The following is a 53,834-nucleotide window of genomic DNA, read 5'->3' as shown; positions in this document are numbered from 1 at the left end:
GTCGAGGAGGCAAAAGCTAACTAATAAAACATTTCCATCTAAGTTTCGTGGAAAACATTCAAGTATTTAAAGGAAGATGTACCCTCCTCTGTTTTTAAAGGACGTTGCAATTACAAACCACCAGACGGCAGCTTTAAAATGAAGAAGAAGCTTCAAAATCTGGTCACATCTGTCATAAATTCGAAGTGTTCAAGAAAGTTAATAAAAAGGAAAGTTATAGTCGTATAAACTAACAGAAAAGTATACTCTTCCATGATTTCATAGCCTCTAGAGATTGCTTCATAGCGTGAGCTGAAGCTTCCTTTAAAGATGGCTCTGCCCTTGTCATCTGCCATTATTTTATCTGTCTGTGAGTCAACATGAGCTTCATACTTTTGCTTACTAAGGAATAGTTACACTCCCCTGGCAGGTCTCCAAGTGCTCAGCGTCTCCGCTGAGATTCGGTCTGGGTTCTTCAAGTTGTGGCTTTGGAGATGATCAGGCCCGAGTTGAGTTTGTTCTTATTTAGGGCATACACTGTGGCAGGGACCAAGCAGACTGACTTCTGGGGGGTGCTGCAGAGCATCCCAGTAGCCATGGCGACCGCTTGAGCATCCTTCAGTGACAGCCCACTTGTGTTAGTTAACAGTGACCCTACCCACGGAGTCCTCCGAAGTGTCGGTTCTGACCACAGCAGCCATGCTCCCAAAGTTCTGCTCTAAGTGCTGGCTCCGAAACTCCCCCTCAGTCTACATAAATAAAAGGCACCCCCTGCCCATCCCAAAGGCATCTTCCTGGGTAACACTCTAAGTGCTATCAATTCGGTGGGTTTTCCATCACAACTTCTCAAATAATTAGTTTTTTTTTTTTTAATCATTTTTCCTCTTTATAGTTGGCAGCGAGAGGCCTACATTTGACTGACAGGCCTGAACAGAGTGCAGTACTGCAACAGACATTGTTATGTTTTCTGGATTTGTGTTGTTCCCTACACGTTACAAGTAAAAATAGTAAAACTATCCCCCCAACACAGTATAAATGCAGAATGATTTCTTTTTCTCTAACTTTTTGTTTCCCCTTTCTCTTCCATCTTTCCTTCTTTCCTTCCTTCTTTCCTTCCTTCTTTCCTTCCTTCCATCCTTCCTTCTTTCCTTCCTTCCATCCTTCCTTCTTTCCTTCTTCCTTTTTTTCTTTCTTTTCTGAACAGTGTCTAGTGTAGCCCAGGCTGGACTCAGACTTACAATACAGTTAGCCTAGGCTGGCCTTGAACCTCTGCCCGCCCCATCTCTGCCTTTCTAGTACAGGATTATAGGGAGTCCACCACGCCAAGCATAAACGCACACTTAAAAAATGCCTCACTACTTACCACAGGCAGGCCCAGAGCTCTTCCCGTAGAGCAGGCTGGACTGCCGTGGTTTAATTTTGCTGCCTCTGTCCCCTGAGTGCTTGGAGTCTAGGTATGGAGCCAATAGGAGACTAGTGTTCTGCTAATTCTATTAACAACTAAACAGCATGTCCATTATCTGTAGAAACCTATAGTACTATTATTTTAAATTCTTCAGAAATGAGCACAATAGTTTAGAAACGCAGTCACCAATTCAGAACCAATTTAGCAGGTCTCGAGATGGAGTTCTGGAGGAATCCTTGAACTTGGGAGTCTTAGCATCCATACTCCTGGATTCAAGGAACGGGATACAGGATTTTTTTTTTTTTGTCTTTCTTTCATGGTTTTAAAACTGGCTTTTGTTTCTGATGTATAAATCCTCAGCTCTCTTAAACTTCTGGCATTTTAGAAGCTATTTTCTTTCACCTGAGAGTGAAAGCAGCCTCCCAAAGACAAAGGGCAGAACTCTGTAGCTTTAGGAAGTTTAGCTCTTATGTAAAACATCTCCCAGTCACCAGGTCATCCTGGGCTGTTTACACTCTAGTTCCCTTTCCGACCTCATGGAAGTTAATTTTAGTTTTGCAGAAAGGAGAGCCAGGCCGACCGACCGCAGCCCGCCAGCCTAACCTCAGACTTACCTTCCTGATTTCCTGGGCATTGGCAGAGAGGAGGAAGCACCGTTTGTCCTGCGGGTGTCCTTCTGCACATCTGCTAGTCTGCGTTTGAGAGGGGGTGTGCGGGACAGTCCCAGAGACCTCTGCTGTAACCTTCTTAGTCCCTCTGAGTGTCAGGGTCTGGTAAAACAGACAGATCGCCACCACCAAACCCACCAGGAAAGGTCGGGGGCAAAAGCGCCGGCGACAAAGGAACCCAGGTCGACAGACCATGACCAGTCCAGGTTCACTTGGCCCCTGGCCACGTCGTCGGTATGAAAAAAGCACACATCTGTCTTCTTTTCGCGCAATCCCAATCAAGTTCGCCCCATTTCCACTCGAGAACTTTCCCAAAGTTCATGCCAAAGATTCATGGCTCTCAGAGGTGGTTAACATAGCCCTTCCGTGAAGGACAGTAAGACGTGAGCGGCCTGAGTTTCTGTTCTTTTTTTTTTTTTTTTTAAGATGTCAAAATAAAGATAGTTGTAAGAAATCATCCAAATGCATCCCCCGCTGCCAAGAGTTCCTTCCGGTACTGTCTTACGTCCATAACATCCTTAAACTCTGGAGCTCGGCTTCTCTCTTCTTTAGGGGCAAAAAGGAAAGCCCAGTAAAAGTGGGTCTGAAGGCAGAAAGCAGCCCCGAAGGCGAAGACGCAGCGGATTTAACGCGAGCTGCCTGTTGCACAGCTGGGCGCCGGCCAGGTTGTCCTAGCAGCTCCTCATTTCCCCTAGGGTTTTAAAGCCACCCGGCTCCCAGCCTTCTACGCTGCAGAACTTCTCCCTTTGCTTCAGTTTTAAATTGCCACTCCGCTGTTAGCACTCGCGGCTTTCAACATTAAAAGGGGGTGGGGTGGGGAGGGGTAAGCAGTTTGGATGTGTGTGGTTACCGGCAGGGTTTTGCTTGCGTTTGGTCTCATCCCGTTCCAAGTTCAAAGTTCTGCGTGCTTACTCGGTTTTCATCCTTTTAGCCAGGTTTTTTCTTCTTCTCATGATCCCCTAATGGGTTGCTGATCAAAATCACTTGGAAGGAGGCACCCAGGCGTAGGACTCCACTTCATCGCACTCTCTTGCACAGACACACGCGGGCAGACACGCGGGGACACGCGCGTGCCAGCTGCACACCACAGGGCCGAGCGCCGGAGGACCCGGGCCATCTCTGCCACCCAGGCCGAGCGGGGCGGAGCTAAACTAGGGCTTTTCTGGCCTTGGGGGCTGTCCGAGCCGCGCTGTGAGCTCTGCACCAGCCAAGGGCAGGCTACTGGGCATGGGGACAGCATTTAGACACCCGTATCCTCACTTGGAACGTGGCAACCTATCCAGACCTGCAGAATTAGAGACATACTTCTTCTCTGCCACTGCGTTTTCCTAATACTGCTTCTGGTCAATAGATGCTAAAGTTCGAGGAAGAGATGAAGGCCGACTCTGAGTTAACTGGGAGTTTGTCACTCCAGGGAATTGCGGTCACACTTAAGAGGACAAGAGAGTCATCAGGACAGTCTGGACCACAGATCAGGAAACAGTCCGTGTAACTAAAAGTCCCCTCTCCATTCCAACATCAATCTGTTATTACTGCTCTGAGGTTTTCCCAAAGCAAATAGTATGATGTCTGGCTCTTCAAATGAGCCGACTGTAGCAGGTATTGAAGTTCTAACTTTTGCCCAGGGGAAAGAGATACCCCGCAGACTTTTTAATCCCATACCAAGCCTCGCAAGGGCTTTGTTAACAGGGCCGATTGGTAAATTTAATCACTGTTGGCTCAGCAGGATGATGGAGCATCGGAAAGAACCTCCAGGTTCTTGCTTTGCAGCTCTGGAAAGGACTGGTTTAGGCTCACAGGAGACATTCTTCAAAGATCTAGATGGTTTCTATACTTTAGGTCTAACCAAACTTCTTATAGGCAGATGTTCTTCTGTGAGGCCACACCCCTAGTGTAAGCCCCATTCCAGACGACTCAGCTTTTAGTTCTTAATATTTTGTGAGGAAGAGCGCCCCCTAGAGGTCCACAGCTACAAAAGAAAAACGGACATCAATTGCTAGAAAGAAAAATTGAGTTAGCTTGGGATAGAAGAGAGAGGAGAGAGAAGAGAGAGGGAGGAGAGAAAGAGCAGAGAGGGGGAAAGAGAAGGGGGAGGGAGGGAGCTGAGAGATAGACAGAGAAAGAGGAGGGAGGAGGAAGAGGAGGAACAAGAAGAGAAAAGGAAAGTTTGCACCTTAAAAACAAACTAAGTCTATAAAATGTTTTTACTACTATATAAATTCAAAGTCTTCAGTACCATGACAAATGAGGGAATGGGAGAATATTAGCCTGGTTTTCACATGTAGACATTGAGAGAGCACCACTGTTGCATGCCATAGGTTTTTGGTGGATGTAATATAATTTGAAGGCCAATGGGAATTCCTAAACCTCTAAACTGGAATGGTTTCTGTGCTAATGAGGCCCAGAGTGTGGCAAAACTATGTACTGGGTGTTATAAGCAGTATAGATAGTTGTTGATTATTAACACAAGAATTCTGAAAAGTAAATCAAGGTTTGAGGAAGGAGGAAGCCTTTTGTGGGGGACATTCCTAAGTTGCTGAGTCAGATTACAGAAGAGTAAATTGGATGCTAACTAGAATTGCCTTTAGGTTGGAAGAAAGGCAAGGCACTGAACACAGATTGTTTAGACAGTGTTGTAGCTCTCTCCTTTGACTAAGAGGAATCTAGAAAGGATTCCGATAAGTTAAGGAACTCAATTCCCTGAGCACAGAGGCCAAAGAGCAGAAGACAGTAGTAATAATATTAGAGGTAGTGATGATATTAGAAAAAGAAGGAGTTAGTTAGAAGAAGAAAGCACATCACCAAGTGGACTGAGACACCTGTGACCACAACCGATTAGAGGCAATCCACCATGAACATGGATTATTTACAGGCTGTTGTGAAACAAGTGCCTTGGAATCTGGAGTCTGAGTCCATCATTTGTGGGATCAGGGTGCCCGCTCTGAGTTCTGTTGGTCCAGGGACGGCACCTAAGCATTCTGAACAACTGGAAGGTGGATGGGAGCTGATGCTCATCTGTCTGGTATCAGATGCCCAGGCTCAGTCCTAGGTTGCAGACCTGCGAGGAGACCGTTTGGAGGGTGAGCCACGGGGAACATGAAAGAAACAGATGCAAACGGTCACTAACTGTTCTCCTCCCACCATCCTTGTTTTAAGAGGATGAACTTGTGGGCTTTCGTCATGTCTAAGATAAAAATATCTGTGTACTTGTAGTTACAATCGTAATGGCTGGAAAGAGACATTGGGTATAGTAAGGCAGCACCAAGCAATGTTTCTACACATGCATATAGCATGCTATCTATAAGACAGTCTAAACATATCTAGTGACTCAGTCCTTACCATTTCTTTGGGGTAAAAGCGCTAAGAATGTTTGCCTTGTAGCTTTTGTAACAGTATACACATGACCTGTAGTCATTTTATCCAGCAATAGCACATTAGAGACCCCTGCTTCTAACTGTAGGAACTATAACTCAGCCCTGTGATGAACCATCCAGTCTCTCCCCATCCTCATCAGTCTCTGGGGACCAGCGTTCTACTCTGCTTTTCGGCTCCTCACAAGTGGGATCATACGGTCTTTACTTTTCATACATGTCCTTTTCCTCTTAACATAACGATCTCCAATTCCACCCACGTGGCCGGAAATAACTGGATCTCTTTTTTACCTTTTTGTATCAGAACGTAGCCCATTGTGTTCACTGGGCAGCTGAAGAACAGTTGTTCCCAGCCTCGGCTGTTGTAGCTGATGCAGGAACCGAGAGTGCGCACACTTTGAGCAGTGTCCTGTAGCCTTGATTCTACACACAGCAATGACACTGACTCTTGCCACTTGGCCTTGTACCGTGGCCATTCTAAATGGGGTGAGTTACAGCTTGGTTTTTATTTCTATTTCCCCGACCACTCTCCCCGATACTAACAAGTCACTTGACCTCTTCTGACAAATGCTCAAATGCAACCGATCTTTCAACGGGATTGTTTTGTTCTTTGCCACGGAGCCCTTTGCCTTCCTTCTGTATTAGTTATATTGGAACAGAAGGCTAAACATACTTAGATTGGAGTCCATACAGGGAACAGTAACGACGGAGGATATATTGGCTCAGTGGTGTCAGTGGGAGGGCATATTTGCACTACAATTGTGAACCTGGAGTTTTGACATCGTTTCAAACCAGACACTTTTGTGATCTAATTCATAAAGTAACCTCTACACACACAGGGTCTTTAAAAGGAGCCATTTAGAAGCATTAAGAGGATAGAGTGGCAAACTCTAATGCCAATGCTGAATAAACTAGAACAATCTTCTGCCACAAAACAAAACCCTTCAGTGTTCTTCCAACACATAAAACAGCATCTTTTATGACTCACATAGCTACTCTCAGTTTTTGGTATGGACTCGAGGCTCTTTTGACTTTGGTTTGTTTTATGACGATGGAGATCAGACCCAGAGTCTTGGACATGCAAGGTAAGCCCTCTACTGTGCACCTGCCTGTAATCCTTGGGTTGGTTGGTTGTTGGTTGTTTGGTTGGTTTTTGTTTGTTTATTTGTTTTAGGGGATAAGTCTCATGTGGCTCATAGAGACCAAAATCTTGCTTTGAACCTCCTATTTCAGCTTTCCAATGGCTTAGATTATTAAAAAAATGCATCATTAAAGTATTGATTTTTAAAACTGCAGATAAAAATGTGTAAAAAGACTTCGGTGCTGGACCGAGGACTTTGGGAAGGTATATACCTCTCTCTCTGAATTTCAATTTCATAAACCAGGGGCATCATGATCTCAGGGGCATCATGATGGTCTCAGGTCACTTGGTGATCCAGAAGTTTGTTTCTGTAACACATTTCGGTGTGCACATCCTCTCTGTTGCTGTCTCTGAGCATGGGCAGGCTGACCTCAGGATACACCTTTTCTCTACAAGGGCCTTGGTGATGGCAGTGTAAAATCTGGCTACAGTCACTCATGATGGTGTCCCAAGAATGCTGTCAGTAGTAAGGAGTCCCTTGAAAAATCAGACTGCCTTCTCAGCTCTTAATCATTTCCCATCCTCTTTCTGGAATTTTCCCAATAAACTCTAAATTTAAGTTGGTGGTTTTAAATCATGAGTCATATATTAAATCTGTTCAAAGGACCCTAGACACTATGGGAAATAGAAGACATGTGGCAGATACTATAAATGACTAAGGTATGACACACTGATACATTAGTCCAAGCAGGATGACTTAGCAGCTTCAACATCTCAGTGGCCTAAGATATTCAAGCTCACATCTCAACTTTACCATTTCTCAGCTTCCATAAGACATCTGATGACGTCACAGACTCTTAGATATCCACCACTCTTCTCTACATCTTATTAGCACAAGAGGAACATGAAAGAATTGATTGTTATCTCTTGGGGGGGGGGCTTCAGATTAGCATGTCCTTGTATTGGTTGGGGCCTGGTGATGTGGGAAATGTACCTCATCAATAAACCTAGGAGGAAAAGGAAAGGAGCTGACTCACACAGCTGAAGTGAAGATAAGCCATGTGTCCTAGAGAAACAAGATAGGGAATTTATATCTTTCAGGAAGTGGTTAGAAAAGCTTGAAACCCTGGGCATTTCTCGACTGGCCCTGAAAACATAGACTTTGTATCCTACTGGGAAATCATTAAGAAAGTATTAGTTACAGATGAAAAATGGCGTTAGTAACTTCCAAATTGAAATTAATTTGGTCTTCAAGACCAAACCTTAGGCATCCAAGAAGTTTCTTAACAGAGAGCTCATAGCAGCCATTGGGATTGGATAAACATGACAAGAATGTGTGTGTGTGTGAGTGTGTCCCAATTTTAATGTAAACACATAAAACCAAGTCTCATTTCTCTGTTAGGTGGAATAAATATAACACGTCGTGCAAAATGTATACCAAATTGAATAGGAAATGTTGTGCAATTGTGTGCGTTGTTGTTGTTGTAGTTTGTGTGCCTTGTTGTTGTTGTTGTTGCAGTTTTCCCTTTGCTGTATTGCTTTGACAACAGTAATTTGAATCAGATCTGAAAGAGGTCCAGAATAAAATATATTTTGATATTTTTTTAATATCCTTCCCACAACCTTTGTCTCTTAGGCAGATGCTACACTTCACTAGCATGTACAGATGCACCTCATTAGGCATCTAAACAAGTTTCTGCACACAGAGATTATGATTCTGTTTCGGATTTAGAGAATGCATCCTTTCATTTCAACTGAATGTCTTCATCCATTGCTCATGAAGTCAGAGAACTGTCTACCTTCAGGCTCATACGTGGTTCTGGATGTGCTGTGGCCTTACTCAATGACATCACAAAATAGGAAGCTAAAACAGTGTCCTTATGGTTTGTCTGTTTGTTTTGATGTTTAAGATAGTCAACATTTAAATATGTTTAATTTCCTTCCAATCCAGTTTGCTTCTCTCCAAAAGCCATATGGGGCCACTTTTTGTTTGAGCTACAATTTTTCATTTTCAGAGAACTTTTTAATATGACCAAGGTCTGAGAATCACATGAACCAGTAAGGCTGCACTGTGCAGTGTGGGGCTGCCCGCCCACTGCCCGCCCAATTTATACATGGAGGTATGTGCAGTTCAACTTCACGTTTTTTGGTTGTTTGTTTAAATAGGCGTATCTTGCAATCTGTACATTGCAAGATGAAAAATGTGTCCTGAAAGATCGAAGCCTGTGAAGCAAGTGGTTCTGATTTTAGATCTCCTTTTAGAGCAGCACTTGCCAGCCACGTAGCCCCTTGGCGATCCCCTAGTGAACATTTGGAGCCACTAGTTTAGTCCCACTAGTCAACTGCTGGGTTCACAATCTTCAGCTGGTCACTCACTTCCCACAGTTGCTTCTTCACGGGCATTTGGAATTAACTTCTACAGGCACCACGTTTATCTGTGTGCTGTATTTTATCTCACACTGTGCTGATGGCTCTCTTCTGGGTGTAAGCTGTCACACTGCTTCACATTGAAAGCTATTGTGCCTGTCTCTGTTGAATCTAAGTGTCTACTTCAAGTGATGGCTTTAAACACGTGCATTGTGGCAGTGTACACATTGCTCATTGAGATTCTCTGTATCAGCCTTCCCATTGGTTTCCTAAGGATTTCCCACCTTGGTGATATTTGGTTCAAGGAGGCAGTCTCTTCCCTGGAGAACAGTTAGTAGTTTTTAGAAACATTTTGGTTGTCCCAGGTGGCATTGAAATACTTTTGGCACAGATGCTGTTGACTTTTAGGGCAGAAGCCCACAGTTGCTATGAACGCTCTCCTGTAATGAAGATACTATCGTTGGCAGAAAAAAAATGCCAGTAGCTGTACAGTTCCTACTTGTGGCTGCCTGAGCTTTATTTGCTCTGCACACTAGGACAGTGAGTCCATCCGCAGAGGCATGGTCAGCTTTTTCTGAGATTTCAGCTACTTCATAATTATACAGCTCCTTTCCTGCCCAAACCTTAATTACAGACACAGAGTCTCCATTAAGCCTCTTAAATGCCTTTCCCATTTCCATGTTTACATCCTTTAAACTATATGTAGGCTGGGAATGGTGGGATAAGTCTCATGTCTAGGGTAGAAACACTCAGGAAGCTGACACAGGGGAATCAGCACAAACTCAAGGCCAGCCTGGGCTATATAGTGAGTGACCAGCCTGAACTACAGGAGGGACTGTCTCAAAATACAGCACAATAAAATAAAACCAAGATGATGCAGATATTACATACACATCTATCTATGGATGGGGCTGTATGGACAGACAAACAGATAAGGGTAAAAACAATCACTTGCCTCACAGGGTACCCAGGATGGGTACCACTTAGTCAACAAATGACACTAGGTGTTTCAGTTATTTAGGTTTATACACTGGCAAGGAGCCACCGTTTGTTCTCAGGAATATAATATAGAGGATGTCAATACATTTAGCTTTCGTTATATGAAAGCATCAAATTACACTCCCAACAGAAATTTCACTGGCCTTTCCTATAGATCTGAGATATAGGATTCTGTAGAAGCTATACTACATTTTAGAAGTGTTATAAACAGCTATGCGATTTTGCTTTTCCTTCCATTCCTCCCTCCTACATTTCCTCTCCTCCTTTTTCTTTTGTATAACTCGGGCGTCTATTCCCATTTTCTGAAAATAAGAGGTATTTTGAGACCTGTACAGCATTGAACTTGTCACTAGTTGAAGGGTGTAGGATGTCTGGTGGCTCATGAATGCTGCCCTTCACGTAGGAAATCTGAACAGAATGTGGCCCCTCAGCCATGTACTCGTGACATAAAGTTCTCTTCTAATACCAAACCCAAACTGTAGGATCAATGCACATGCTTAGTTATTTATCAGCAGGAAACCGAGCTTCTCTCTAAAACACCTGTAAGTGGCAAACAGCAGCCAAGGAAAAGCACCCTGTGCACAGGTCGGGAACCCAGAACAACTCATCTTTATACCCAGTCCTCAAACTCAAGAGAATATCATCCCAGAGCAGACAAATGCTTCAAGGGCAGGGACATGTATTTTGGTAGAATTCTGATCATATACCAGGGAAGGCAAACTGAAATCCACTAGCAGCTATTAGCAGATGTCTCGTATTTACACCCCGAGTTACATAAAAGCATTACATACATTGCATTTAGCAAGTACAGCCATTTCCTGTCATTTGGCACCTACTACAACTGTCCCTATTTTAATGTCTCAGTGTTGAGACTGCCTCTGCTGGAACAAATCTAACAATGCAAAAACATTAAGTCATAGCCACTAGTTGCGTGATTTGATTCCCGCCCCCCTCACTCCCCACTGCACTAAGAGCTGTGTGTGTATTAAATGAGCTCATCTTTAAAACTAGCAGGCACACAGCTTCCTAAGCAGCGATTGTTGCTTCCTAACAAAGACAAGTGGCCATGTGGAAAGGGACAGGAGCACAGCAGCAGGTTACGTGTGTTCCCCTAGCTCACTCCCCATATCAGCTTTAGGCCCCAGCAAATGTTCAGGGTTTTTAAGCAACAAGAAAATTAAAAACTAATTATAACATTTTCCTCTTGTCTCTTTTGTTAGGATAAAGAAAGTACAAAAAGAAAAAAAAGAAAAAAGGAACAATGGATTAGCCAAAAACTAAATTACATGGCTTTGCAGCTTATATTAAAAAAAAATGATTAAGGTTCTTTGACATAAGAACTCTAATCACGCTGACACTCAACTCTTACAACTGACAAAGTCTACACAAGTTGCTACTTGAAAACTAGTCAGGAGGAGTATAGCTCTTCCTTATCCAACGTCAATTAAAACAAAACCTAGAATCAGCTCATCTTTAAATCAACATTCCAATAATAGAATCATATCACAAATACTGTGTTAGGTCAAAATCCAAAATCTGATTCTACAATAGATGGTTCTCAAAATAAGGAAACGTATAAATCTCGACTTGCAACTCTGATTGGCTGGTCAATAACTGAGTTACAGCTGGCCAGACGGTTCAGTAGGTTGAGACACTTGCCTGCAAGCCTGGTGGCCCGAGTTCGGATCTCCAGAACCCATGTAAAGGTGGAAGAAGAGAACCAATTCCCCAAAGTTGATCCCTGATCTCCAGTGTGTATGTCCCCTGACCCCCAAAGGGTAAAGATCTACCTTAAAGTTAGCAATTTCCAAGCTGTAGGCTACTTTGAAGACATACATGCTTTTTAATAGTTGATAATTTTTATGATCATTATGGTTAACTCACAGTATATAAATATCCCCCTTCCATTACAAACTATTCCTTGGTTAAAGCTCCTCTTAAATCAATGGTTGTTCAGCTCTGGATTCTTCTGGACATGGTATCTACTTACTTCAGATAATTACAGTAATCTAATTCAGTAATCTACTTACTGCAGCTTGCAGGTATTCCTAGAATGCAAATGCCTTGCTTTTAAGATTCGGCAAGCGGTTCATCCTTCAGGCTACTTACTTCTCTACTGCAAGGATCAATTCTCCTGCCTTCCTCCATTCCCAATGTGCTTTTACATTCCTTATAGCACTTATCAACATAATTATAAGTATATGTCAGCACTGGCTTCCTCACAGCTCCCACCAGCAACACAGTGTACAGCATTCTACTGTTTAATATGTGTAATGTTATATAGATATTTTTGAGTTTTTTTTATCTTAAAGTCTGTTTGCTCATCTTTGTGTGTGTGTGTGTGTGAGAAGAAAACTGCATACCAACTAGCTTGCCTCTTATAGTCCAAGTATAACAGACAAGGATTTTTCTAAAATTAAAGTTAATTAATTAAAGAAAACTGTTTCTAAAGTCCAGGGGCCAAGGACCAACATTATACAAACCTAACATCATCCAAAACCTAAAATACATTGAGTGTACTTTAAGAAATGAGCCAAGAATTTAGCTCCCCTTAGAAAAGAATGATTGTAAGGTTATCAAACACTCAGCTTCATGTAGGCATTTAATTAAGCCATTTATTGCTTCAAATGTGTTACCATGAACATTTAAATATACACCACAGCAGTAAGGCCTCATTTTTCACCACCTATAAGCTGTGAACTCACACTTGGGCCTTTTATGCCACCCACCGTTACAGAAGTTTTGTACAACAAAGATCCTGAATGTCTTGGTGTAAATGTAACAAAGTATACTCATTGCTGGAAGTGTTGCTTCAGTGAGGTAGTTCCTTCTATGTTTGGCCATATATGGTGTGTATGCATGTATATACATTTTTATCTACTTTAGTGGCAGGTTCTACTCATTTCTAAATATTTAATGCAAAATTAAAATTTTGGTGCATTTCTTTATAATATATATTTTGTAAGAAGAGTCAATGTTTGAGCTCAAAGCTTGCCACCTTGTTTTCTTTCTAAGAGACTTGGTTAAGTAGGACTTAGAGGTGGTGTAGCAACTGAATACAGGAATGCTCCTGATTTGACAAGGAACTTTCTATTAAATAAGGTGATTTCCTCCAGGTTCTCAGGGTGGATGAGTTTAGAAGAGTCATACTGTGTGATCACAGCATGTAAATGCCTCTCAAGCAAGCATCTCCAGAGAGCTAACAGAATATGACAGTATACATTGCTTAAAGGCTTATATAATATTGGGAAATCATCACACTCTGATGATATTAAATCCCAAGGACTGTATGAACCTGCCTTTGCGGCTGACAACAGTTATAAAGTAAGCCATGGCATGTCAGCATTCCAGGATCTTACAGTCCAACAAGGCTTCTAAAACCGGTCAAATCTCTACCCTTTAGGTCGAATTACATAATTAACACTGCCTTTTGAGTAAGTTCTAAAAGACTCAGAAATGGGCTTTATTAAGACACAAGTCTGATGGGTTTCATATAGTTCGATATAGAGGAAGTCTGATTTTTGAAGTTTCATCGATTCTTTTACCTGTCTACTGAACATATATTAAGTGAAGCCTCCATATGTAAAGTCCGTCACCTAAACAGCACCTATAGAACGAGTGAGTCCTTAGGAGTGCTTTGAAGACATCCCACGACCTGCATGACTTTGGTTTCACAAAGCCCAGAGTGATTCAAGAGTTAATTAACTGCCACATCATGATGTCACAGAACTAAAGACAGACCTGTATTTGAAGGTCTCTTAAGTCACACTGGCCACACTGTTTCCATCCACACCTCTACAGCCACTGATTTCATTGTATCTGCTGTAATTAGACTCTTTTTATATCCCTTAGATTCAAAGCAAAGCCAGAGAAATAGTCTAGAAAAATACATTTGACACTTCAAATTTACATTTAAAAGGTTCTTTCCTTAGCCTCATAACACAATTTCCAACCATTATTATAGAAATCATAGATTACATAGCATTCTGCATGCTAACCTCTAATCTTTTTTTGGGATTATGAAAATTAGAAATAAATTGCAATTAAGAAATTTTCATAATTAAGTGTGTAAAGTATAAATACAAGTTATTTTTTAAAAAACTTTATTTTAACACCTAATACAATTCCAATTTAAGGATTACTCGCACAAAAAAATAAACACATTTGGTATAAAAATGTATCACTTTAACGCCCTTTCCCCCAGAGCCCCACCCCCACCCTCTTGAGCTTGAGCTGCGTTCTATCTGGATGCAGAAACATATAGACTAATGGCACGGATCAGGCCTCACCTACAGGAGCTTCTGTTTATGGACCCAGGTATTCTAGAGGACAGCAGCCCACTTCATCACATAAGCCAGTTCCTTCAGCCTGCTGAATGAGTTTCACAAAGAAACAAAGCGTATTATAAAGGCATCTTAAAAACCATTATCTTAAATCCTTTTTAGAAGGACTGACTTTTTTTTTGTTTGTTTTTTGTTTTTGTTTTGCAACCATTTATGTACAGTGTAACAGAAGAGTTCTGGAGCACAGGGCATGCAGCAGAATACACCTGTTGAATATAAAATACTTCCTTAAAATCTTCATCGTTGGAATTCTTTGAAGTTTAAATTATAGAATGCCCATTACTTCGAGAAAATGGTTGAGGAGTACAAATGTCTGCATATGTTGGCCACAGAAATAATCCAAGGCTGACTGGAATAATATTCATAGCACACCGGGAGTGCATAAATAATTTACTTACATTATTAAAATACAACTCATAAAATTCAAGTTCAAGATCTTATAGGACTGTCTATGTAATCCTTTAAGTGGTTGCCTGGAAATGAGTTGCTCTTGTCCCCGAGTCCTTCCCTCTGGAGTCCCATGTGAGTGCCGAGCTGAGGCTCTCCTGTCCGCAGCCGCCCCTCTATTTGTGCCGACTGCCTCTTCTCTTCATGGCGGCGGTGCACTGCGGACAGAACCACTTCCCCTTCGGGGCTTCAGTCAGGCCGACACACCCATAGTGGAACCACTCTATTGGACACTGGGAAGGAAAAGTTGAAAGAGGTAGTTGGCATTTCTAAAGAACGGCTAGTAAAAAATGCTCAGGACACAGTATTTCACGTTACCAAACCTAGATTTGTGCAGTCGGACCTCTTGGACCCTGGCAGTGACTTAAACATTTCAGAGTCTGACTGATTTACCTCAAGGATAAAAAAATAGACTCACAAAAAAGGATGCTTCTTTGATAAGAGGGAGGCTCCTGGACCCTAGTATCTGAGCACTAAAGAATGAACATTCATTCACTGCTTCAACTTGGATAGTCAGGCAGTACCATCTTCCAAAGATAAAAGATGAATCTTACATGAAGACGGAAAACATGTAAAAGATTTAAACATATCCAGCCATAATTGCTCTCTGGAAGTGGAATGAGTAGCTGTAACTAAAGACATCAAGTGGCTGGGTTTCCTTTCTGGTGCTCCATTCAGAGATATGGAGGAAAAGCCCTTCTCTCTGAAACATTCAGTCCCGGTACCCACAACAGCATAGGAGGAACTACAGCGACCCCAGAGGACATTGCTTTAAAACACCCCTACACACACACACACACACACACACACACACACACACACACCCGATGGCATAAGACAGTTGGGGAGGGCCTGTGCCCTCCTAAAGAGCACACTGCACCACCCCATCAGAGAAGGAACAGACACAACTGTCACTGCAACATGCCAATCCTTGTGACTCTTGGTAGTATTAGAATTCTGACACTACTGATGTCACCATGGTCACAGATTTCATGCTCCTTTGAAGGTACAAAGAGGACCTGCTGTAGGGCAGTTAAGGAATGAGCCAAATCCCTAGACAAAGTCTGCTCAGTATTTGACCAAACATGCATCTTTAACCAACATCAAATCTCTTGTGTGGTTTGAACATGAAATTTCCCTGAGCAGCTCAGTTGGTTGCCAGCTAGTAGCACTGTCTAGGAAGTTTCTAGAACCTTTAGGACAGGCAGTCTTGCTAGAAGTGCTTCCCTGGGGGTGGGGTTTGGGGTTGACACCGGCTACCACTTTTCCTTACTGTTGCGCCTTTGCCTGCACTGGGTGCTGAAACAAGATCAGGCTCCCTGACTAGCAGGTCAAGCTCACACTCCATTCCCTCTGCAACTTGAGTCCAGAGAAACTCTTCCTGCCTTCAGTTGCTCTGTGCCACAGTGTTCTTGTCAAGTAACTAATCCCCTCCCTAGGAACGAAAGCAGGAATTCCTTCTCAAATCTCCTCTCATTTCCCATCAGAGATGCTCGGACAGCCCAAGTCCCCGGTGAAGAGAATGCTGAATGCTGTAATAACAAGAGGGGAACCCGCATTAGGTCTTAATTATCCCTGAGCAGCATTTGCCTAAAGAATTTAGAAGTTTCACTACTTCAATGTGATAAGCAGCCTGGACTCTAGGAAATGCAGTATCTTTAGCAGAAAGAAAGGAAGGCACTTACACCTGCCATCAGAAATCCTTGTGAATTCAATCTGAATCTCACACCTAGTAATAGCGCCCTGAAAAGCTGAGGCAGGAAAATCACTGAGGAACTCGATCCTTTTATGGCCATCCAGATGCTTCCTTCAGGATAATGTAATTAGCACAAAGGAAACCCTCATTTCCAAACTGGGAACTAGAGTTAGTGAGACTCAGTCACCGACCCATCACACCCAAGAAGAAAGTGCAGTACTCACGTCCTGGTTATCACATCCCACCATCTCTCCATAGGACACCTGGTTGAATGAAAACGATAAACATTGTAACTATGTAACAAGCACTTAATATAAACCAGAGAAGCGAGAGAAACTCAATAACCATACAGTTAAGAGGAAGTTGAATATGGTGGGCTTTGTTGCTGTCATTCCTAAAGGACCACGGGCCAGGGCAAAAGCATGTGCCCAGAAACCTCCCACTCCTTGGAAGTCTGGAAGAACTCACTCGGAGCCGCCCTGCCTGAGCGAGCCCACCGTGCGGTGCTGGCATGTCGGACTGCTGCTACTCCCTCTTGGATCACTTCTGCACCAACAGACTACTGCCCTCAATCTGCCCACCGAGGCCAGAGGGAGACATCAGGTGTTTACATCAATGAAATCTCCACATGGTTTTTTTGAGATTGGGTTTCTAAAAACAATACAAAACATAGCTAACTGTGGTAGAAGTACATCTACAAGAATATGAAATGGTTTTTAAATGGTCCCAGTACTAAAACCGACTGAAATGATAATGTGATACGAAACTTTCAAACTGGCACATCAGGTTTAGGGAAAACAATACTCAGTGCCGGGCTGACCCTCAGGAAATACTACGCACGTCAATCTTAGGGAATATGGTTTTAAAATTATTTTTGTAAACCAGCAAGCATTTATAATATCATTGTATTTAAATGGATTAATAAAAAGTTAGTACGAAAGAAATTACATTAAAATTAATGGCTATTATAATGCTTATAATCTAAAAGAAAAGAGAATTATAATCTACAGCTAGGTATGGACTAAATAAATTACGGTACAAAGTATGAGAGCGAACTCTAAAAATATTTTAAAGAAAATGTTTTCTAGTGCACAAAGGACAGTTAAAAAAAAATGTTACTATTACTACCAAACTCAGCCATCAAGAACATACCACATCCATGTTATGTAAATGTATATTATGGAATGAATGTCTACACCACTCTAAAATTCCTACTTTGAAGCCATAGCCCCTCTGACTGAAGACTGGGCCTGTGAGGAGCAGTTACAGGTAAGCAAAGCCTGAATCTGATGGCTCTGTGGCTTTCTGAGACGGAAACTGAGGAAGCTGGCACATGCCTGCATATCTGCACAATATGATCTCCTCTGATTCAGAAAGACTCAGTAAAAAAGCACTGTCTTCAAATTCAAAGAGTAGCCTTACCAGGTACCTAATTAACCAGTACCTTAATCACGGATTGCCCAATCTCCAAAACCATGAGGAGATGAATTTCTGCTGTAAACCACATGCCCAGTGGGATATTACGTCATGCATGCAAGGTACATGTGGGTGTGACATCACCATAGGTTGTATAGGAAAGTCAACACTAAATGTAATTCTCATTTCTTTATATTCTTGGTATTTATAGCATATATACTAATTTTATAGGACAAAAATTCTTGATTTTAGCTAGACTGACGCTGATTTGAAAGCCATCTTCTTTCTTGTGTACTGGAGTGTGACACGCAGCCTCACCTGATTACAGATGCAGTAACGGGGCTCATTCGGGTCGTAAGTCCAGTCCACTTGACTGTTGGAGTCAGACTCGGGCACTACCGTGGTTTGCTGGGAAACTTCTGGTACTACAGTTGAAGATGATGAGCACAGAGATAAGGAGGAGGACGAGGACGAGGACGAGGACGAGGAGGACTGCTGGCTTGAAGACTTGGTGTTGTTTCTGAAAAAGTTAGAGGACGATCAGGTGCATTTGCTCACTGGGTAGGTTCCCTGAGAGTGACTCCTAGGCACTGTCACGGAAGAACAGGGCACACTGAGCTCTGACGTTACATTTACAGTCTTTGTTTTCTGGAAAACAACTCCCTTTAAGAAGGAAATAGTCTTAAAATCTTCCACGTAAAATATACATAAGAAATTCTTAAAATGTTTCCAACTTTTAAAAATAACCTCTAAATTAAGATCACTGTCTGTTGACTTAAAATTTTTGGTAGTGTTCAAAAATAATAGGTACACTATCTCACATTGTTAATGCTTTTCCAGTAAATTGAGGAGATCTCATCGAAACCCAAGTACAAATATATAAAAGTATTTGGTAAAAAAATCTTATCGTCATCTGGCATGTGGCCTTTGCCTATCAGGCATAGAGCATGGATCTCAGAGTATCAAAATTGACAAATTGATTGCCACCAACTCTAATCTAGAGTACTAAAATGCAGAAACTTATTATAGGGAGCTCAACTAAATGCAGGCAATTGATATCAATTTTAAGATGTACAATAGTTCTGAGGACACTATACATTGGTCACTCTTTCAGGAAATGTGGAGAAGTAATACAGTAAAAATGAAGTGAAAACGCATTAATAGATAACGAATTCCTTTAGCCTCTCATTTGCACCGTTTCCCTTAGACAACAGAGTCCCGACTGCAGTCCCGACGGCCTGAGCTCCCTACGTGGACTGGGCAGGCCTTGAGTTTGAGGTTACCCTCCTGCCTTCCAAGTGCTAGGCTTCCAGAAGAACACTCATCCCGGCTGGACTTCAGTATGTCTAAATACCCAGTGTAGCCATTACCTTAGGTGAACAATGGTCCATGATTACATTCTCACTTCCATATTTCACGTAATCACCCTACGTCTCTCACATACCAGGTCTATCATGTGTGTGTGTGTGTGTATCTCATATGTAACTTTATTGTCATATAATCAGTTTCAGGAACATAGGCAAAAATTTATACTTCACTATTAGTCAAAACAACAAAAGTCTTGTGTAAAAAACCTCCTGGGACATAATTTGCAGTTTGTACCAACTTACCACTAAACACCTAAACTAAATGTGAAAATAGTGTAACAAAATGATGTATCTGAAAGAACTAAAGAAAGTAAGAAGTCCCTTACATACAAACGCAGAACTATTACAAATGTCCCTCCTGCCTTCAAGGTGAGGCAGTGCAACCTATCCCGTGCTCGGCCTGGGCCACGGCACCCTGCCTCGGCCAGTCCTGCGGACCTGCCGGACAGGCTGCACACCGGCAGTGCTGAGCAGAGTCTCACTAGCATGACAAACGTACTTGCTCTTTCTGCCACTGCGAGAGTCGGTGGCTGAGGAACTGGCGTTCTGTGTTAAGGTTGTCATGAGTGCCGACGACGACGAGTAGCCAGCTGCTTCTCTGGGCATGGAAAACTCTTTCCCCAGCTGGAAGTCATTGTTCTTGAATGCTTCATAGCTGGCTTTCAAACTCGCTGTTCTCCGCCCTTCTTTCATCTTAAGTAGACATGTATGGAAAATATCAATGAATGTAAATATGGATTTTTCTCTTTTAAGTGCTACTTATGGTTATTTACCATTTCATGGAAGGACTCAAAGTCATTTTTATGCTAAATTGAGAATAAACATGGAAAATGGAATGTCTTAACTCGAACTGTGTGCAAACTACAGAAACGAGCTAGCTGTAGCCAACACGGAAGAAAGCCAAAGGTACAGAAAGAACAGTAATTGTCCCCAGGATGACAAGAAGGTAACATGTGCTTGCATGATGCACCACTCTGTACCCAAGACTTCTCTGCATTGTTTATAAAACGTCCCCTAGCCTCGAAGTGCAACTTCAAACTCAAACCCCGTGATGTCCGCAACCTCTGCAAACACCTAGTTCCTACCGAGGTTTGCCAACGACGGGACCAGAGTGTTCCATTTGCCTCTAACCCTCCGGCTATTCACCTGTGCTGTTGCTTGCACTGCCTGAGCTGCTGCCATGGTGATGGCCCCTGCGCCAGCCCCTGAAGATAATGAACCAATATTATAGGATGCCAGGGGTTGGGACGAGTTCACATTGTACGCATTGTTGCAGGAAGCTGTGGAGTTATTATTTCGACAACCTGTAAAGAAATAAAAATGGTTGTAAAGAACATAACGTTACTGAGATTAAAATACATTATTTCAACATATATGATCATGAAATTTAAATTCTTCATATACTTTAGGGATTGATTCAACTGATAAATACAAGACAGGTTCCCTTTCCTTCTCTCCACGTGTAGACTTGGAAGAGGTAACACGTGTGTGAACTGTCATCTTGAGTTCTCTATCCCTCACTCTAATACAAACAAAACAGGAAAATGACCACTCTGAAGAAAACAAGCTTACCCAGAGTGTTCTCCTTAGACGCATCAGACGTAAGGGTGGACAGGAGAGCTTCAGACTTGAATTTCTTTTCAGGGATATGGTCTGTTGCTGGATGGTGAGAAGTTGGGTTATATTTTCTTTCTGAATAAAAAGAAAGAATTCACATTTCAGACTTCAGGGGACTGCAGAGAGGAACTCCCCTTTGTAAAGTGGCACAGTTACAATCTAGGCTCCTTGTGAACTAAATCATCACGTTCACACGGAGGGGTGAGTCTCTGCCATGTGTCTCATCGAGAGAACAGACATTTTAAGCACTTTAGAAACTAGGAGTAAAAAACTAAAGACAATCCATGATACACTAGGGTTTCACATATCCCCAGAAAAACATCCATTTTAATATATGGCCTATCATTTAGAATGGCTTTCAATTTACCGCTCCTTCCTACTGAATTGTCAAAAACACCAACAATCCCCTCATTCACTAACTCACTAATAACGAGATTTCATCACATAACAAATATCAGACTGAGCAGCGAGAGAGGCAAGGCGGGGAGAAACAGGCCCACATGAAAGAAATGTGCAGTTCGGTCAGTCATAATCCTCTCTAGATCTGTTTTACATATTCTGCCACTGCGTTCATAGAACAGACTCCCTGTTCCAAAATTAAATATATGTTGCTTAAATGGAAAAGTGTACAAGTAAACTGTGATAAAAAGCCAGTTTTTAGAAAGGGAACAAATCTCTCATTTGGTCATGTGGCGCTAAGAAAGGAGAGCACGTAGGTGACATTTACGGGTTTAATAGCTCCCAAAGCAGACTTACTTTCCACAGGAGTGTGTGAATGAGCGTGGTGATTGTTCACCGGCTGCGAAGGAGCATCCAATTCCAAAGACCCTAGAGACAGGGGCACAGAGACAAGTCAGAATTAAATATCACCACAGAACTCTTCACACCAACCAACCACCAACAACATGTCCCCTCACGATGACTGTCAGATTCTGGTGCATATGCATTATCATTTTAGACAGACATGTGGAGAGTTACTATCTTCAGTTCATCCTGAGCATCCTCTAAGCAGTAAGTCTCACTTCCCAGTATTCACCTTACGTACACAGCAGCTCAGAACCTGCTCATATCTACTTAGAGAGTCTTTGATGTTGGGTGCCACATAAACAGGACAGGGAACATTACAACTCTATTAATGGTGAGATCAATAATTCAATGTAGAAACAGAACTGATGGCCTTTTAAAAGGTAATCCTAAAGGTCTAGGTGACGATGACATTACTGCACACAAAGAAATTCAACCACAAATTAACTGTAACACTAACAACTAAAAAGAGCTGAGATAAAATGTTAGGGCAGGACGGAACAGTACTCATGCGATCCAGTTCCACCTCGTGTGTTGGGTCCTTGGAGTGGAGCGTTACTGACCTTCCTGCAGCAGTGAGGAGGGGGGCCTGGCTTATTCACAGCTACCAACTGCATTTCCAAAGGGAAAAACCCTTCAAAGGCAGTCAGGATATTTCCCTTTGTTCCCTAATATATAGTATCCTCAGAGACGTATCCTCCAGCATAAAAGTATCATCAATAAAGAGGAAATTATGTGAAGTGATGATCTACTTTTAAACTTAAAGCTGCAATTCTCACTAACAGACACATGCCTGGCTGGTCCAGCTGACCTCACACGTCTGTAAACACAGCTTGGGTCCCTGTAGTAATGAAATCCACTATCTGGCAGGAATGAGATCTGTTGGAACACTGTACTTGAGCCCTCACAGAACTCACCCTCAGGACTAACTTGGTTCTATTAACACTCACGGCTACCCCTCTGACCCTACCAACAAGCTTTTATCTCACCTATCTGTGCCAGAAAAAATGTTCAAGTGGTTAGAAACAGATCTCAATCCTGCTCACATTTTGAAGACGTCTCCAGAGCAAAGCTCAGGAAATATTTCGTCCTAAGTTTAAGCACATCAAATTGAATCTTGCAACAACGAAAAGTATCAGGATGGCTTCTTCTCATGAGGGGAGATTTTGAGAAGACTTCCTAACAAAAGAAGTGTTATGGAAGCAATGGAAATCTCAGTTCACACAGGGGAGGTTCCTATCGGACAAACCCAACCTTCCTCCGAGCTGAAGCATGCAGACCAGATCTGACTTGTCTCTCACGTTGGAAACGTGCACTTTTCTGCCTTTCTCCTAAATCCTGACACATGAGCACATGTGGAGATTAACACGCACGGAGCGTGCAATGTGGACGCACATCCTGAGAATCACAGTCCTCTGGAGGCTGGGGCAGCAAGCTTTATAAAGCAAGAACCCATCCTGAAGTAAACACAGCACAAACTGGAAAGACTTCCATGCTAACGAGAAGCTGCGGGACCCAAAGGCCGCCGTCCACCACAGGCATACGGTCTGTCAGGCTTCTGTGAGAAACAACTCTCCACAGTGAATGGAGAACCGTACACTTTACTTACGCCTCTCCAATATTTCTGTAATTCCAGCATTATCAGCTTCCAGCTCCATTTTAAACTTAGCCAGTTCCTGGTCCAGCTTTCTCAAGTGACGATCTACCTGTTTCAAAAAATAAAAATAAAAGATAATACCAACATCTGGGGCCCAGCTAACATACAGTTTAATGAAGAAACTTCAATATTTAGTAAGTCTGCTTCCTATTTTTAGGCAAGTTAATCAACCTACATTTTAGGGTACTAGGTCAATACTCCCCCCCAACTTTATTTTTTAGAAATTAAGAGTCTCAAATCTGTTACAAAATGTGACCAATTTTCAGAAGAGGGGCTGTGAAAAATCAAAGTAAGTACGAGGTTCTGTGGCCTGGAGAACTGGCCACTTTTCAAAACGTACCTCTAAGTCACCTTCTGCCTACACTCTAACCCGGAGCAACCTCAGTGCCTACAGGAGCTCTCCCACTGTGTAACAGGAAGACACTCAACCAACAAAGACAAATGCAAACAGCGCCACAGGGCAGGAGAGTGGACAGTATCACTGCGCATACTAACGTAAAGGCTTAAACAAAAGGGAATTTTAACTAAAATCTACATTTTGAAAAAGCTGAACTTAGGTATGGCAAATTTTTATTTTATCGCTTACTTATAAATCTTTTCAAAAACAGGAAAATTATAACACTTTCAACTGGTAGTGTTGTAGTATATTTATAAGATGAATGTCAAACATCTGTATCTTTCCAAACTTACTATTTTAAAGGCAAATAAATATCATCAAATTCTTTAAGATATCTTTATTAGAATACTAACATTCCTTTTTTTTCAAAATCTAGCCTAACTGGATTAAGTTAAGACTCAGGGCAGCAGAAGATGGAGAAATGGTTCATCTGTAAGGTTAGAGACACTTATGTTCTTACAGAACACCAGAGAGTAGGTGCCCGTCACCCACACGAATGGCTCACAACTCTGGCTCCAGTTGCAGGGTTTTCATTCCAGCCTCCACAGGCACTGTTCTCACATGCATAGACCCATATACAGAAGTAAATCTTAAAAAGAAGATGAGTTGCTGGGCACGGTGGCGTATGCCTTTATTTGGGAAACAGGTGCATGAAGATCTTTCTGAGTTCCAGGCCAGCATGATCCACACAGTCAATTCCTGGCCAGCACAGTCTACATACTGAGTTCCAGGTCAGCCAGAGCCCCTTGCCGCTTTCAACAACAAACCCCAAACTACAACATACTACAATATATAAGAGGAAGAACAAATTTTTAGTAAGTTGTTTAATTAAATACTTTGTCTATAACATGAAGAAGAGGAGGACAAAACCAACCAAAGACAAGATGCAAGTGAGATGCTACTAAGGCCAGGTAACACTACGCCCTGTGCTTCAGATTTTGTCTTACTTTTCTGTTGCTGTGATGAAATGCTATGACCAAGAGCAACTTTATTTTCAGGGCAAAACTCAAGAGGCAGGAGCTCAGCCTGCTTTTATACAGCACTCAGGAGGGGGTCCTGGGCCCTCCTGCATGCATCAATTAAGAAAATTGCCAGCCTTGCTGTAGTAGTTTGAATAAAAATGGTACCTCATTTGGCCCATCTTACTCACCAGGGAGTGGAACTGTTTGAAAGGATTAGGAGGTGTGGCCTTGTTGAAGCATTTGAGGACCCTTCTTGGAGCAAGTATCAATGGGGGTGAGCTTTCAGGTTTCAAAATCTCATGCCAGGCCAAGAGTCAGTCAGCCCCTCTCCCGCTCCATGCCTCCTCCCCTGCACTGCCCCCCCTCCCCGCCCACCTACCTACCAATCAGAGTGCAGCTCTCAGCTACTGCTCTAGTGGCCTTCCTGTGTGCTGACATATAGACTAACACTCAGAAAGTGTATTTTATTATAACAGTTGCCTTGGTCCTGGTGTCTTTTCACAAGAGAGACCCTTGTTCAGGCCTGTCTGGTGGGGATATTTTCTCAACTGAGGTTCCTTTTCCAAGATGGTTCAAGCTTGTGCCAAGGCGACATAAAAACAGCTAGTTTTTATGTCCTCACCCTAGTTTAAGGCAATCCTGTTTCCATGAGTAAACAAAGAGCAAAGCAAAACTAACAAACAAAAAGCCCAAAACTACTGGGTCAGATGAGTTAAGTAACATGTGCAAAATTATACAGCTTTTGTATTATAGATATAGGATTTAATTATCTATACATAGTAGGTAATGTATTCTCACTTATATCTAATACCTTTAGAAACTTTGTTATAGGAACAAATTGTACTTTTTCTTTTTAAGCATAGAGACGCATAATTCAAATAGAAAAACTAGTAATAATGTCCTGTTGCTTATAATTTGTATGTTAGCAACAACTTTCAACTTATTTCTTTACAATTTTTCAGACATTTAAAGACTAGTTATTACTTAGTATTTACATACAAATTGCTCTTCACAATTTGGCAGAAGTCATAGTTACAGTATTTAAAGCCTATCGGTGTCATATGTTTGGTATAGTTACTCATATTCATAAGACACAGATAACTTCTGAGCATCCTCTAATAGCACCTTGCTTTCAACAAAAGAATGAACACAAATTTCTATTATTGAACAGTACAGTGTCTCTTTCATTGTCAAAATTTAATCTTAAGGAACTCAGAATAATGAAATTATTCATTCTAAAACACCACAATAAAAACCTTCTGCCAATTTGTCTAAATTAAACTTGCAATGAACACTAAATTTCTAGTATGTACTTGGCATTAGGTTCAATGGAGGGCATGTGAAAACTGTGAAGAAAATCCCAGTCTTCACAGAAATTAGAACTTAGCCAGCAAATCAACATCCCTAAAATTTTAAATAATAAAGACCAGACGCCAGAAGATCCTATGTAAATGCAGTAAACAAGCATCAGTCCCAAGGGAGTGGTTCAGCGGTGCCAGAATAGAAGGTGCAGCCCTGTGATGGGGCTGCGGTAGACGGTAGGCAGGAAGGTACAATGACTAAGTGAAAAGCACACTGCGTCTAACTGGACAGAAAAGAGAAATCATAAAAATGTAGACAGTCACATGGTGCCCTTAGAGTAAAAGACAGCCTAGTCTGCAACACAGAGACTAGAGGGAGATGCCGGAATCTCAGCGGCAGAATGATCTAAAGTGATGTGAAGGTGTTTTCCCACCATACACTTAACTCATCCTATCTCTCTACTTAAAATTCTTCTATTAAATATATTATTGATGAAGTTCACTAGGTGACTCAGAAGAAGCAACAGAATTTAGAGAATTAAAAATCCTCAGAACTAATTTCCTACCTCAGCAGGCAGAGCAGTCGCAACCACCCTGAGGGTGACAGCTCTGGAAATGGTTTCTCGATTCAAAAGCAACTGTGAACTAATTACTTTTTAAGTAACTCTTAGAAAATGTGAATTATTTTTCTTAAACTCATGATTGTTATATTTACTACAATAAAATTAGAAGTCAGAGAATAAGTTGACCAGATGATTAAACTTTAGCTAAACCCCCAAGATAGAGCTATGCAAACAGTAGTGAAAACTAGAAAAAGAGCTGACTCCAACTTAACTGAAATTATTTACCTTCCTGCACCCCCATGAATGGGCGGGCCTGCACTTGCTGATGGCTGTGAGCACACAGGTGTCATGTAGAGCAAGGTCTTAGATTTTGCCACCCCTCTACAGATACTTGAACTTGTAAGGTTGGTTTACAGTAACAAAGAGGCTATCAGTCTACTTGTAAGTGTGTTTGTCACAGATTCCAAATCCAAAGTTAAGCACAGAGTCTTACCAATTAGCTAGCTCCCTACCTAACACAATGACAAATGCTATCTACAAAAGCTCTCTGTCCACAGCTCCAGATCATTCTGTAACCCCAACCACAATGGCTATATAGACATTACTTGGCATATAAAGAATTTAGTCACACTTGGTCTCTTTTTATAAAACAACAACAACAAAACCCATCTCCTAATATTTTAGAGTTGTAATACTTCATTTTTCTCTTTTGAATCTCCCAGTTTTTCAACATTCAGATTTTACAATGTGTCAGCGAAGGACCTACATTAAATTAACATATAACTTTTTAAAAGTTTCCACATGGTCCATTTCTTCCCAGACACTCAAATTTTCCAATTTAGACATCTAGCTTGACCTTAAAGAATGTGCAGTTTATTAGCTCCTAAGAAAAAATTGACAGCAATCGCAGATAGGTTTGCCCATCAAAGGGTTCTCTGTAACAAAGCTGAACTGGTAGTGGTATGGGGGGGGGGGGTAATGATATCAAAGCATCCCCTGACAAATCATAAAATGATTCTTTACATCTCTAAATTATATGACCAGAACAAAACGTGAACTATTCCGTCTTTGGCTTAACCAAGTACTTGAGGGCCTGGAACATAAACTACAACTAACCATCTTCCTAAAAGACAGCAGGGACTGAAGACAAATCAACGCTCAGGCTCACATGGTATTATTTCCTTAATTAGAGTATCAGGTGAAGAGCTCTTAAGTCCACAGACAGGCAGAATGCAGGTCTGAGGTTCACCTCAGGTACAGGCCTGGATATATAAAGAGAAGAAATCCAAGAGTGTTCAGCAATGCCAGACTTTGAAAAGCACTCAGGCATTCACTAAAAGCTGCAATTTTGGCAGAGTGCATATAAATCAACTTTATTGGGTATTGCAATGTACTTCTTAGATAGTAGTATTTGGTTAAAGAACACAAATAAATGTTTAATGACTATTTATATATTGAGTTTTAGGAAATGATCTAACAAGGTAACTTCTTGTTTTGTTTCTAGATTGTTTCTTATAATAAATCATATCACCAGTGTAGGCTGGTCAAAGGAGTGCATCCATTTACTACTGATGTCGAGAGCAAACAAAATGTTAGTGTATGAAAAGGCATAACGAAGTCCTATTTTACACAGACACTGAGACATGAAATCTGACTACAGATCTGGTGCCTCCTGAGAAAATGTATGCACACAACGGCAGGTGAGTCAGGTTTCAGATGTTTTCAGGTCTGGGGAGCTGCACATAAAACTGAGGTGTCTGGAGGACAGAATCAAAGCCAGCGCAAACTTCTATCTCACACACTCATGCCAAATATGAAACAGAACCAGATATAAAAGTTTTCACTAGCAGCATCACATCGATGCCCACAAAGCTTCATTTGTGGGCAACATTTCACACTTTGAACTTTCTGATTAGTAAAGTCTACTCAACTATTCTACAAGCCTGCAGAGGTCAGAGACCAACTCCATCATGCGGGTTCAAGAGATCAAATCCAGGTCGGCGGGCTTGGCAGCACGTGCCTACAGCTGAGCCTCCTGCTAAGTCAAAGATTTAGTATTTTAAAATGCCCCTTTTCAGAACAAATCTGCAACTCTTCTTTTAGAACTTTCACAATTATCATATACATTAGAAAAACTAAATTATCTAAACTGAAGAAACTAAAAAAAAAAAAAAGAACATGAGAATACATTAAAAAGAAAAGCAGAAAGATCTGCACAAAGACAGGATCACGAAGGAGCCTGCTGAACAGTAAACTAACTCTGGAACAAATACCGATGGGTTTCAATCAAGGCCACAGCAGGGTGACTGTGTGTGCTAGAACAAGCAGACAGACTCATCACCTGGAGCACAGTCACTCCTCTTCATCTGACCAGCGGTATCTGCACCAGTCTCCATCTGCTCTGCAGAGCTGCTTTGATGAGGAGTAAGAGCCACATTTATCTGTGGGTTTATAGATACGTATTTAAACTATAATTACAAATTCTGTTCGTTTAGGAAAATGGCAGCAGTAGGTTCTTCTCTACAGTCTATAACCTCTCTAGCCAATAGTATGTGAACAGGCCTACTATGTCAGGCATGGGTTAGTATGTGAACAGACCTACTATGTCAGGCATGGGCTAGTATGTGAACAGGCCTACTATGTCAGGCATGGGCTAGTATGTGAACAGGCCTACTATGTCAGGCATGGGTTAGTATGTGAACAGGCGTATTATATCAGGCATGGGTTTCCCTCTACACAGCAAGCCATGAATCCAGTAAGACAGCTTTTAGTTACTCCCAAGATAAGTCACTATTACAGCATTGGGATACCTTGCTACGCTAGTCACTGTTATGGTTGGTAAGCTGTACAGCTCAGTAGGACCTGGGTACTCAGAAACAATCACAGAAAGGCAGGTGGGTGGAAAGACTGTAAGTGCCAGAGAACTAGGACACCTGATACTAGATGTATTCTACACATAAGAGGGGAGCTGCACCCATGAGATTTTAACAACATGACTGCTTAAGTAAATCCGCACAATAAACACCAACTGTTATGCCAACATATGTAGAGACGGTTCACATCCTCTAGGTGAAGAGCTGTGGGACATCAACAGCTGGTGAGAGAAGAATCAGTTTTCTTCTAGGATGAGCTTCCTGCTATTCAATCCCAGTGGTTAGAGAAAATGTAGATATGAACAATGATAAATACTTGGTACCAGATCTCTGTCTCTGTCTGTCTCTCATACACAAACACCAACACAAACACACACACACACACACACACACACACACACACAGGAGAGGAAGATAGACCACACATGTGAACATATATAATGATAATAATTACAAAGTGATCACAGATTTGAAAGGCACTGGGGAAACATCGGGGGAGGGGAAAAAGGAAACGATAAAAACACCATATTCGTGTTTGAAATTCTCAAAAATGCTTATATTTAAAAAAAAAAAAGAATAAACATGACCAATCAAAGCTGAAGCACCATTTAGAAAGCTACTCTAGTCTCTTCAGTACAGGATGACTATCTTAGAGGGCTCAGGCACTAGAAATGCAAAGGGAGTTTCTAGAGACCAGCAATGGTCTTTAATTTTTCTGGGATATGGTTATAATAGCACATACATTAGTCAAATGTGCATTATATTTTAGTACATATACACAGTATGCTTTCTACTTGACATCCTGTTTTAAGAAGTACCAGAACTACAGCAGGTTAAACAAGTGGGATGACTTGGTGAGGACAGCGATCAGGCTGAGCTGGAGACGGGTGTGAGGAGGCCTTCGGGGTCCTACTCTGCGAAAGCACAGACTGCTGGTCTGAGAGAGATGGGACAAGTGAAGGACAGGACAGACTCAAATAATATGTTCAAAAACTCAGAAATGCTCGTGCTTAAGCAACTGCTGTCTAGTGTATGAAACTAAGAGACCCTATGAGAAGGAAACAGAGGTGCTTCTCCACGTGTGTGGAAGGTGGGTGTGGAGCAGCAGACCCAACAATTTATTGTATGATATGGTAACAATTTCTTTGCCCTCTCGACAGAGAATTAAGAGAGGGTAAAACATTATCTATGAGCAATTCTTGAAGAAAAAGAAGGAATGTGGGTCAAGCACACAACCCAAAGAATACCATCATTATGGAATTACAGACCAAGAAAGGCCACAAAGGTGGGAACATTTCTGCACAGCCTTAAAGTAACAATTCATGAGCAAGAACGCCAATCAAAGGGGAATGGTAAGCATCACTAGGGCCGTGAGTACCCAGCGATCGAATACAGTTATCAACTGGAGTTCGGGGACTGGAGAAGAGAACACAAACTCCAATGGATCCAGGAATCAACCAAAGACAAAAGAACAGCAAAAAGCCCAAATGAGAAACTCAAAAAAGGCTGTTTTAGAACAGTATTTGTTTGGCTGCTTGTCTAGGTGTCTTTAAAGACAAGGGAGCAGTGAACGTTTAAATGCTGTGGTATATGGAAGACAAGAAAATGTAAGAAAAGAAGGCATCGTCTGCAGATTAAAAAATAGAATGCACATGTGATCTAGCCACGTACGGGAAGGGATGGGAGTGGGAGTAACAGTGACCATTCCTAAGTTAAAGGCTAACCTGGAATATACGGAGAGATCCCACCTGAGACAGAGATAAAGGACTCAGGGAGAATGCAGGGTGGAGGAGGAAGAGGAGGAGGTAAGTAAGTAAAGCTACAGAAAAAGATGACAGTTGTGTGACTGACAGGTAGCCATGATGGCAGAGTGGCAACTGCAGAAATGGTCACCAAAAAACCTTCAACTACATTCTTGTCAATGAAAGGCAGACCACGTGACTGGAGAAGAGCTGCTTGTAGGAAATGCGAGGCGTTGTTTTGGAAGCAACCATGGGGAAGAACAGAAAAGAAACAGATTCCATCCAAACGCAAGGACTAATGTGGTGTCTAATGAGACGACACAAATAAAAAGTAAGGCCAACAAGTCTGCAGAGGCACCAGCCTCGAGGCTGCCCAGTATCTCCAATTGTGCAAGCCACAAGTGCCTGCTGGTGACCTTCAGAGCAACTGAGGACACCGTAAGGTGGTAGTGAGAAGGAAGATAATGAAACATGTAGACTAAATGTCAAGAACTCAACTGGAGTCTCAGATTTACAAAAAAATTAAAAGAGAACAGTAAAGTGGAAGGAAGTCCAGGGGCCATGTTTGCTTCCCAGCTCATATTAGCCTGTCTTCAACTCCAGAGGTTCCAAACCCCTCTTTTAAACTCCACAGGCACCTCAAATCATCACCCAACCCTCCCTCACTCCCTCCTTCTCTCTCCTCTATCTATGTATAGATAATGTACACACATACACACAAATACATAAGACCTGTGCTTCTGAGCTACTATGTGATACATGAAAACATATATAATGTGTAATATTCAAATCAGAATCCATCTCTTCAACACTTGATCTCTTTTGCATTAGAGTAAAACCTATGAAAAGCCCTTGCGCATGCACTGGTGATACTAGTACTATAACTTAGTACCTACTCAACAGCATCCCCATCATCCCTAGACTCCCTAGACAGAGACATCCAGCTAGAATGGAGCTGGGAGCCTCCTATATGCTCCTTTCCCAGCGCCCGCAGAGACTTTGCAAACTGGTCTTGGAGAAAGGTCATCAGCAGTGTTAGCCAACTGCCAGCCATGCGGTATAGTGACAACCTGCCCGGAAAGGTGAGCCCTCTGGTCCAAAAATGCCCTGATGTTATGGGAGTAACAGACAGCTTTCTGATTGGATGTGAAGCCTGTTCTACAGGACTGATCTCATGCCTAATACTATAAACCTGGACAAATGCTCATGGCTGGGGCGGCCAAAGACCCTAGAGGAAAACATAGTCAAGTTTGTATGTACAAGTTAGTGCTGCCCCTCAGCCTGAGTCAGAAAAGCCTTCTTACTGCAGTATGTAGCAGTTAATGCAGAGAAGCATAACTAGTCAAGGTGCCAAGAGCACGGGATGGGGTGGATTCAGCCCCAAGTGGACATCTGCATCCTGGTTCAGCCAGATAGGGAGATGTGGAACAAGGAACACATCTTCTGGAATTCATGTCATCATACTGGCGAAGTCACTGTAGCTGTGGTTACTTGCACAAGATTGAGCCTGTCAATGTGTCATCATGGCTAACAGAGGGACCTATGAGTTTGCCCCCTTTCTGATGTTCCACTGTCAATTACGGGGCCTGGGGGGTGGGGCCTCACTCTCTTCAGTGCTAGAGTGCCAGGCTCCAGGAAGTACCCTCCCACCAAGTTGGTGCAAGAGCTCTAACTCAGGAAAGGGGGATGGCTTCCTGAGATCAGGTCTCAGCAGGAGGTAGGACTAAAATTCATTCTACACAGTGATGTAACTGTCAAAGAATAAAAACAAGTAAAATGAAAAGGAATTCCCCTCCTCTGGGAGACGCACCATCAGTACAGAGTTACTAAGTACTGACTTAGTAGGTAACGTACCTCCAGTAACTCAGGCCTAAGCATTCTCAGAAGCCTCAGATCGGTAAGTACTGGGTTTTCAAGAAAGCTTTACCTTTGTTTTCATTTCTTAATATCAGTTTACTTGCAACTGCCCCTTTCAAAATGTTGTCCACTTAGCAAGATTAAAACATTAATTAACACTTTCACTATATAAAAACAGCATACTTTCTTATATACTTTTTTTTTTTTTAGTTTAATGCAAGCATTTGCGTGCATCATACATAAGATGGGTGTCTTTTGTCCTAGCTAGCTTTAACTGTCAACTTGACAGCCTAGAGTCATCTGATAGAAAAACTGCCTGATCAAATAGGTGTAGGCCACGTCTGGAGGGGTGTGTGTACTGATTGTTAAGTGATGTGAGAGGGTCCTGTCCACAGTGGGTGGCACCATTTCTCGGGCAGGTGACTCTGGGCCGTATAAGCCAGCTAGTAGAGTTCCTTCATGGCTTACACTTCCAGTTCCTGTCCCGACTCTTCTCACAAGGACCTGTAACCTACAGGCTGAAACAAATCTCTTCCTCTAAGTTGCTTTAGGTTAAAGTATTGTACACCAGTAAAAGAGATGAGACTAGAACATTTCTACAATGTGTCATGTTCACTAACATTATATCTGCATGTATCTTTCAACAGAAAACTGTATCTAGAAGACACTGCAAAGCTAAGAAAGATACAAAATGTAAAACTTTAAGTTAACCAAAGTCGACTGACTCTGATACAAACAGAAAATTATTTTTCCCAAAATACACAATCAGAAGCTTTGTATTAAAAAAGATGCTTCATATCCTATGGTAATGACGTCATCACGGCATCAATCTGAGAAGCACATGGAAGTGTGTCTGTCTTCTTGATTTCAAACTTTAGAATTACCGTTGCAAGAATGAAACAAGTTTTTTTTCATGTTCTTTTCTTTTTATAATTTTTATTACATATTTCATCATATTCTTTCTCTCCTTTTCCATCACCTTCCAGATTGTCCCCACCTCCCTACCTACCCTACTTCATGTTCTCTCAAACAAGAAAAACAAAAAACAAAAAAAAAAAAAGAGGTTAAAACAAATAAAAAAAACAGTAAGACAAAAATACCAAAACAAAAAGCCCACACTTAACACAGAGTCTGCTTTTTGTTTTTATTCCTTTAGGTACGTATTACCTGATGTTCCCAGTTATGTACCTGACCCAGGTGACATCCACTATGTATTAATATCCTCTAGGTAAACACTGAGACAAGAAACCCTCTTTCTCATTAGACTACCAAGGATTCTCACTAACACAGCACTCTTAATTACATGTCGTCATAGAAACAATTGCAAAATTGTAGATCAGGATTAATTAAATAAAGCCATTTTTTTTCTAAAATAAAAATATTGCCCATAAACTTACAGTAGTCTTCACTGAAATGTGTGGCTCTTGACTTATTAACTAAACACTGTCGACTTTTATGAATCTTTCCCAAAGAAAGCAAGACACAGATGCTGAACTCTCAAATTAAATATGATCAAGAGAGCAATGCTCTAGTTTATACTTAAGCTAACAGAACTGATAAGAGTCCAGTATTCTGGCACACACAGTACAATATGCACATTCTTTTACTTACCAAATCATAAATTTGGTTTGCCAACTGTACTTTCTCATCTGCATCTTCCAAAGCTTTATAGTAGTCCTAAAGAAAAGTATTTTCATTTTAAGCATTGGCAACTTTAGCATACATATGTATATATTCCTGCTTTCTCATTACTATACCTGGGTACCACTTGCTCATCTCATATTAGCAATAGCACGCCTCCCGGCAGGGGTGGTTGTGAAACCATTAGAAATGAAGTGCAACATCAAAAGTGAAAGATGCTCAAAAATCTCAGAAAACACATATGTAAAAGAAAATTCTAGCAAGTCAATTCCTCTTTACTGGGAAGTCATAGAACAACAAAAGAATGCTAAGATTTAGCTAACATATAAGACAGAACACTCCAGTTTTACAACTTGAAAAACTATCTAATGTGTGTAAGTGTGTTGCCTGAATGTATGTTTGTGTGCCGTGTGCCCACAGAAGTTAGAAGAGGGCATCAGGCCCCTTGAATTGAAGCTATGGATGGTTGTGAGCCATCATGTGGGTGCTGGGAATAGAACCTGGTCTTCTAAGAGTAGCCAGTCCTCTCCAGCCCCGAGTTTTACAGTGAATACACAGTTATAGGGAAGGAATTCTGATCTGTAGGTTTCTGCTGCCAATTGGTCAACAGCTCTAGTTTTAAATTAGAGATAAGTTAACACCACCTAAATTGTACTTTATATTTCTTGATATTATTTTTTTTTAAAAATCACTTTTCAAAAAGGAAAAAAGTATCCTATGTGCTTCTACAGACAAATAGACTTTGGAGGTAGTTCAAATTATGCTACATAAAAAAACCTTTTAGTTGAAAGGAATGGCCAGTGAACTCTAGATTTACATATGCAAGCTCTAACCTCCTTCAAACCTGGGATTTTTATAAACCGGGACCACTTCTCTTAGGAATGCAGATCTTCCTCTCTCCTAACAAACAGAAGAATAAATAGTACAACTGAAATCTTTAGTTCCAAAATTATGTTTCTGTATATCCCTGAATTTTTTTTATAAAGGTTGGGTGTGAGAATTTACTGTTCCTCATATTAGAAGACTTGACCCAACTCACACAGCTACATGGCAGTGAGGACCAAAACCAATCTCTAGCGTTGTGTTCCCAGCGCACCTTTAAAGGCACCAGATCCTCCATGCACAGCACTCAGTGAGTTTATGTGATCTGGAACCTAATGTGCAGGGCAGCCTCAAGTCCCACAGCAGTAGCTAAACCTCAACAAGAACTGCAGGAAGCTCTAATCCAGTGCTTCCCCACCTTGACCCCTTAACAGTTTCACACAGGTCCTCATGCTGTGGTGAGCCCAGATGTAAAATTACTGTCACTGCTACTTAGTGACTGGAACTTTGCTACTGTTATGAATTGTATGTGTTTTCTGATTTCAGGGGACCCTGTGAGAGGGTCATTCACCCCTTGAATTGTAAGCTACTGCTCTAGAATATAACAGGCACCCCCAAGTACCTCCTAATCTAGGTATCTCCCGGTTTCAGCATCTCTCCCAGAGGGTGACTGACAAGTGCCCAGGGCGTGTCACTTACTTTTTTGATGGATGCCATCTGCTCTTCTCGCCACTCAGGTTTATTCTTCTTCGCATTCATAAAGAACTCACTGACTCTCTGTTCCAGTTGATCCATTGCATCTGACACAATGAAACATTTCACACTTAGCCGACCGAATTGCTTTGATGTGAGGAAAGAAAAGACACCCGACAACGTGTACTGTCTTAAGTTTGCTAGTGGCTTATACACATTTTGTTCTATAAGCAGCAATTCCTTAATTACCTTATATTTAAAAGGCTGAAATATTCTGTACTGACTTTGCTATTTCCAAATATTTTCCAATAACCAAGGTGGAGTCAATCGCAAAGACAAGGATGGAGGCTACAACTCTCGACTAGCACAGCATTGAAATCAAAGCCAATGGCATTAAGTCAGCTGGTTATGGCAATCCGACTTGCTTACTGACAGTACTGCTGAGAAGTTCTCAAACCGATACTGTCAGCATTTCCTACGTAGCACCAAGCACCTCATCACGTCCTCTCGTAGGAAGGCGTGACGTATGGGATGTTTGCTCAATTGAGACACCATTAACTCACTCAACATGCATGCTATTTATTCTATGTAAAGGTTCGAGAAAGCCCAGGTCAAAAATAATGACCGCAGTGGATGACTGCCAAAATATAAATAAAAGAGATTTTGTTGTGATGGAAATGGAGAGAAACTTGCCCACTATGTTCATCATTTAAGCAACTTCAGTGTAGGATGGCTTTTTGTTTGTTTGTTTGTTTTTAAAGATGCTGAGACAGTCTAGCTCATCTTGATTCTTAAAACACATTTTACTTTTAGCTGCTTGCTGACACTAGACCTGGTGATACTTTTGTTACTGTATACTATTTCAGAAAACTCCAGGGTTATAAAAGAAGTAAACTTGAAAACACTGTCCTATATGTAGACTAAGTCCAAACTATCCCAGAATTTTAAAGAATTGAATGGTTGAAAATGTTTAAAATTATTCTTTATTCTACACCTATTTGTAATGGGTATTGTAAATCCTAATTATCTGTATTAATCTCAATCCTTAGAACACTGTCTGTTTACAAAAGGGGGAAAACAAGGCCAGCCAGCCCGCCCCCAGGACAGCAATTCGGCCAGTAAAGATAAGAAACTGGCGCTATCCGAGAGTGAACCCAAATGTGTCTGCCACTTAGCTGTGCTCAGTCCCTCTGGAATGTGCCTCAGCAGCCGCTTACTACTACAACTACCTTCAAGTCACAGAGATAAAGCATACCTGCACTGGTCACAGGCTTACGACAGGCTACAGGGCAATGCACCCCAACAGATGACCCAGACAGTGAGATGAGAAAAGTATAGTTGGGACAGAAGGTACAGAAATGGGGGTGGGGGCGGGAATGGCGACAGAGGCCAGAGAATGAAAAGAAGAAGCCCTTAGCAAACTCAAGTTACCTTTGAACCTCTTCCAGTTCGGCTTTTCAAAAGAACAAGGTTCATTTTGGAAATGAGTCACACAAAAACCTGCCAAGCACTGACAGAAAAGTCAAAGCTAGTCATTCCTGTAAATCCCAGCACTAGGCAGGCAGAAGCAGGAAGATCAGGACATTAGAGCCAGCCTAGGATACATAACAAGTGTGAGACCAGCCTGAACTACGTGACAGTGTTTAGAAAACAAGAAATGAGTAGGAAAGCCTACCAAATGTCTACATTCTTCTAAAGATCAATCGGATGACTTCCGTAAAATTTGATTTCTCTCTCTCGTTTCTAAGAAAGTGATCAAGCTCAAAGGGTCTTCTATTAATATGCAACTTGTCAAAGTTCGGCCTTCCAAGTTCACTAGGGTCCCTAAACCAGCTGCACAGACCTGCCTTTCTATGTCTTTGCTCTTGAGAAATTAGCAATGTAATGAACTTTTAAGTCTGAATGCAGAAGTCCAAGTTCCACATACAGGCTCAGGTGCAAACCTTCTGAAAATCACGCGAGTTTCCACTGCGGTGCAGTGTCGTCATCTCCAGTGCAGTACACAAACACTGTGTTGCTGTGCCCCGCGTGTTAACGGTATGCTGTGCCTGCCGCCTCCTTGTAACAGCCTGAAAAAAGTAGCGCGGAGGACCCGCCAGGCGATGCCCGAGGGAGGCCGGGGCTGCGCGGGGCCGTGGAGACGCGCCACTTACTCTGCACCTGCAGATCCATCTCGCGCATCTCCGTGAAGCGGTCCCGCAGGTCCATCGGAAGCTGCTCAATCACTGTCAAAGGCACAGTCCGTCAGAGGGCGGGGCCAACGGCGAAGGTACGCACTGGCGTCATGCGTGTGTGCGTGCGTGCGTGCGTGAGGGGGGGCGACTCACAACGAGGCTGCCAGTTACCGTGAGAAAGAAACATCCCCCGCTCCCCCTCCCTCCCGCCATCCCGCCCGCCCGGCCACTCGCGCTCCCGCCCGCCGCCGATCCCGCCCGCCGCGTCGCCGGCGCAGCGCACTCACTTTCCAAATAGTCCTCTAGGTACAACATCGCGGCCCTGACTGCTGCGGGGACGAACGGGTCCAGGGGTTTATTTGTGTCACTCGCTGTCGCCGGAGTTTTGTCCCTTCCAATATGGCGCCTCCGCTAGCAGCACCCGCTCGACTCCGGCAAAGGGAAAAAAAAAAAAAAAAAAAGCAAAAAAAAAAAAAAAAAGGCTCCACTTTGGCGCCTGACGGCGCTTGCCTCACTGCCGCCCGCCTTTGCCATTGGCTGTCTGGAACGATGACGTCAACCGGCCGGTGCGGATCTCCGCGGTGTTCTGGGAAATGTAGTCTTATTTTTCTCCACTCGTGGCCACCAGTACGGGAGTCTCTTGGAGTGGCGACTACAGAAACCACACGCCTGCGCGAAACGGGCACGCCAGAATCAGAAATGCGGTGCCTCTGTTTATTTGTTGATTTCTTGCATAGGGCATGACGGGAGTTGTATGCGCCTGCCTGACACAACTAGGAACAACTTTTCACCTGTTCTGTAATGTGGTTCCAAGCCCGCCGTTTGAATCATGGATTTCTGGCTGTGCTAGGCAAATAACAAAGATTCCAAACGCTAGAATAATCGTCCGAGTTCGGAAAATTCAGATTGTTTAGAACAGAATTCGCTGCCGGAATTTATCTTCATTATTCACTCCTGATAAATAAACGGGACAAGTGATAGGTGTCCCTTCAACCTTAAGATAATTTATAGTGAGACTGGAGTGAATGTGCATTCTTCAAATTAAAAGATACCCAAAATAGTATGCAGGAGCCAGTTATGTTTTGCGGTGTCTCTTGTGTTCATTGTAAAAACAACTGTTCAAATGCATCTGCAATGAATAAATAAATAAATAAATAACGACCAACCATAAATTATGGTGATTTAATGCATTGCTGGCATATACTAACAATGATTTGAATTTATGATGAGTAAGTAGCTGGGTCAAGGTTTATAGTTCTGGGCAGGCTCTTTTAATAACCCTAGCAAATGTTCATTGGTATAATTGGTGTGTCACCACCCTGTTTCTATCTTAAAATATCTTTCATAAAAATATACACTAAATAAATGCGTTTTCTGAGGAAAATGATCCCTTCGTAGACTGGTGGACTATACAGACACACACTGTAACCCCCTAAGTGGGAGACAGGTCAGGACTGTGAGCTTTGGCAACATAGGCAATTAAAAGCCAACCTAGATTATGGGAGACTCTATCTCATACAAAAGAAGAAAATCAGTATGACATATTTTATTCACTACTCAGAATATTTTATAATGTTATTTTAAATGACATACTTTTATTCTCTTTTGTTCTCTTTTAAAGCATTTTCTATTACTTGAATGTTAAATATATTTAGTCTACATCTGTTTAGTTTAAATCCTGTACTAAAAACTGTCTGTGTGCTCTTTCTTCAAAAGCAGCCACGTTTGCTCACAGTGTCTAATTTCATCTGAGTTGGGGGTTTTTAACTCTGAATTCACGTTTCCAGGGTTATAAATGTGGAGATTTTTCATGGCTGGAGTTAAAATCGAGTTTTGCTAGAGAATATTAGCATTTGATTCTGCAACTTTGCTGCAAGACACCATCAAATTTAGGGCCAGATTAAGTTATATAGTTGAGCTTTATTATATTGTACAGACAGATTGAATTGGAACCTGTAATGAAAATACTTCATTATATGCTCTCAAGGGAGATTTTTTCTTCCTTATTGCCCTCTAAGTCCAAGACAAGCATGTTTTCTTATTGGTCTCTTTTATGAAAAGAGTGTATTGCTCACTCAGTCTTAGTTAGGGACTGTTGGGAGCCTCAGATTGTCCTCTGTTAGACTCCGCCTTGAGAGCTGACCATTGAGTTATCTTCTTATAGCGGTCGGCTGCAGAGCTGTGAACACAGGAGTTCTACCTGTCTGGGATTGGATAGATAATCTCTGAACTAAAGCTGGTTTTGGCCCCTGCTCTCTTCAGACGTGCTCATTTCCTTCACTTGTCCCTCCTGTGTCCGCTCTGAAAATTTCTGTCTGTCCTAGTGGAATCAGTACACTTGAATCTACCCTATTGTGACGGGTTCTTGGGCAGCTCAAGCTGGCCTGCAGCTCACTATCGTAATCAAAGACAATCTTGACCTTTTAGGCTTCCCGCTTTGTGCCTTCACAGTGTTGACTTCACAGGCTTGCGCCACCTTACCTCCTGTGGCTCCGTTAGAGTTTGTTAGCCCAGAAATTTGTTTTCATTGTTTTTTAGCAGATATTCCACTCAGGGTGATTAACATGACATGCTGTCAAAAGTAGAAGTTCATCATGTCCATGTAAACGGAGCTTCTTCAGAGAGGAAGTGTTCTGTAATGAGGAAAATGAAATTCTAAAATGATTTCAAACCTAGTCAGTGTACACACACCTTCCAGAGAAACCCAGAATAAAGCTTACATACTGTTTTCCTTACCGAACACAAGAACCTTGATTGCTGGACTATCTGTCACCCGCAGGGAGCCATACATCTATGCCACTGGATTCTGCAATTGATGTCACCTGCACACAACCAACACATTTCTTGACAGTGCTTCCTATGAGGTGAAGGACTGTCTATGTGTTAATCATCATACAGTCCCTGATAATAGCGCCTTAATTCATCATGGTTACACTGAAGGTGGTCCTATCTTAGGCACCTAGGCACTCTCTTACTGTGTGTAATTGAGCACAAAGAGACAAGACACAACAGCGTTGTAACGCAAGCACGGTCCTTGTAGCACATGAATGTGCGCTCCTCTTGCTCCTGTTGCTAAGCGGCACCAGTGAAGCTCTTATTCTTTCCTTGCTGTTCCCCACTTTCCTCGACTCCAGCAGGAGCTGTGCAATGTTGAAAGTGGTTTTAACGTTCAATGTGCCCGTTTCCTATATGTGTAAATGGGAAATGGCAACAGTGACTAAGACATGGGGACGCTGTGAAGTTGTCATCTATGCAGAGCTCTTAGATTAATACCAGGTATAGGCTATTATTCTGTGAATGCTAGTTCCTATTGCCGTCATCATTCTTAAGGTCATATGTCCCTCATAAGTTACCCATAATGCAACTGGAACTTTCTGCTGCTCTGGGTTGTGCTCTGTACCTGTGCTTCTTTTAAGGCCACACACTATTGGAAAATATTGTATTATTTTGTGTGTGTGTGTGTGTGTGTGTGTGTGTGTGTGTGTGTGTGTAGGGAAGGAATCTGTGTGTGTTTGTGTACACGTATGGGCATGCATGTGCCATGGCTTACATGTGGAAGTTAGAGGGAAATTTATGGGAATCGGTTCACAATTTCCTTCCAGACAGGAAACAGGTTCTCAGGCATGACAGCAAGTTGCATTAGCACTGAGCTGTCCCCAAGGCTCTGCGACTCACCTATAGCTAAGATGATCCCACTGTCAAGCTGCGTTCTAGGGAGTGACATGCAGGGGAGATGTGCCGTGCACATCAGGGAAAATGAATGCCTAAGAAGAGTTACAATTTAAAGAAATGATTCAGAAGTTGATACAAAATGTGAGGTTACTGGAGTTCAAGACAAAGCGGGATTTAAATCATTTTTTCAGAATGTTCCCACAGAAACCTTAGCATAAGGTCATAGAACTTCCCTGGCTTACGACGAAAGCCACCATCGTGAATCTTTGAATAGACTTTGAAGATTAAACTGGATTTTGATCCTGCATTAAACAGTATGTCTGTCCTAAGGACATCGGCATTGTGTAGGAAGAATGTAAGGCATCCTTGCTAAGCTTCTTTGCTTTACATTGTGGAAAATCCATCAAACTAGCCCCTCGATGAATTATCTTATGCACACCTACATAATAGTCTTCCCTTCACAGATCTGTGGATGTCAGACATTTCCCTCCAGAGTACTCATGTTTCTCGGGAAGATTTACTTTCTTGGCTTTGTTTCTGGGTATTGGTGTTGAGGGATCCTGGGTGAAGGAGAAAGCAAGAGATGAGGAACTGCTGGGGATGGGGGTGAGGCTGCGCAGAGCCGGGAGCACAGTGGATGGGGAAAGGGAAGACACTGAGATGGATGATAGATCCCTGGATAAAAAGCTTTCACAAAACAATTCTTACAAAACACAGCCTCCTGCTGTAAGAAGACACCCAGAATTTAAGAAGATACTCAGAACCAAGAGGACACGTTTCCCCCATGCTAGAAATAAAATATAAACTCAAGTTGAACAGTTTCAGAAGCTGAAATAATTTAGTTTACTGGTCCGAACTGATGGGTTTTATGTTAGTTTTTTGGTTTTTTTCAGTGCTGGGGATCCTACCCAGGCCCTTAGATGTACGTACTGTGGTGGTTGGAAGATGCTTGGGCCACAGGACTTGGCACTGTTAGTAAGTGTGATCTTGTTAGAATAGATAGTATTTAACACATAGTTTTTGGATTCAACACCTAAGATTAGGGAAAGGCATAGCTTTGGCATCTGGTAAAAGTGGAAGTTAGATATGCCAGAAGCACAGGTCCAAGTTAGCAGTCACTGATTTGAAAGAGAAAGAGGGTGAGAGAAAAGGGGAGAAGATTGGGCAGGAGATGGGGCACATAGGGCACACCCAATGACCTACGGACCTTCTATTAGGCCCCACCTTTTAAAGGCCCACAGTACTTTGCAGTTACTCTGGGAGCCAAGATTTTATTATATAGGATCCTTCAGAGTATTGAAATTTCACTAAAACCAAACACTTCATAAGGGTGGACCCATGGAGACAAATGTAGTACTGCTGACTAAAGTTTCTTCTTACTCCAAAACATCAAGAGCTGCTTGTGTTGGAAATTGTCTGGTATCTAGATGTAGCAAATCAGAAAAAGAAATGAAGACTCATGCTATTAGCTGGTCTAGTAAACAGGTCAGTTTTGAAAGTGTAAGTACAAGAAGGGCATGATTAATAAAATCATGCCCAAACAGAGATATCAAGCAGATGGATTTATAAGTTGGAAAATCAATCTGGAAGGTCAAGACAGGTTCTAGAAAGAGTACAGAGAAAAAAATAGAAATACAAAATAATCTATGCATAATGGAAATATTTTGATTTTTTCAATAAGTAAAACTATGATGGTAGAAATAGAAGAAAGGTTTACTTTTTGAAAGGTGGAGGGCTGAGTGATCTTAGACCACTTGGTTTGCAGAAGTCACCCCCTGCCCTGCTGTGTAACAGCTCTCAAAGACACTGAGGCATTTGTTCCACGAATAAAAGATGGTACTAGGTAGCCGTGGGGCATTTAAAATGGAACAGACCTGACTGAATTCTACACTATTCACTCATGTGACTTCAACTGAAGTGCCCAGGTTCCCTGAGTGGACAAGGAGGGGTAGTTTGCCCAGTGGGATTGTGCCCACCCCCACAGGACTGCTTAAAAGTCCTGGGTGCACTGCTTACCACATAAATGTAAGCATGAAGATTTATTCTAGAATATGAAGTGCCAAGAACTAAATGGGTTTAAGTAGCATACATGGTGCTGTAATGAAAGGACTCATCAGTGTAGGCAAACAAAGGAAGATACGGTCTATGGGATATCTAAAGGCAATAGGAAAATAGACTTTTATAGTCGGCTGTGTGTTACCATCATGTGCAAGACACTCTAAACACTGCCGGCGGTTAAAAATAATACTTCTACCGATAAAGCAAATGTTGACCTAAGTCCTACTCAAACCCTGAAGTTTTGCTTGAAATGTAATAACTGATGTAATGAGTAATAGACTGGAAATGGAAATCAAAAGCACAAGGATAGTAAACACAGGAGCAATAAGAAATGTAAAAGGTGCTTTATTTCCTCGGATGGAGGCGTGAGAAGAGAGGCATATTCAAGCTGTGCAAATACTTGCCTCTGCTGAGCCCAGAGATTCCTTCCTCTGTTCTAACCATCCCTAGGACTAGGCCTGGAAGCTTCAAAGCCTCTGTACACTCTAAACTTCCAAGCTGACTGATTCAATCTGGCTTCTTGACTTCTGACTGAATTGCTCTGCCTGGCATCATACTAACTCTGACAGTCAGTTCCAATCTTCTGATTCTTTCTCATTCTCTGGCTTGTTCTATCTTCACCTGCAGTCTGTCTCTATAAAACAGCCAATTAATATCCCCCCCATGCTGCTTTCCATTTCTTTTGTTCTTTTTGTTTTGTGTTGCTTTGCTTTGGTTTGGTTTTGATTTTTAGTTTTTCAAGACAGGATTTTTTCTGTGTATTCCTGAATATCCTGGAACTCACTATGTAGACCAATCTGGCCTTGAACACAGAAATCTAAAGGCATGTACAGCCACACCCAGCTTACTGTAAATTAAATTTTGTATGTTTCTATTTCAATGCTTTGTGGCACTGAAGATTGAACTCAGGGCCTCATACATATCACTGAACTACATACCAATTTCATAACTAAGTTTGCAAACAATTTTCTCATACAGTTAGGTATTATAAGAAAATCATCTGCTGTGGCTTTCAGATATTCCAGATACATTTTATTAAAATGGTTTTTACAGAGTCTAGGGGTAAATTGGCTTATATACAGTCACATAAAAATAATTTAAGTTACTTGGGGGGGACATAGTTCTAGTGTCATTGTTTCTGTATTAAAGTATTACAGGCAAAAAACAGTGAGTGCAAACCAGATTTTGCTTCAGTTTACATGTTTACAGCTCCCTTAATTAAAGAAAAAAAGTCAGGGGCTGGAGAGATGGCTCAACAGTTAAGAGCACTGAGTGAGCTTCCAGAGGTTCTGAGTTCAATTCCCAGCAACCACATGGTGGCTCACATCTATCTGTAATGGGATCCAGTGCTCTGTTCTGGTGAGTCTGAAGACAGCTACAGTGTACTCACATAAATAAAATAAATAAACCTAAAAAATTAAAATAAAATAAAATTGAAAAGTCAGCGCAGGGAATCAAACAGGAATCTGAAGCAGAAACTGTAGAAGGATGCTGCTTGCTTGCTTGCTTGCTTGCTTGCTTGCTTGAGCTCACACTCATTTGTTTCCTTATACACTTCGTAAGTACCTTCCCAGGGAATCACATTGCCTACAGTGCACTAGGCCTTTTTTACATCAATTAACATTCCAGACAATCCCTCTTGTCTGCAGGCCAATCTAGTCTGATTGATCCCTCAATTGAGACTGCCCTTTGGGGAGACTCTAGGCCGTACTGACAGAAACAGTGATGTGCTTGTTGAGGTACAGGCGTGAGACAGGGGTAGACTGTGCACAGTTGGAGGCCAGAGGTAGTGGTCAGGTGTCTTCATTGCTTTTCACTATTTTTTTTTTACCCCCAAGGAATGGTGTCACATTGAATGTAATAATGCTTACCAGTTGGCTAGACTGGTTAGCCAGTGCGCTATGGAATTCTGTCTCTGCTTCTCAAGCTCTGAGGTTACAGGAACACATACGTGACCGCACCTGGCTTTGTACATGGGTGCTGGGTATCCAATCTCTGTTCCTCATGCTTGTCAAGAAAACACCATTGACAGATGTCCCCAGCTCCTCGGGTTGCTTTCTGATTTTAAACTTTTATCCTGTTCTTAATGAATCCAAACCATTAGAAACTCAGGATTCCTTATTTTTTAATAGATGTAAAATTATTTTTCTACAGTCACCTAGGATATCTACATCATTGAAAACAGGAAGTAAACTATAATAATGCGATGCTTTTCCACACTCTGATGTTAATACCATATGGAACTTACTACCTTGCATTACAAGGCTTGCCTCTCCCACTACTTCAGAATTTCTCAAGGGCAGAGAGACCATGTTTTATTCATCTGCTGATCCACAGAGCTGGCAGGTAATGTGACTTCAATAAAGATGTGATGAATTATTGAATGAATGCGTGAACACTGAGAACAAGGTCCTAAGTTTTCAAGTTCAGCCTGGTCAGGCAACATGGAAGTGTCATGATGGCTAAGAACTCAGCTCTCGGAAGAAACTGAGATTCCATTGGCCTGGAAGTAACAGACCCGAGAAGAGTCCTCTTAAGTAGAAGGCTTTGAAGAAATCTCTTCACAACACAGGAGTAGGTCAACTCCTGAGAGTGGTTTTTAATTAGTTTGCCTTAAAAGAGTGGGCAAAGAGAAAATGAAAGCAACGTGGTAATTTGTGGTGTTCTCTATTTTAAAAACATCTTTTGAAGCTCTAACTGCTAATCTGAAATAACAAGGCTTTTTGGGAATCTGAGAAAATATCGACTGCAGTTTGTCTCAGGACGTATTTACTCAGCAGTAAATACTCTAATATGATATTTCACAAGGACACAGTTCTTACAGAAAATAACAGGTGGTCAAGACAAATTTAGTTAGTGCTGTAATGCAGTGAGATTTTAAGGAAGGGTACACATGATTCACCTAGAAAAATTAACTTAAAATCTATTGAGATATATTGATTTATTTGACCAGGAAATCATATGCAAACAAAAAATATAAAGTGATATGATAAATATAAATAAAATAACCACAGATTTAAATCTTTGCTATCATTAAATATTTTTTTGATGGCCATCTAGAGTAGTGGTTCGCAACCTTCCTAATGCTGTGACCCTTTACTACAGTTCATGTTGTGGTGAACCCCCAACCACACTGCAATTTTGTTACTGTTATAAATCATAATATAAATATCTGATGTGCAGGACATCTGATATGCAACCCCAAAGGGACCATGACCCACAGCTTGAGAACCACTGGTCTATAGTCATGTATTAATAACTAAAATACTTGCTAAGAAATGGGAGATATTATTATGTCTCATACCATACACACAGATTTATCTGGTGGAGCTTCAGCTGTACAGTATGTAATTTTGATGAAACCTATAGCTGCTAGATTACAAATCTGTACTTCTTACATTACTAGAATGTAAATTGTAGCTCATGGCAAATTTTGATTTTGGTATATCTAAACATAAGAAAGTATTAGTAAAAATGCTAGGTGATAAGAAATTTCAGTTTCATTATTACTAACCACATGGGATTACCAGCGATCATGGCTGTAAATGTATATTAAAATGTAATATATGGGCTGCTTATTAGATGGTTAACCTCAAAATAACCTATTGTTAGCATATTAGGACTCTTCTACTAACTAGCACATACCAGCTTCTCTGCGCCGCTAGAATGTCCATTTGCAACGCCCTGTTGTCATGTTACTCTTTGTGACACTTTCTGGACCACCTTCATTATGTATCTATCTATGCAACCAAGGTCTCCCAGGATTTTGTTTTTAGTAAGGCAAGCTTCTGCTGGATGCTCTGTTATTTTGAGTACTACCCTGATACCATTTTAAAGTATAAAAGTAGGGGCTATAATATATGTGTAGAACATGTGACTTTTATAAGGATTTGAGAGTATGGCATGTCTAGATGTGCAGCTCCAGATATATTAATATTTAGAGAGTAGAAGGTAATAGGTATTTCTGAATGATAATTAAACTATAGTTAATGGTATTTTAAGATAATTACTAATCTTCCAATGTGTGTAATTATTTTGTAGTGAGAAATGTATTTTGCATGTCCAGATAATGAAAGATCATTTATGTATATAATCTGCTGTGTCGATGCCTTACATTTTTCAAGGTCTTACACATCAGACAAATATTTCAGAGCTATATTTTCAAAGTCAGGTTTCCTCTCCAGAGCCTTTCATGCTGAGTCAATACTGGAATAAGGATCCAGATGGTACCCAAGTGTCAAAATACCAAGCCAGGTCATAAAGCACATAGAACTCTTAGGCGTCTGGATTCTGAATTGTATTACTAGACTTGGACCAGACACGTAATACTCAGAAGTAGGGGAGGCAGGTACACAAATAGGAAATGAAGTGAGACCCTGCAGAGGAAAGAATTTCTTGCCAGGTCAAGCCTAGAGCACACAGATTGTCATTTGAATGGCCAGAGAAGGTCATTTGAGGTAGCAGGAACAATGTAATTCAGGATCAGAAAATGGAAGTCTAATGTAGCTAAAGATTTAGCTGGTTTTCCACGTTTGCATTGTGATGTTTGAGAAATGAAGTCCAAAGCAGGTGATAAGAGAGTAATAGACTGTGTGTCACAGGATCATGTGAACTGCTCTGTGGTCTGGTTCGATATGTGAGAGTGTGCTTTTTAGCAACAGACTGCTACACAAGTGCATTCGTATTCTATCCAGATAGAGACTGCAAATGGATCCATCAGGTAATACTTTCCAGTGCCTTGAGCTTTGCTCTACACTGAAGCTGCATTACAGAAAAATGGCTAACCTGAAGACAGCTGGCTCTCAAACAAGAGTGATTTTGCCCCGCCCCCCCCCATGGACATTTGGCAATTTCTATAGATGTCTTAGATTTCACAGCTAAGATGGCAGTAAGTAAGGATGCTACTGAGTATCCCACATGGCCATGACTATGTTAATCCGACCAGTCCATGAGCATGGAGGGTCTACCCATCTTCTGAGGTCTTCGATTTCTTTCTTCAGGTATTTGAAGTTCTTTTCATACAAATCTTTCACTTGATTTGTAAGAGTTATACCAAGATATTTTATTTATTTATTTATTTTGTGGCAATTGTCAAGGGTGTTGTTTCCCTTGTTCTCAGCTTGTTTGTCATTTGTGTAAAGGAAGGATACTGATTGATTTGACATAGTTTTATATCACATCACTTTGCTGAGATAGTTTATCAGCTGTAGGGGTTCTCTGGTGGAATGTTTGGGGTCCCGTATGTATACTATCATAGCATCTACACTAGTGATACTTTGACTAATTTCTTCCCTAATTTTTATCCCCGTTGATCTCTTTTTGTTGTCTAATTGCTCTAGCTAGAACTTCAAATACTATATTGAATACATAAGGAGAGAATAGTCAGCCTTGTCCTGTCCCTGATTTTAATGGGGTTGCTTCAAGTTTCTCTTCATTTAATTTGATGTTGGCTGTTGGTTTTGCTATATATTGCTTTTATTATATTTAGTTATGTGCCATTAATGTGTCTCCAGATTTTTAACATGAAGGGGTATTGTATTTTGTCACAGGATTTTTCTGCATCTAATGAGATGATCATGTGACTTTTTTGAGTTTGTTTATATAGTGTGTTGTGTCGTTCAATTTTTTCATCTATATTGAACCACCCCTGCATTCCTAGGATGAAGCTTACTTGATTGTGGTGAATGATGCTTTTGATGTGTTTTGGGATTTGCAAAAATTTTATTGAGTATGATTTCACTGATACTTATAAGTGAAGTTGGTCTAAAGTTCTCTTTCTTTGTTGAGTCTTTGGGTGGTTGAGCTATCAAGTCACTGTGGCATCATAGAATGAATTAGGTGGTGTTTCTTCTGTTTCTATTTTGTGAAATAGTTTGAGGAGTGCTGATAAAACCTCTTTGAAGGTCTAGTAGAATTCTGAAGTAGTGCCATCTTGCCCTGGGCTTTTTGGGTTGTGAAGTTTTTAATGACTACTATTTCCTTAGGGGTTATGGGACTGTTCAGATAATTTACCCGATTGATTTAACTTTGGTATTTGGTTTCTGACTAGAAAATCATCCATTTCATCTAGATGTTTCAGTTATGTTGAGTATTGACTTTTGCAGTAAGATGAAGATTTTTAAAATTTCCTCAGTTTCTGTTGTTATATCTTCCATTTCATTTCTGGTTTTGCTAATTTGGATACTGTCTTTGTGCCCTTTCCTTAGTTTGGCTAAGGGCTTATCTATTTTGTTGATTTTCTCAAAGAACCACGTCTTCTTCTTGGTGATTCTTTGTATCATTTTTTTTTGTTTGTTTCTAATTCCTTGATTTCAGCTCCTAGTTTGGATATTTCCTGCCCATTCCTCTTGGGTGGGTTTGCTTTTTACTTTTTTAGAGTTTTCAAGTGTGCTGTTAAGATGCTAGTATGGGATCTCTGCAGTTTCTTTATAAAGGCACTCAGTTCTGTGAATTTTTCTCTTAACACAATTTTCACTGTGTCCCATAAGTTTGGGTATTTTGTGTCTTCATTTTCATTGAGTTCTTCAAAGTCTCTGATTTCTTTCTTTATTTCTTCCCTGACCAAGTCATCACTGAGTAGAAAATTGTGATTAGGGGAGTTCTTTTCTATAATTTAGTTGAGGATATTTACTGGCCATTTAAGTTGGGAATCTTTGCTATCTTCTACACCTATTATCCTCATATTTGATCTTCTCATTGCGTCCTGCATTTTCTGTATGTTTGGAGTTAGGAACGTTTTGCATTTTGCATTTTCTTTGACTGCTGTGTCAATGTTTTCTATGGTATCTTCTGCCCCTGAGATTCTCTCTTCCATCTCTTGTAGTCTGTCGGTGATGCTGATGTCTATGACTCTGATCACTTTCCTAGGTTTTCCTACCTTCAGGGTTATCTCCCTTCATGATTTCTTTATTGTTTCTATTTCTATTTTTAGATCCTGGATGATTTTGTTCAATTTCTTCACCTGTTTGGTTGATTTTTGTGTTTCCTCTTTAAGGGCTTCTACCTGTTTATCTGTGTTGTCCTGCATTTTTAAAGAGGGCTATTCATGACCTTCTTAAAAGTTCTCTAACATCATGATGAGTTATGATTTTAAGCTAGAATCTTGCTTTTCTAGTGTGTTGGGGTATCAAGGACTTGTTGTGGTGGGGGAGTTGGGTTCTAATGATGCCAAGTGGCCTTGGTTTGTGTTCCTTAGGTTCTTGGACTTGCCTCTTGCCATCTTGTTATCTCTGGTGTTAGGTGATCTTTCTGATTCTGGCCATGGCTTGACCCTCCTGTAAGCCTGTGTGTCAGCTCTACTAGGGAGCAGCTCTCTTTCAGCAGGTCTGGGTAGAGTGAGATGTAGCAGGTCAGGACAGGGTGCAGGCAGAAACCGGAAGGATTCTATCCCAAACTGCTTTTTGATTGCTGTGCCCTGAAGGCACCAAGTGAAAATTGTCAGTTAAATCCTGTAAGTAGTAAAGTTGAAGCATCAGAAAAAGAAATAGCACCCTTCTTGGGAAAATATAACTCTCAGTGATTGGTTTGTTCCACTTTATTTTCTCTAGAAAGAGAAGAATGAGCCTAGGAGCTCTCAGATAATTCAGAGAGACCTACCAAGTTCTAATCAAGTACTTCTGATCGCCCACTGACATAAAATCACTCCCCTGTGCGTGTCAAATGAGGTTATTGTCACTTGTCTGTAAGCCTTTTAGTAAAGTTGCCTGGGACATTTACATTCTAAGTGCAGACAGGTTGTTTACCTCTCAGTAGCATCTGCTCTGAGTTTCTCTGAATTTAACTAAGAGTTACATTCTAACTTGACCCAAGAAAGGACAACTCTAGAAGAGAAGCTGTATCTATATTTCCAATATTTTGCTACTTTATATCAGCAATAATTGGTACAATAAAATTGGTAATAAAGTGAGATTATTGATTCTGAGAGAGAGAGAGAGAGAGAGAGAAGAAGAAGAAGAAGAAGAAGAAGAAGAAGAAGAAGAAGAAGAAGAAGAAGAAGAAGAAGAAGAAGAAGAAAAAGAAGAAGAAGAAGAAGGAGGAGAAGAAGAAGAAAAAGTAACAAACATTGGGTAGGTCTGAATTGATAAATAAAGGGGCATATATCAGAGCCTTCAAGCAATGAAATGTAGATTCTCAAGCAATGAAAATTGTTGTGTTTGACTCTAAAGAAGTATTGAACAAAACCCCGCATTTAATAAACTGGGGTAGTAAGAATACCTTGATGAGAAATATCTGAGTCCTCAGAAGATAGCAAGACTGAAATTGGTGCATAGCTTTTCCTTTTCTTCCTGATCTTGTTTATTGAATGAGTCAGAAGATCTTCCTTTGATCCAGATAGAGACTTGATTTGAGAAGAGCCTCAGTAATATACAAAATACTATTCAGGGATACTCATTGTCAAATGAGCACATAGATAAAAATTGCTACAGTCTAAATCAAGCTCCCAGATATTGAGGATGCATGAAAAAAAGGGGCCCTGGGCAGATAGCCATTTAATTTTAGGTAACAGAAGAGTCTTGGCCTTCTGTTTCATCACAAGGGACTTTGCCCATCCATGAGTGAGCTGACTTACCACGTTGTTTACTGATATTTACACATTTAGTGGGTCCTTCTAAGTTAATAGATAGATAACACATTAACATCTAGGTCTTGTTCATTTTCTATAATCAAAAGCCTGAGGTTTTGTTGTGTGTTGTCCTGATGCTGCTTGCATTCTGATGTTAATTCTGTTTCCTCAAGAGGGGTTGTCCCTAAACAGCAGTCCATCCCATACTCAGATGATCTCACATGAACATTCTCCCCATTTTAGCTGGCCAATAAAGACAAGAGCCTGTGACTGTCAGTGAAGGGGAAATGAAATGTAATGGATGCCATATGTAAGAATATTTGCATCTTTAAATGTTCACACAAAGCCTTCTCCAACTCACACATCAGGGACTTCTTTTTCCTCTTCAACCTTGGAGCTTCATCAAGCATGTGATAAGGGCAGAGATACTTCTTGGTATCGACAAGGAGGGCTTCTTCTCATCTAGACAGACATGACTGTATCATGCCTTTGTATGAAAATATTTGGCAAGACCAGCCAGCTCAGTCTCCAAAGCTTGGTTACTTGTGAATACATTTAATGATACTTTCCCTTGTGGAATAAAGACAGATTTTATTTGATTTTTTTCCCTTTTACCGTGCACTGACAACATTACTATCTACAGATTGACTATTTATCTATTTATAGACACATGTTTATGGACCAGCAACTCATTTATTAATGGAAAAATTAAGAAATAAAATTATAGTCAAAGAGTTAAAAATACTAGTGTCTAAAACTCCCACCCCCAGAGAATTTGTACTACAACTGGGTAGAATGGTCAGTTAGACACTTACCTCATTAGGGAGACATTCAATACACATGATTAGATGGTTGCTATACACAAGAGACTATATATTCTAAACTAGGGGGACAATGCGTAGCATGCTATGTATTCAGTACTCAGAGTGCTAGAGTCAGGGAGGAGTGTTCTATTTTTCAATTATTTGAGCTCCAATTAGATGACTCTACTGGTGTGAAAGCAATGATAAATACTACTTTGGCCTGTCTCCATTTTAGGGAGAGAGTGAATCTGCCTTTATTGTTAGAGGAATACTGAACTCAAGTAGTTTTAGATAATGTTCAGGATTGGGACTTATGAGAAATTTAATTAAACATTGAATAGATAATACTATTCAGTATTTACTAATACTATTCAATAGTGGGATATGTTAGATATTGGTCATGGTTGTGACTTACCATAAAATATATATTTTTTAAAAACATAATTTTGGAAGTATAAGGGCCAGGGTGCCACATAGCCAGGTTTTCCTTGATCTG

At 41.2% G+C, this 53,834-nt stretch overlaps 2 protein-coding genes across 6 annotated transcripts in view; both read right to left on the bottom strand.

Moving 5' to 3' along the window:
- Positions 1–3,147, bottom strand: part of CPED1 (cadherin like and PC-esterase domain containing 1) — a 288,777-nt gene extending 285,630 nt beyond the window's left edge. For all 5 annotated transcript variants that reach the window (XM_080936442.1, XM_080936443.1, XM_080936441.1 and 2 more), the window contains exon 1: positions 1,999–3,147. In XM_080936442.1, the coding sequence (XP_080792568.1) occupies positions 1,999–2,247 (249 nt within the window). In that variant the 5' untranslated portion in view covers positions 2,248–3,147. The remainder of the gene's footprint in view (positions 1–1,998) is intronic.
- Positions 3,148–14,102: 10,955 nt separating this feature from the next.
- On the bottom strand, positions 14,103–38,670 carry ING3 (inhibitor of growth family member 3). Its single transcript, XM_080936312.1, has 12 exons — positions 38,530–38,670; positions 38,222–38,293; positions 36,075–36,175; positions 34,524–34,589; positions 23,170–23,266; positions 21,513–21,584; positions 20,712–20,831; positions 20,286–20,443; positions 19,639–19,832; positions 18,091–18,292; positions 16,581–16,619; positions 14,103–14,893 (listed from the first exon to the last, which is right to left on the bottom strand). The coding sequence occupies exons 1-12, from the start codon at positions 38,555–38,557 to the stop codon at positions 14,777–14,779; spliced, it is 1,266 nt and encodes a 421-aa protein (XP_080792438.1). The 5' UTR covers positions 38,558–38,670; the 3' UTR covers positions 14,103–14,776.
- Positions 38,671–53,834: the final 15,164 nt, after the last annotated feature.

This window comes from Micromys minutus (assembly GCF_963924665.1).
Source record: "Micromys minutus genome assembly, chromosome: 23".
Classification (NCBI taxonomy): Eukaryota; Metazoa; Chordata; class Mammalia; order Rodentia; family Muridae; genus Micromys; species Micromys minutus.
This window is presented reverse-complemented; position numbering and strand designations above follow the sequence as displayed.

Excerpts from the sequence above, each read along its gene's own strand:
- ING3 (XM_080936312.1), bottom strand. The coding sequence starts at position 38,557 with ATGTTGTACCTAGAGGACTATTTGGAAA. Across the intron at positions 34,590-36,074 it reads AGATGGCATCCATCAAAAAA|GACTACTATAAAGCTTTGGA; the intron begins GTAAGTGACACG and ends ACTTTTCTTTAG. Across the intron at positions 14,894-16,580 it reads TGGGATGTGATAACCAGGAC|TGTCCAATAGAGTGGTTCCA; the intron begins GTGAGTACTGCA and ends TTTCCTTCCCAG.